Raw genomic sequence first — 72,089 nt, 5'->3', positions numbered from 1 at the left:
CTTGAAGAAAAATGGAAGGTGACTTGTAACAAGTCTAGCAGCTACTTTTGCATTCATTCTTCTTTTGGAGCTGCAAATTCAGGAATGGTTCCCATCTGCACAAGAAAAAATAATTTTTGATAGAGTCCATGTTATATTCTCTAGAAAGTCAAGCCTCTATCTGAGGAAGCTTATATTTGACAGTTGTGATGATATCCCAGCAAAGAAGCCATAAAATGTCCTGAAAAACCCATCACCCCGTGTTTAAATATGGTCAGTCTCTTCAGCATCTGTCCTTGGAAGAAACATCAGAAAGATAAAGTTGGTTCAACGCTCAGCAAGCAATGATTCACCTGAAGAGAAAAGAGACTTTTGCAGGTTCAGGCCAGCTGTTAGCCTGTCCCCTCTGCTTCAGCTAGCAACAATCCAAGGTCAGCTTCCAACAACACCTCTGCCTAGCTGCCAGGCATTGCATGCCCAGGGTTAGGCTGCCTGTGCTCTGGGCCAGCTCTGACAGTGTAGCAGCCCAGCCTTGAAGCAGAGAGTTGTTTGTTGAAAGAGTTGTGTGAAAACTCTGCAGGGGCTCAAACCTCTTCCCACAAGAGCTGCTCTGGCCTCAGCCACATAGTAGTTGTGCCTGCACCTGGCCATGTGTGCCCTTTATCTGGACCCTGAGCCTGGGCTGGAGCAGCATGGGCTGACTTTAGGCACCATCACTGGACATGCTCTGCACTCCTTGCTGGACTACCATGAGGCTGTGTCACGTGTGGGTCCCTCGCTGGCCATGCTGCCACCCCAGCTCCCAGCTCACCAAACCTTACACACAGCGAAGGCCAGACTGAGAAGCAGACAGGGCTCTGGAAGAGAGAGAAGTACAGGAGGTGTCAATAAAATGGTACAGGGCACTGGTAACAGCAGGATGTGATCACAGGAATGTTCTCTTCTAGCCTTTCCAACACAATGAAGTGACAGTTCTGAACTGGATTTTTGACACATGCATGTGAACAGAACTACACAATTAGGAAGAAATGCTGTTATCCAGGGAGTAAGGTGACCTGTGCAGTTTACGCAACTGCTACAGTTTGTGGCTGAGGGGTTAGGAAGCACCAGTCATGAATGTAGGTGGAGAGAAGGTATCTGTGAATTCATGAAAGTTCAGGGCACCCTTTGTATCCAAACCACAGATTATTATCCTAAAGTTTTTCTGAACTCATGTCCATAGTTTCTTATATGCTTTGAGATAAATTGTTACTGGCTTAAAATTGCAAGTAGCCCAGCATGAGAGGAGGGAGAAAGGAAGGATGAAGGAAGCAGCAGCTGCAGTTGTACACAGGAGTTGTTCAGAAGCAAACTGACAACATCCGTCAGCACTGCAGTGGTACCAGACAGTAAGACTTGACAGTATTTTAAAGTTAGTACTGCTCTGAGAAATAGAGATCATTATTCTGAATATCAAATCTTTAATTTTAGTACATGGCTTAAGAAGCCACGAGATAACTTGTGTATAACAGTGTTCTGTTCTGAGAGAACTAGGCTGGATGTAGCTCTGGGCAGCCTGCTGGAGTGGTTGGCAGCCCTGCCCAGAGCAGCGGGGTTGAAACTAGATGATCTTTAAGGTCCTTTTCAACCCAGGTCATTCTATGATTCTATGATTCTATGAACCTTCCTCTTGTTGCACATACCCTTTCTGTCACAACAGTATATGTTGATATTGCACTATATTTGAGATGCTGTGGGTGAAAGTAACTTGAAAAATATTGCTGAGGTTAGGTTCAGATCTTGCGTTTGTTTGGTAGTACAAGGAGTATGTTCTCAGGCACCGAACATTTTCCTGCATCTTATTCCAAGCTTTGGCATTTTGAGTTAAGACAGCTCCTATCAACACCATGCTGTTGCAGGTGAAAACCTGTATGTATAAATAAAGCTAGTTCTTGCAGTAGTGTGAGGAGAGCTAAGGTTAAAAAAAAAAAAGAAAAAAAAAGTGTGTGAGAGAGAAAGCTTTAAAGCTCAGGAATGATTGATCTGCTTCTTTCTAAGTAATAAAAGTAGGGAAACATTTTTGAAGCATTTTTATTACTCTGATCCTTTGTATCATCAATAATTTAATAAAGTATGTCCTAGAGAAAACCTGAAGAATCTGTTCTTAAACATTTGAATACTATTTTGACTGCTTTAGCTAGTAAAACGGTCAATCAACCTCGTGGAAGTAATTGAGAAAATATGGCTCCAAAGATACTTGATAGAGGAATACCTAGAGAGAAATATAGGGTTATGAGTCCTCCAGATTATTTATTAGTCTTTCCCCAGAATCAGACCTACAGAGCAAGGAAGATACTGTGGCTTGCTGCTGTCAGAAGTCTTGAAGAACTACATGCTGAATTAAGTCTTTCTATGAGCAGTGGTTTTTTGTTTTGCAGTTTGTACTTGTACTCTAAGTAATATAGCAATACTGACAAGATGTTATCTCAAAATATGGCAGAATCAAAGTTTTGAAAAAAATGAGATTTAATTCTTAATTTGCTTTATTTAAGTGATTTTTACCATAATTTTCATGACATTTTTCCATCACTTCTTAATCAAACACTTTGTGTCAGATACAGTCAGCTTATGATGTGTTTCTTTACAGGAGCCATTGATTTTCTTTCCTTCTGAATATTTTTTGTTATCTTCAAATTTACTTACTATCACTCATGAGATTTTAGGTTTACATCAAACATATTTATTGTAAAAAAAATAAAAAAATAAATAATCGGAAGATTAAAGGGAAGCAAGATTTAAAATATTATTAAGTTAGCAATATTGGCTGACTCAGTCTCCCTCTTCAGTCACGTTAGCTAAAAATAATTTAAAGGTGCATAAGCAATTTTTAAAGATAATTCATACCTTTATTAATAAACTACAAATTAATTTTATATTCTGCAGTTATGAGGGTATATTCTCATCAGGTTGTGACTGTATATTCACAAAAGGCCTGTATAGTTGTTACATATTTAAACATTTTTCCTGGACAATTTCCTCTGAATGAGTGGAATTGAGTTTTACTTTTAGAAGCTCTATAGGCAACGAAGTAAGCTGACTATAATTAAAAGAACACATATCATTTATCTTCAGAAGCTGCATTCAGTTGTGACCCACATTTCATCCAAACTGTATGAATCTTGCCAGATGGATGAGACTATTTGGCTATTTCTGCAACTTTCAGTTTTATATATCTCTTAAATATTATCCTAAAACAACATTTTTTTTGTTGTTGTTGTTCTTTTATTTTGTAAGTAATTTCATTTAAATTACGGTTCAATAAGCATTTCCTTCCATAAAAGCTTCAGAAAATACTATATATATATATATCTTTTCTTTGTATTGCTTTTAAGACTGCATTGATTTCCTGGTTGTGAAGCCAAATACCTTTATAGTTAGGTACCTGCCAGTTGTTTTTTTTTGTTGTTGTTATTTTATTATTTTAATTTAATTTAATTTAATTTAATATTTTATTTTATTTTATTTATTTCATTTTATTTTATTTATTTTATTTTTACTATTTTTCCTCCTACATCTATGGTTTTAATCTTTTTTAATGATATTTGCATGTGACTAGTGCTTAATTACACTTAGAGACAGTGAATACCATGCACCATTTGACCAAAGACTATAACCTTAGAGGATAATCATTTAGGACTAACTAATCTCATGAATACCTATGTTTCAGGAACTAATTGTGGAACTGCATTTTAGGACATTTTCATAGAGACTTAAGAGGAACAATATACTAAGTAAAACGCAATGTTTTATTCCCAAATTAGTATCTTTATGACTAGGCAAAAGAAGCAAATATGAATATCGCACTAAGGTTTAACTTTCATAAAAATGCTTTAAATTACTGAGAAAGGGAAATAAAAATAAAAGAAGGAGAAAGGAAAATTTCACCTTTAAGAGAAGAATTCCATTGTAGCATTAAATTATAAAATCTGTGTTTCTGCCACTGTTTAGAAACCATGTCCATCTGGACACCTGAAGAAGCTATTAGTGAGTTGGATCAAAAAGCAAATATAGACACAGACACAGACACAGATTTCTAGGTTGGAAGAGACCTCAAGATCATCGAGTCCAACCTCCGACCTAACACTAAGTACTCCACTAAACCATATCGCTAAGACATAAACGGTAAAGAGGTGCTGTACCAAAGTCTACAGCATATAATCCTTTCTTGCTTTCTTCTGCCTCAGACATTGGTGATGAATCTTTTCCCTACCATGAGTTCAGAAACCTGTTTTCAGTGAGATATGCAGGCAAGTAAGTCCAGTGCTTCATTAACGAAGAAGAAGAGGAAAAATCTTTGAATATGTTTCAGAGAACAAATTTTATTATGCTTGTTTTAGCAACTATTTGTGCTAAATTCAAATCTATGTCCTTTACTAAATGCAAATGTCAGCATCTGTGTACTGTCTCTCCTCCAGTATCAACTTTAGCTTTCTTGACCAAAACCCCTTTCAAAAGCAAAATAAAATTAACAAAGTTAAAAAAGAAGCCATCCATCCACCCTTGGAGCTGCCATGCATCTCTTCTGCATATTGAGCAACAGAGAGTTTCACTCTTCTCAGACTCCTTTTGTCCTTAGCGTATTTCATCTCCAAGAGAAAGAATTCACGTAATTCTGCTCCCAGTAAGCAGTGCTGGGCAGTCAGTTCTAATCCTTAAAAATGGGTCTGAATCCCGTAGCAATAATCATATTGAGTAAGCCACCACACGGTGTCTTTTTTGTTGTTGTTTCTGAGGGACTGCATTTCATTTTCAAATTAATAAGAATTATGTACAGAAGCCCTTCTTGTCCAAACCAATTTCCTCTTGTAGTTTTCTTTTCTGTTCAAATCCCTAGCCAGCAGTCATGCAGAGATAAAAACTCCTGAAGCTTCTCTGCTTTTTAAATTCAGTGGCATAGGCAACACTTCACAGACAGCATGTACAGCAAACATGCACAAAAGTGACTTGCTGATTGGATTGACACATTCTGTCCTGTAAATCAGCACTGAGAATTAGTGATCACACAGGAAATCATCCCTCTAGGAAAATATGACTTTCATTCAGATTTGTGTAAACATTCAAAAGTAAAACATACCAGAAAAATCTGCTTTTTCATCCCTCTCATGTTCCTCTCTTTCCCCCAAAGATGTAAACATGTAAAATCATTGCAGTATCTATAACCTATTTTTGACTTGGACAATTTCCACCAAATTCACTTTAGTTCTTATATGTAGTTTTGAATGAACTCTCATAATCCAGTTCAAAAGACATACAGTAATTGTCAAGGTGTGATTGGCATGGTAGGCCTATTGTTTCTGGTTCTACACACATCCAAGTCTGATCATCTGGTGTAAAATGGCATGCTACCATATAATTATTCTGCAGTTGTTCATTGTGCACATTTCTGAACACATATGGAAAGGTTTAATGGTATAAAATATTATGCAGTAATCTATTGTATTTTTTTGATTAGTTCTTTTTTAGTTTTTAATATTTTACTACCTTATGTAAACTCCTGTACTGTCTTCTCTTTTATAACTTAGCAGGTTGTGAAATTAACATTACTTATCATTAGCATTCATATTAAAACTTGATTAATGTCATGCAATTAATTCTGACAATTTATTTATTATCCCACCTCTTTATGCAATCAAAATTCCAATCAAAGCAATGTGAAAATTTCTTATAGTAGGACTGCTAGAGCTGTTCACTATATGAAAGGGCACAGGCACTCCTTCCCCCAAAATAATTCAGCTTGCACAAATGCGTATCAGCATATCCATGCCATGTTGACAAAACATGGGGAGCTTTCACAGGGTATTTTTTCTCAATTGAGTAGACTTGGAATGAAAAACCAGAAGACATTTCATGCCACAAGGAGTAGTGATGTTCCAAATCCATCTCTCCAAAGAATTGATAAGGTTGAGAAAACTAACTGTTTTTAAATAAGTGAAAAGATGATTATGTGATATGATTGTGCGAGAAAAAAAAGAACTGGATCAACTGCAGAGAACTAAGAAATTCCCAAAACTTCTTGTCCTTGTTCTCAACTCCAGAGAAAACCATTTTGAAAGATGCATGTGCAGGAAATTTGCAGCCACAGGTATCACCAGCGCAAAAGTTATGGAGAAAATTATTCTAAGAGTTACTGAAAAGCTACTGAATGACAATGCAGTCATTGGTCATAGCCAACACGGGTTCACAAGGGGAAGGTCTTGCTTAACAAACCTAATTTCCTTTTATGACAAGGTCACCCCTCTAGTTGACCAAGGGAATTCAGTTGATATAATCTTTCTGGATTTCAGTAAAGATTTCAATATGGTTTCTCACAGTATCCTTCTGGACAAAATGTCCAGCATACAGCTAGATAAATACATAATACAATCAGTGAACAATTGGCTGAGGAGTCAGGTTCAAAGTGTTATAGTAAGTGGGGTTACATCAGGCTGGTGGCCAATCACAAGAACTGGCCCTAAAATGGAGCTCCATTTTAGGGCCAGTTCTCTTCATGGTTTTCATAAATGACTTGGATGCAGGACTTGAAGATATACTAAGTAACTTTGCAGATGATACTAAATTGGGAGGAGATGTTGACTCCATTGAGGGTAGAGAGGCCTTGCAGAGTGATCTTAAATGAGAGAGCTGGGCAATCACCAACAATATGAAGTTTAACAAGAGCAAGTGCTGCATTCTGCATCGGGGTCATGGCAACCCTGGCTATACGTACAGACTGGGGGTGAGAGGCTGCAAAGCAGTTCCTCAGAAAGGGATCTGGGAGTTTTGGTCCATGGCAAGTTGAATGCAAGTCAACAGTGTGCCCTGGCAGCCAAAAGGGTCAACTGTGTGCAGGGGTGCATCAGGCACAGCATTGCTAGCTGGTCAAGGGAAATGATTGTCCCACTCTGCTCTGTGCTGGTGTGGCCTCATTGTGAGGCACTGCACTGTGTGCAGTTTTGGGCACCACAATATAGGAAGGACATAAAACTATTAGTGAGTGTTCAAAGGAGGGCTACACAGATGATGAAGGGCCTAGAGGGGAAGACATATGATGAGGGTCTGAGGTTAGTTGGTTTGTTCAGCCTAGAAAAGAAGAAACTGAGGGGAGACCTCAGTGTAGCCTACAGCTTCCTCAAGAGGGAGAGTGAAGTTCAAGATGAGTTTGGACAATGCTGTGAGCCATATGGTCTGATTTTTGTGTTGTCTTGTGCAGAGCCGAGAGTTGGACTCAATGATCTTTTTAGGTCATTTCCAATTTAGTATATTCTATGATTCTATAATGTAGATAGTTCCCTGAGGTATTTTAGACAAGGAAATTGATGTCATTTCTGTCATCAGAAATAAAAAGAAAAAAAATCTTTTAGTTACTTTATGCCATCAGTCACAGTAGTTTTGCTCTGTATAGATTTCAGATAATGGTTTGGTAAACAGCTATTAAAGATAGATAAATTAGTACACAGATATGAATATCTGGTTAATATTCTCCTTCTTGTGTCCCCAGTAAACCTGAGTGACCTGAGAAGATTCCATTTTATTTTCTGGAAAGTAAGCTGATAGCTCCAGCCCATGCCATGAAATGGGATCATTTTATATTATTAGAACTGTTCATGGTTCAGTAAAATTCAGATGGGACATTGTTTAACAGATTCTGTAATGGCATTTTCTGTCTCCATAGCTTATACTTTTAGAAATCTCTTGTGTTTGTCTCCATTTGCATGTTTTCTGGTATGTGTGTGACTGTGCTTACATTTTTTCTTATTTTATAAAGTACCATTAGAGAACCGTGGAGGCACTTGGAAAAAAAGAACACTTCAGTGCCAAGATATTAATATCAATTATCAGTGAATTTGTCATAGCAGTTTTTAGGTCTCTCATTTCACATTTGTTTAATGAGGTAAGGTTCATCTATAAGTACATTTAATAATTGACTTGCCTCTTGTGGTTATAAACTCTATGGCCTGGTGAAGCTGCATAGTTCATTGAGTCAGAAGTTAGGGAGCAGAAGAAGAGGGACTCAAATCCTTTGTACAAAAATGCGTAGAGAAAAGTGGGAAAGAAGCAATCTTTCCAGACAATGTGAAAGAGAAGGGAAATATAAAATCTTCTTAGAATTCGTAGAAATCATAAAATGGCTTGGGTTGGAAGGGACCTTAAAGATCATCTAACTCCAACCGCCCTGCCATAGATAGGCATGCCACCCACTAGATCAGGTTGGCCAAGGTCCCATCTAGCCTGGCCTTGAATACCTGCAGGGATGGGGCATCCACAACTTCTCTTGGAAACTTGTTCCAGTGCCTCACTACCCTCACAAAGGAACCCTTCATAGATGTTGGTAAAAGTTGCTGGGGCAGCTGCTTTGAGCTGAGGTTTTTCTGACAGCAGCAAACAAAGGCTGAGGTTACTGAAGTAGTAAAGGAGATTTGAAAGTTGCTCTTGAGATCTGACACTAGCTGACGCCAATAAAAATGGAAAGCAATTACCTCACATTAGCCACTTCTCCACACCTTAAACATAGGTGAGATGTTCAGGCTTCTATCACAGAATCAGATCAAAACTGTTGATGAACACCAAATGACAGCTGTTGAAATTCCAGAGATGTCAGTGGATCCTCTAGAGGCAACAAGGAGCACTTGGTAGATTTCACACAGGCAGTGGTTTGAACAGTCAATTCCTGTGTATGGGGAGGACACTGAGACTATATTCTTGAGGTTGTGATAGTTAAGATGGCAAGTGAGAACCTTTCAGGATGATTTTGTTTGAATTGCTGTGTTTAATGGAAATTTGGGCCACTGGCTCAGCACTGCTACGAGCAAGACATCTCTATGGAGCACCAAACATAGATAAGGCTTTAGCAGGGAACCAGGAGAGTCATTAAAGCAATTCAAGAGGAAGGATGCTGCATAAACACAAAAAGAGAGTGTGAAAAACATCTTATTGTATTCCTCTGCTATGCAGACTGTCTTCAGAGAAAAAGAACAAAGTGGTTATGCTCCTTTGGAACTAGGAAGAAAAACAAAGTCTAAAGCCAAATAATTTGCCTAGCATACAAGGTGGACAACGTCATCAACATGGAAAGGGTAGTTGTAAAGGAATTTCAGTGTGTGGAGTATTGCAAGACTACTCATACCTAGATGACCATGTAGTATCATCCAAGGCCAGTATTAATTAAGGAACAACATCGGAAACACCAAGTTTGAGTACAGATGTAGTAGAATTGGAACTAATGAGGAAAATATAATTAAGAAATTGTTGATTATTTGACAGGAGTTTGGACATAGAATGTCCATAGGAGGTGCAAAGGAGGCAAAAAGGTGAGTCCAGAAATAGAAGAAATGGAAAACAAGATTAAAAACCATGTAAAGATCAAAGGAGGTTGGATTAGCCAGTATGATTGCAGACAACTATGGCTGCAGACAGAGTCTTGAATCCAAGATCACCAGGACACCAAAGGGAAAATCCCTTGGACTACCCACTCCATCAGATTTATTTCCAAACAAGTTGGAGTGAAAGGGTGGAGTAAATAAAGATAGACTTGAACCCTAATACTGCAAGTTGTAGGAATGATGGTTGATGGGTTTGTAATCCAGTAGTAATGATTTATTATATTTAATAACAATAATTTTCAGATTTAGAATTATGTATAATAGTATGCAAAATTACTAACTGTAAATTCATAACAGTAGTGTGTTTATTAGTTAATCAGATTATTGATTTTAGATTTGGCTTATTTGTTTCTCGATAGTATCTTGCTTAATCCATACATGTTTTTGTCTTTACATAGTTACTCTCAAGCTTCCAATCTGAATGAGAAGAATCAGACTTTGAAGTAAGAGCAGTTTCTTCATTGGGAAGTCCAGCTATCTTCCAGCTCTGAATCGCCTCTCAGCCCTTCAGTCATGAAGACAAATCATTTAGAATGTCTGGAGCTAAAAAATTAATCTCCCAGGAGATAAAAGATGAACCCTCCACAACCAATTCAGGTACAAGACGCGACAGCATTGGGTGCAGAGCAACAGGATAAAAAATCTATCCCAGAAATAATCAGGACATCAAGGTTATGAAATGACCTGAGATAACAGATGAAAGCTTTTAGAGCACCAAACAAGGATACAAGAACCCCCCTCATGTTTTTTTTAAGGGTTGCACATTTGTCATGGAGAAAAGTCTAGAGAAGACTCATCAGACGACATAATTAGGATGGAACAAGCAGTCATCTTCATATGGTGAGGTGACAGACATATAACTGTGATCTGGCCTAGCAAACCTACTGAAAACTGTATGAATCTCTAGAAGCTAGCTGAAATTCTGGAAGCTTGGAAGGAGAAAGGAAAGATTTTTATAACAATGGAAGTATGCTAGTTTCTTTCCAGGAGATCTGAAAAAAGAAAGAGGGCACAGACCACCGAAGCATGAAATATGCTTCAAGAAAAACAGAAACCAAAGGATCGTTTAGATATTGGTTGTTCTTAAAAGATCATATATGGCGAGAAGTTTAGTCAGTGTATACAGTATTAGTTGTCCAGAGAGGCTATCATTCTCTGAATTTGCCGTGTGAATTATAAAGTCTAGCCACTCAGTCAGGGACAGAGAGGTAAATATGCTTGAAGGGAAAGCTGGTAAAGGAAACATCTCAAAATATAGTATCCCAATGAAGAAGTAACTCTGCTAGTCATGAACTGACTATTAGGTAATTTAAATTCCAGACCATGGCTCCCACTAGAAATGACCCAGCAGGATAAATCACCCTCATACAAGGATTTTGGAGTGTACCTTTATTTATGTGCTCCAAACAGGAATTTGGAGGCATCACTAAAATACTTCTGGCTTCTGCCAGGATGATGAGATGACACTGCTTCTAGAAACAAAGGAGTCATCTTTTGAAATGGCTTATGAAACCTTCCTTAACTTTTTAACTTTTAGGGAACCCATGGAAAGGATACCAGATGAAATTGACTGAATATAATACAGAAGTAGATAACTTCCCAGTGAAGACCAAAAGACAGGTGCTGAAAGTCAACACCAGAACTTGGCTTCCTAGGAGAAACTAGTAAGTCATTACTTACATGTAGATAAAACTGTGAATGGAAGGAAGGCATGATGGAAAGATTAAAGCCTACCAAAGGTAATAGACAGTCTAATGTGGGAACATACTGCTGTGCACTCTGTTGGCTTAGTTGCTCTTAGACTTGCCAGAAAACTAAACAGCTTATACATGAGTCCTTCCTTTTGCTAGCTTCATGCACTGGTGCTGATTTTCACAAATCCTGCAGAACTGTCATAATTTCAATAGAGTACTGTCTACATAATTGGGATATTAGATTGGCAAAAGGGATGACCCAGAATTCTGTATATCAACATCAGTAATGGAAAAATAATGAAAACAGTGCAAAATAGTGGAAGTCTAAATTAAAGATTCTAATACAAAAGAGTTAGAAGTTTAAAATGTAATTTTAAAGCCAGTCAACATGGTTTCAAGAAATGCAAGGGTTTCTTTTTTTTTTTTTTTTAAGGAAAGTTGGGTGTTACCCTTTTCTTGGGAGCTGCATTTATGTTTAGGTCCTTGCCCTTGGTTCGTGCCAGAGCCATGCTGTAGTTATGCTTGCCATGTGCCTTGTCGATCCTTACCTTCTTTCTTGACTTAAGACCAGCCTTATCTCTATGGACTTACCCAACAATCACTGGGCTGTGGCTTACACTGTCACTGTCATTGGACTTGCTCTGCTCTCCTCGCTGGGGCGCTGTGGGTCTGTGTCCTCTGTGGGTGAAAGCACTGCCTGCAGTGCTGTCACCCCTGTCTCCTAGCTCCCTGAACTCTGTGATGTAGCTCATCCTGCTGCTCCCTGACATGTTGTACAAATTATTTTAACCTGGTTTCTCTAGAGTTTTGCTCCTGGTGTGGTGCTGTTCTTGAAACTGGACTTCTATTGTTTAGTTTCTCTAAAATTGTGTAGGTTCTATTGTCTCCTTTGCTTATTAAAATGTTGAGGTAAGCACTTCCTTCAAGATCACACTCTATCAGGAAAGAATGGGATTTTGTTTTCTTTTTCTTTTTCCTTAGTTTGTTGTTGTTGTTGTTGTTAGTTTTGCATCTTTCCTCAAAAGCTACAGATGCTCAATATATTACAGATATTCTTGATACTGCTGTGTCTTCTATTGCAGCTATAATTAAAATAATTTCTTGTGGGCTGGGAGAAGGACAAAAATGGAGGGACAAAGGGAAAGCAAAAATAATATCTAGACAAGAATAATATAAACAAAGCAGCAAGTGAGGAAAATAAATAAATAAATAAATAAATAAACTAACTGCATACGGTACTTTGTTTTAATGTAATCAGTACAACCTATGGGCTGTCATCATGGGCAATTCCTATGTAGGCACAGAAAAGCAAGCAACTTTCCTCTGAATAAGTAGGCTATTGATGTCCCTTGCTGCCCAAAATACAGCTACTGAGGTGGTCCCTGGCAGTGTAGTAAGGGCTAAAGACCTGCTGGAGGCAAACTGTACTGCTTAATATTGTTATTCTCTGTCTCATGTCTTTGGAGACACCAATCAATGAGGATTACTTTGATACCATAAGCTCAGTATTATTGTACATTAATGCACTAATGGTACTGTATCATCTTTTCATGTCCTCAGGCAGCACTGGGAAGCTACAGCTATATAGAAATAAATTAGAAGTGAAATTTGGATGCAAAACTAAAAAAAGGCAAAAAACAAAACAAAACAAAACAACATAACCCTCCAAACAGAAGATAGACCAAGCTAGCTATAAACAACAGATTCAGCAGAGGAAAAGTAAACCACCTACCTAACATTTAAAAGAATCTCACAAGAGAGACATAGAGGTAAGAGTGCCAGTCCTATTATGTGATCTTCTTCAAGGCATCCAAGGTGACAGGCTCAGTGGGAGACCCTGAATAGAATTGTTATTCCCTTTCTGTTATTCCCTTTGTTATTGTTATTCCCTTCCCTTCTGCTCCAAACAGCAGAAGTTTTAGAGGAAAGTAAACTGGAAAAAAAAAAAAAAAAGAAAAAAAAAAAAAGAAAAGGATGATAATTATTTGGGAAACTCAGACATTTATCCTAAATCTCTGGGACCAAACTTTTTCCTAACTATTTTCATAGGTACTGCAGTAATTTTGTCAGACTATGCTTAGATGGTGTGGTGGTTTTACTCGGGTGGGCGGCCGAGCCCCACCACAACCGCTCTGTCACTCCCCCTCCTCAAAGAGGAACAGGGAGGAAATACGATGAAAAGGGCTCAAAGGTTGAGATAAGGACGAGGAGATCGCACAGTAATTGTCGTGACAGGCAAAACAGACTCAGCATAGGGAGATAGTAAGATTTATTGCCTATTACTAACAAGCTAGAGAAGCGAGAAACAAAGGAAAGAAACCAAAAGCACCTCCCCACCCATCCACCCTCTTCCACCTCCTCCCCCCGAGCGGCACAGGGGAACGGGGGAATGGGGGTCATGGTCAGTCTATAACGCTTCTTCTCCGCCGCTCCTTCTTGATCGCTATCGTCCCCTGTGCTGTGGGGTCCCTCCCACAGGATGCAGTCCTTGCTGAACTGATCCGATGTGGGCTGCCCACAGGCAGATGCTCTTCAAGAACTGCTCCAGATATGGGTCCATACCATGGGGTCCATCCATCAAGAGCAAACTGCTCCAACCTGGATCCCCCACGGGCAGCAGCTACTGCCATGTCACCTGCTCCTGAGTGGTCTCCTCTCCACGGGCTACAGGTCCGGCCCAGAATCTGCTCCGGCAGGGGTCTTCCACAGGCCGCAGTCTCCGTCAGTGCAGGTCCACCTGCTCCACCGTGGTCTCCTCCACGGGCTGCAGGGTGGAACCCTGCTCCACCGTGGTACTCCATGGGCTGCAGGGGGACAACCTGCTTCACCATGGTCTTCACCACAGGCCGCAGGGGACTTCTGCTCCGGCGCCTGGAGCACCTCTCCCCCTCCTTCTTCACTGACCATGGCGCCTGCAAGGCTGTTCCTCACTCCTCTCACTCTCCCAGCTGCTGTGTGTGGTGCAGCATTTTTTTTCCCATCTTAAATCTGCTCTCACAGAGGCACAAAACAACATCACTTATTGGCTCAGCTCTGGTCAGTGGTGGGGCCCTTACCAAACATGGGGCAGCTTCTAGATCCTTCTCACAGAAGCCACCCCTATGGCCACCTGCTACCAAAACCTTGCCACGCAAACCCACTGCAGATGGCAGCATAATAAATCTACTAGCCAAGAACTGGAGCTGCTAATTGCCCATTGTGTCCTTCACTCTGTGATGACTCAACAGCAGCATGGAGAATTGTGCATGCAAAAATAATAGCTGTATTTGGCTCTGTATGGTCACTAACGCTTGTTGTACTGAGGGGCTCCTGTCACATCTAACCAAAATAAAACATGGTTAATATTTTACAAATTTAAGAAGTCCTGTCAGTCAGCCTAATCTCAAAATGATTTTACAGCTGTGGAAAGCACAGTACAGAGTACCATGCATTTTCAAAGATGTGCGCAGGATAAAGTCATGCACTTGTATCATAGTAGATGATACAACTTCATGCATGGAAGCCTGGCTGAGATCAGTATCTTTCAAAAACCTATCAATGTTTTATAGGCCGGCATTTATTCTTGAATATATCTTCATTATTTATTCCTAACAGAGCCACTAAATTATGCAGTCATGATGCCTACACTTTGCTAGCTCTTTCTTAAATAAAAGAGTCTGTCTTCCAGCAGCATATGTATTGGATTTCTGCATCTGAGTCAGAGCACATAATAACCCAGTTCTTAATCTTTCACCTGAGCTACTAACTTACATCGCTGGATAAGCACATCATCAAACACAGATTGCATGCTGTTATATTTAGGTGCTTCCCTCTACTGCAATTGTTTTCCAGCTTTCAAAATTAACAGCAGTTATTATTCCCCCCAAAGTCTCTTCTGAACATACAAAATGAACAGTACTCATTCTCATACGGTTGCATATGATCCACAGCAAAGTGGACCCTAAATGTCTCCCTGGCAATTGAACACTTCCGATCTCTATGTGTATAGCTAGAGTTGCTGCTACTGCCATCTCTAGTGACAACAATTCACAGACAAAGGGAAATTTGAAAATCCTAGTAGCTAGCACTTATTCAAAAGAAAACTTTTTCTGAAATAAATAAATAAACAAATAAATACAAGGTGAACAATTCTTGAAGGAAAAGAGAGAAAACATACCAAATGCTTTAAAATTCCCTGTTTTTAACTCCCAAGAGAGAACAAAAACTCCCTTTCCCTTATCTATGCTAGTGTTCCATCTAACCTGCTGTGTGTTTGATACGTTAGTAATTTCTTTTGAAACAGACTCTGCAACTGAGATTACAGCTTTTATAATTCTCTAATAAGAGAAGTTTTCAAAATTTCTGTGGAAACTTAAAAAAATATTATTCTAGTTTCTCAGGTATCATTTTGCTCTTTGTCAATTAACTTCTTAGCACTGCTGTGCTTTAACCTGGGGAAATATGAATGGGTTCTGAGCCATTTACCCATTAAGACCAACAGGCTGAAACTGTGAGCCATTTCCAGAGGTGCGCTCTTTGTCTTAGTAAGTTTATCAAGGAGTACACAGAAACCTTCACCACTGTGAAGAAACTCTAACTACCAGGAACAGTTCAGTGAGAAAATCACTGGGGAAAAACAACAAACAAACAAACAAAATATAATATAATATTTTTCCCATTAAATATCACTGTTCTGTTTAGTCAAGTTCCTGCAATGGTTATTTAGCAAGCAACAGGAAGGATTGTTTTAAATCAATGCTGAAGTTGTGCTAGTATGCATGTAACCCAGTGTGTTAAATCCTCAATAGTGAATTTAAATATTGTCTGCTGACGTAGCTAGCATTCTAGTTGTGAAGCTGATGTTTCAACTGCATTAAGTTGTCTTCTACTTAAAAAAATAAAAATAAAATAAAAGTGTTATGTAAATGATAGTTAAGTAAGTCACTTGGATATTTACACTCATACATCATGCCCTTGAAAAAAATAAAATAAAAAAATTCTTATTTCCCAGTGAAAGATAGAATTTTTAGTATTGTTTTAAGAGAAAGCTAAACAGGAGACATTTTTAATCTTTCTTAAGAAATATGCCATATTTACACTGTAAGAGGATCTAGAAACCTTGATATGGAATTACAGTAGTAACTTGATATAACAGAGAGCGACAGGTAGAGGTCAGATAGCATGTCGAACCCAAGTAAACTTCCCTAACACTTGTCATCACAGGTGTGAGAAAACTGGCGTGTTCATTTATATCACATTAACATCTGTTGCCACAGTCCTTAGGAAAAAAATATATATAGATCAGTGTATGAAGCTGGGTGATTGTATGTGACAACTTAGAAAACATTTGTCAGCTTTAGTCATTGTCCTATACAGAGCATGAAATTTACAGAGCAGAAGTTGAAGCATCACATGCTGCTGATTCTGGTCCTGGTATTTACTGCAAGTAGTGGAGGAAAATAAATAAATAAATAAATAAAAATAAAGCAGAGCAAGAACAACAGTAAACAATGCAATAAAAAGGAAGACATGTAAGGCATTTAAGCCACATGACAACTGGCAGCCTGGAATTTTAATGACACCGTACACTTTTTGATGTGTATGCTGGTGATCCTCAGGGTCATAAAGTTATCTCTTTTGTCTTCTTACTTTTATTCTTAAACTGTTGGGTTTACTACTTGCATTTTAGGACCTGCTGTGCCCTGAGCATGACTCACTTTTTGCTATTCTTAGAACAAGCTCAGGTAAAATACCCATGAGATGACAAAGTCTTAAACATGGACTTTCACCAACAGTGGAACTAAAAGCCATTCAGAGCTGAAAAAGATGCTTGTTTCACTCCAGCAACAGACATGGTGAGAAACCTCAGTTTTGTTTTCTGAACCCTTTCCAGGGTAGTCAGACCTTATCAGTGAGAGATGATGAAATAATGGTAGGATAAATAAATAAATAAATAAATAAAGGTAAAGGGTGAAGACGAAAAACTGACCTTAGTTAAACTGCACACGTTGGCTTGACAGATCTCTGCAGACCATTCAAAACATTTTGTTTTATTCCAGCTTGGCTGCCCCTTCAGAACCCTTTGTGCAAAATTGGTGGTCATTCATTTAGAAACATTTCCAGACACTGACTCAGAAGTGTTGCCTTAAAATATGTCTAAACAAATGGGGTGGTTGTGTGAAGAGCAAGAAGATGATGGTTTTCTTCTGGATACTTTGTGATGCGATAATGAGGTGCTTTTCTTGTAATGGGCCATAGTACCATGTAGGTATGAGAATTTCACACACCAGCAAATTTCAAAGAACTGTCTTCAGTATTCCAGGAAATTAAGTGATAGAATAAGGCTTTTTACTCAGTGTGCATTTTGTGCTCCCACACTGTACACCTCTAATGCAATTTACCAGTGAATTAAGCATAAGATGTGATTTATCCCACCAACCTAATATTTCATGTTAGTCAGTGGGGCGACTGCTTTTGCAGCTTAGCTTTATAATGCCATTATAGCTGAGCACACTTCTGCTTCAACAATATGCTTAAGGGGGTCTCTCTTTGATATGCACATGTAGCTCTGATTAACTTCAAGGTCTGAATTCTTCTGTGGTGCAAGCTCCCTGTTGTCAATAGAGCTAAAGCAGGGTTCATTGGCCCTCATGACTAAGCTTTTACTGTCAGCTTTTAGAGAAAAATATAAGCCAAAGGGACATACATTTGCACAACTCCTGCTCACAACAGATATCAGAGGAAAATGAGGTTGTATTAACCACTTTCTTTTTCAGAGTGTCATGCTTTACAGCACAAGTTTTGCCTTCTACTTTGGCATATGCAAACTAAATTTAATGATTTTCTCATATTCAATGGGTAAAATTCATATTTGAACTGGCTTTCGATCTCCATGTAACTTAGATTTCATTAGGGAAAAGCACAATTACAATAACACAAAAAGAGAAAGAACATTCAATACCCATTACCTATTCTCACTGTGGTTGTAGGCAGTGTTTTGCTTTTATCTTTTCTTTCTTTTCTTTTCTTTTCTTCTCTTTTCTTTTCTTTTCTTTTCCCTTTCCTTTCCCTTTCCTTTCCCTTTCCTTTCCCTTTCCTTTCCCTTCCTTTCCCTTCCTTTCCTTTCCTTTCCTTTCCTTTCCTTTCCTTTCCTTTCCTTTCCTTTCCTTTCCTTTCCTTTCCTTTCCTTTCCTTTCCTTTCCTTTCCTTTCCTTTCCTTTCCTTTCCTTTCCTTTCCTTTCCTTTCCTTTCCTTTCCTTTCCTTTCCTTTCCTTTCCTTTCCTTTCCTTTCCTTTCCTTTCCTTTCCTTTCCTTTCCTTTCCTTTCCTTTCCTTTCCTTTCCTTTCCTTTCCTTTCCTTTCCTTTCCTTTCCTTTCCTTTCCTTTCCTTTCCTTTCCTTTCCTTTCCTTTCCTTTCCTTTCCTTTTCTCTTTTCTCTTTTCTCTTTTCTTTTCTTTTTTTCTTTTCTTTTCTTTTCTTTTCTTTTCTTTTCTTTTCTTTTCTTTTCTTTTCTTTTCTTTTCTTTTCTTTTCTTTTCTTTCTTTCCTTTCCTTTCCTTTCCTTTCCTTTCCTTTCTGTTTTCTTTCTTTTTTTCTTTTTCTTTCTTTCTTTCTTTCTTTCTTTCTTTCTTTCTTTCTTTCTTTCTCTTCCTTTTTCTTCCTTCCTTCCTTCCTTCCTTCCTTCCTTCCTTCCTTCCTTCCTTCCTTCCTTCCTCTCCTCTCCTCTCCTCTCCTCTCCTCTCCTCTCCTCTCCTCTCCTCTCCTCTCCTCTCCCCTCCCCTCCCCTATTTTTCTTTCTTTCATCATATTCTATGGAATCAAGGATTACCTCTACCTTGATTACTCTACTTTAAGAAGTTGATCTTTTTCTGGAAATGACTCCATTTTTATTTTTATTTTTAATTTTTTTAAGAGAAGGAGTAGAACAGGTTCTTTTCATTTTCCTATTTACAAATCTGCCCAGCTTTATCTTCACAACTATTACACGCTTCACCTAGAGATTCTTTTCTGATCTCTCATGCACCATGACATTTTACATTGTAAGGTAAAGGCAATACATTTTGTAGATTGCTGTAATATTGTTGTGGTACTGAAGATGACTTCAACACGCTGTTGACATTCAAAAAGGATGGGAAGTTTCCATACTGTCCATGCTCCAGTCATTTTTTTAATCATTACAGCAGCCCTATCTCCTTTTATATGTGTTATGGTTTACTTTCTAAAAGCTATCTATAGTACATTGGAATAGAATGAAAAATAGCAGTGTGCTGGTCGTGAATTTCCCACAGATCAGAACCTATCTGCAAGTAGTTAGGAATACCAATTTCAGGCTATTTTGCTACTGAACCTTAAAGGACTAAAGTACTTGCTTACAGATTCTGCTATCACACAGTAAAAGTGAAGGTGACTGTGTATGAAATTGTTATTTATGTCAATACAACTGCAAATAAATTACTGGGTCCTGGGGTTTCTGGGAAAAAAAGAAAGAAAAAAAAAAGCAAAAAAAAAAAAGCTAAATGTTGCAGAACACTTTCTCCGGTATAGATATATCTCTGATCAAGGTCTCAGGCACACCAATATCTTAATATCTTAATAAGAATTAAAGAGGTGACAGAGTTTGATTTTGGGGGGCAGGGGGAGATAGGGAGATAGCAGCTGGTATAAAGGTCTAGCTAAAATCTGAAAGGATTTTGGGGAAATTTCATAGTCCATGTTCTTTAGGAAGTCTTTAGGAAGAGAGTATTTCTTATCGGCATTATGTTTAGGAAATAATTAATTATAAAATTTGACAAGTGTAAAAATAAATTATCTTTCTAAGTTTTAGGAAGAGCTAATTTAAATTAGAGACCATGGCACGAAATACATAAATAAATAAATAAATAAATAATCCACAGTAATATTTTATAGGATCACTTAAAACTGTAAAAACAGCTTCTCATCAAAAATGTAAAAATAATATTTAAGGATTAAATTAAGTTAAATTAAAGACATTAAGAAGAAAAACTGATTGGAAAAACCGAAATAATAAAAGAAGTAAGAAAGCAACAGGAAGTGGAAAAAGTAGAATTAAAATATAAGAATGAAATGGAGAGAAAAGAGAGAAGAACAGAATTAAAAAAAAAAAAAAAAAAAAGAAAGAAAAAAGCAGTGCTAAAACAAGAACAAAAATAAAAGAAAGAAAAAGCAATGACTGGAATATAAGCAAAGAGAAAGTGGGAATTAAAGAATTTTTGTTTTGTTTTGCTTTTTTTCTTTTTTTTTTTTTCAGTCTTCTTTATATACTGTGTGAGAAAACTGTCATCTGGAGACAGGCTGGTTCTACCCAGCTGCTATTTCCAAACATTTGCTAAGGGATGCCCAGGAATGAGAGAATGGCTCTACCTCCCACTCTTCCCAGAAATCTGTCCAGCATGTATAAAGCTGATATGGGGACATATTCCTAGTTAGGTAAAAAGAGGAGTATGTGCAAAGAGGCTCAAAGTGGTCCTGAAGGACTTTCAATTCCTTCCAATATTTAAAGAGTGCCTGCAGAAAAGATGGACAGGAACTATTTCTTTATCAGGGAGTAAGGTGATATGTAATAGAAATAAATAAACTTTATATATATATATATTTTTTTTTTAAATAAAAGGAGGGTAGGTTTAGTTTAGATGTAAGGAAGAAAATCTTCACTAGGAAGGTGGTAAGGTACTGGAATGGGTTGACTGGAGAAGATGTGGATGCCCCATCCCTGGAAGTGTTCAAGGCTAGGCTGGATGGGGCTTTGAGACAACCTGGTCTACTGGAAGGTGTCCCTACTCATGGTGGAGGGAGGGCCGAGCCGGGGGGGGGGGGGGGGGGGGTTGGCGCTGGAACTAGGTCACTTTAAGGTCCCTTCCAACCCAAACCATTCTATGATATTGTGATCTGGCATTGCAGCTGCACGGGGATATGCTGTTCTTACCTAATAGCAATGACAGCCTATAATTCATTTTGATAGAAATAGATAATGGTCACAAGCAAGTGGAGTGGAGGGAAGGGGAACAGGAATTAAATGCAGAATGCCAAGATAAAAAGGAAAACAGCAAAGACAAAATGACAAAACATTAGGAGCACCAATACTTTTTATTTACAGAAATTCACATGAACCTGAGAATACTAAAATGTTAGACAGAAGAAAAACCTATGTTTTCCTTAAAAGGATAAGATTATGTGAATGTGTAAACAAAAGCCTTGAAAAGCTGTATCGTCACTTCCTTTTATCCCCCTCTTACTGTGTATTTTATTTTAAGAAATAACTGTGGGATATTTAAATATACATACAAACTGAACAACATAATTTCAAATGGCCTGTGAAATCAATAAAGAATTGTGCAATACATTATCATTTTATTTCTTTCAATTTCCATCTTCATTGGATTTTAACAAAAGCCTTTTAAATACAAGGATAGCATAACGGGGCAGTATGGATGTCAAAGTCTTTAAACCTCAGGCATCCCTCCCATATGGACAACGCCATATTAAAAAAACACCTCAATTAAATCCTTCAACTAAATATAATACTGTTTTTCCATATCCATTCTTCAATAGGAGTCAGCCTTACATCATTCCAGGGATTACCGGAGAAAGAAGAAGTACCCTGAAGAGAGGCAAAACCGACCTCCTTGCTTTGACGCTTGGTACAGACAGAAAAGCATGCTCTGTTTTCTGAATAGTGAGCACATTGCATTTCTTTGCATCCCTGCAGGAATTTTATATTATTTCATTGGTGTTCTAAGGAACCCAAACTATAATGCCCAAATCTCCATATCCTTGTTTCTCTAGAGCTAGAAGACTGGTATTTATTAGCAAAGACTGCAGATTAGTCAAGTCACTGGGAGGAACTTAGGATCACGGTGGCATTTGCTCTAAAACATGTCCTTAAGCAATGTAGGTATGGGAAACGTGATGTTGGGTCAGAGATTTGTATCTAGCTGTTCTGAAGAATTAGAAAGCTTGACCAAAAAGATCTTTGTGTAGTGGAGAACAAATTATACCAAATATGATAAGGATGTTCTGCACCTCTATGAACTATATAATCCCAGTGAAAATCTACTTCCAAAGTGATTGCTGTATCTTAGCAGTGCGCGCTTGCAGCCCAGAGGGCCAACTGCATCCTGGGCTGCATCAAAAGAGGAGTGGCCAGCAGGGCAAGGGAGGTGATTGTCCCCCTCTGCTCTGCCCTTGTGAGGCCCCACTTGGAGTACTGCATCCAGGTCTGGGGCCCCCACCACAAGAAGGATGTTGATCTATTAGAGTGAGTCCAGAGGAGGGCTGTGAAGATGATCAGAGGGCTGGAGTACCTCTCCTATGAAAAAAGGCTGAGGAAGCTGGGGATGTTCAGCCTGAAGAAGAGAAGACTCCAAGGTGACCCCATTGCAGCTTTTCAATACTTGAAGGGGGCTTATAATAACAATGGAGAGCAACTTTTTGCTCAGTAAGATGATGACAGGACAAGGGAAAATGGTTTTAAACTAAAAGAGGGGAGATTTAGATTAGAGGTTAGGAGGAAATTCTTCACTCAGAGGGTTGTGAGGCACTGGCACAAGTCACCCAGAGTGGTTGTGGATGCCCCATCCCTGGAGGTGTTCAAGGCTAGATTAGATGAGGCCCTGGGCAACCTGATCTAGTGGGGGGCATCTCTGCCCATGGCAGGGGGGTTGGACCTAAATGATCTTTGAGGTCCCTTCCAACCTAAGCCATTCTACGATTCTTTGATTCTATGATCTGTCATTCTGGGAACTGTTTTGTTGCGGTTAACCAGACTTCAGTTCCACAGCTGTCTGATCACTATTTTATTAGAGCACAAAAATTTAGTGTGGGCAGCTAATTTAAATATATTACTTCGATGACCTTTTGATAAAAAGAAAAAGCTTAATGAATGCAAAAATAATTTGAAAGTCAGGCTTTCCTCCTGTGATGTTAGGTATTGTATAATAAAGAAAATGATTAATGATATGTCGCACAGCAAATGCAGGACACCTCCCACACCACTGCATCTGTTAGGGAATTTTGAAAATATTTTATCTTTAGTATTGCACTATGTAAACATTTTGAAACCCATTTCAAAATTAGTTTTGAATAGAAGAGTGCAAGTAGGATTAAGAACTCACCAACTGCATACTAAATCCTAATTACAAGTACAGATAGATATCAATCCTAGAGTATGTTAGAAAAGTTTATTTTTTTGCAGAGACTTTTGAAATTCTATGCAGAATCAAGGGCTAAAAAAAAAGAAAAAAAAAGAAAAGAAAGAAGAAAAGAAAAGAAAAGAAAAGAAAAGAAAAGAAAAGAAAAGAAAAGAAAAGAAAGGAAAGGAAAGGAAAGGAAAGGAAAGGAAAGGAAAGGAAAGGAAAGGAAAGGAAAGGAAAGGAAAGGAAAGGAAAGGAAAGGAAAGGAAAGGAAAGGAAAGGAAAGGAAAGGAAAAGAAAAGAAAAGAAAAGAAAAGAAAAGAAAAGAAAAGAAAAGAAAAGAAAAGAAAAGAAAAGAAAAGAAAAGAAAAGAAAAGAAAAGAAAAGAAAAAAGGGATAAGAAAAAGGGAAGGGAAGGGAAGGGAAGGGAAGGGAAGGGAAGGGAAGGGAAGGGAAGGGAAGGGAAGGGAAGGGAAGGGAAGGGAAGGGAAGGGAAGGGAAGGGAAGGGAAGGGAAGGGAAGGGAAGGGAAGGGAAGGGAAGGGAAGAAAAAACAATATTTAATGTAATAAAATTCATGCTTCTGCAATATGTATAAAATACAGATGGAAAAGTTGTTGATATAGGCATGACATTTTTTTCAATGAACATTATTTTGTATTTTCTTTTAGGGTGATTTTATTAAAATTTATTTCTGAAATCAATTATGCTATTGCAAAACAATAGAGGTTCTGAGATACTTCAGTTTTAAGTATAACAGGACAACAGTTCTAGATGTGGTCATTAAATATTATAGCTATTCCTTTATAGCAAAACTATTTGTCATAAACATGAATTTGTCATTGGCGCTGCTTACTGAATCCATTAAAGTTTTTGTCGTGAGAGAGAGGTAACTTTTCCTGCCTCATCTGTTCTGTGAAGGGTAATATAAATGGTACTAGTATGACCTTTTTAGTATTCTATAATTTGATTTGCTTGCCATTCCTATCCTCTTCTGTTTGTAACCTCAGCAACCTGTGACTAGAACGGACAGTCAGTCAAAACACAGAATACTGAAAAGGTCACAGAAATAGAACTTACTGTATATTCTTCTGAGGACACACTAAACAATAAAGTAGTGGTACCTGGTTCTGATAATGTCTTTCTATGAGGACTGAAAAAGAGACAATCTAGTGTGCTCATGTGATATAACACCTCTGACAGGAAAAGTTCTGTTTGTACCCATGTGCATGGTGTAACAGTGAATAGAACCAGGACACATGATGCTTCTTAAATTTCATTTTATTTAAAGCAACAATAAATTCAGTAAAACACATTTTCAATGTTTACTGGCCTTTAAAATATTTTTCTTCATTTCGGCTGAGTGAATAAGTAAATGAGGTGGCAACTGTACAGTCTATTAAAGCAAGTTTGTCAGGATGGAAAAAAAAAAACATTGTGCAGCTAATGTAAAATGTTTGTAGTGGTCAAAGCATTCCTGCTAAGGGTTTTAGTCTTATACATTCATACTAGTAATGCTTCATCTTACAATAGGCTTATATTTTGTGATTATGTACAAGGTATATTTCTCTGAAGAAACATGAATTTGGCTTCCATTTAGAGTGTTTTCCAATGTGAGCATGAAGAGTTTCTTTTCTTCACTGTAATCCCCCTACCTCAAAAATCCATTCCAGTGACTAAATTATGGTGTTTAGCTCTATAGAAATGCAAGGAGGAAAAAATTAGGGCTGAGAAATTTGCCTAATGGATGATCTGTGATTAAGTCAATATTTAGAGTCAAGGATTTTTTTTTTTTTCATGGTAATCCCATAGATGTTATATCACTGTTCTATTAGCTCAGAAAAAAAATATGTCAATTTATTAGGTTTGAATATGAAGACTGTATATCAGGTATTTATATTATTTTGGTTTTAGAAATACAACAGTAATTGCAGATGTTGATTTGCATTTAAATACATTTAAATACATTAAATACATTTAAATGAGTCAGTTACATGGTGAATAAAAATTAGATGATCTAATGTATTAGCTACATATGGATATAGAATTACTTGGGAAAACAAGTAGGTATTAATGTAAAGGTTATATTTAGTAAGTGTTTCCTTTGGAGTTTTTCTCAAGACAACAGTCAAGGCTGTGCTTCAAACTATAAACAAGGAGTAACTGTAAGGCTGTATCTACAGCAGCTGGCAGCCCTTCTGTGCTTTCTGTGATGCATTTGCTAGTCCTCATCCTCTGATAATCCAGACTTATTAAAGCACACCATAGCATCTTCCAGGTTTCTATATTTGCATTTGCATTTGCCACTGCTGGGGACAGGTAAAGCTAGTATAGTTCTGCAACATCACTACTTGCTGAAAAACAACAGTTTTAAAAATATTCTAAAACTCAGATAGTTTTAAAGTCAGTAGGAGTTTTGCCACTCACTTCAGTGATATTGGAGTACCGTGGGATGACAGTTGCTTTCATTTATTCAGATGGCTAGAAATATTAGTGGTAACTGCAAGAAAACTTACTTGACAGGGCACATGTGACCCTATTACTGCCTCTCCCAAATACCAAACATGGCAGCTTGCTAACTCAGCTTTCAACCTGTCAGGCAAAGTGAAAATAATAGCTGCCTCCACTTTCTATTTTAGTTTTATGTTAAATTGATTATTTATTGGATCAAAGTCACATGTTATTTTTAAATCTGTGAAGAGCCCTTTTTAGATATACTAAACCTAATGGATAGTATGTAAATAGAAGGACCCATAAATCAATATTTCTGGATGTATGTAGATAATGGAAAAAGATAACTATATCTAAAAAAATAAACTTGCTGGTAATGTCTTATTAACCTTTTTTAAGAAGATTTTTTGTTTGAATTACAGTCCATCTGCTCCTCTGCCAGTCAATTTCTTTCCAATTTATTTTAAATTTATTGTTAAATCACAATGTAATTTAACAGAGCTTACAAGCCAATTAAAAGTTTATTAAGAATCATTACTGAAAAAAAAGCAGTATCCTCATTGACAGAAGGCACAACATCTATCTCTAAGTCTTGCTGAGCATGTACCAATCAGACTGTAAACACATAGCACAGAATGAGACACAGCGCACAGTTGATAAGGGAGAGCTGGCATCACAGGATAATGCTTTGGGGAATCTGGGAAATTACATAGCTTCTTTGTAAGGGTATTAGCTCTTCCATTGTTGGGATATTGCAAACAGGGGCATGTTTTGCAACACTCATTAAAAAATCAAGCTTTTTTAATTGTCCTATCCAGGGAACAATTTTTTTACTCTGTACTCCATATCTTACTTATTTGTAGCAGTATATGACAATGCATATCATAAATAACCACCACTATTTGCTTCTCTTACTGTTCCATAGGTACCAGCTACTAGTCACTGTTGGAGGATACTGAGTTAAATGCACTTTTAGTCTGACCAACAGGTTTTGTGTATCCTTATTTGCACTTGAGTCTGAAGGAAGGATGCTAAATCCCTACATTTCTATTACCATTCCTCGGTCATCCTAACAAACAAACAAACCAACCAAATCAAAACAAAACAAAACAAATTTCTTTCCTGAGCTGAAGAAAATAAAAAGAAATTTAGCTCTGATTCTCAGCTCCCATGCAGATCAGAAACAGAAGAGAAAATTTGACATACACAATGAATTCAAATGCATATATTAAAGTGATAAGAAATTGAATAGATCAGTAACATTGGAACTCGATTGTCTATAGTGTTAAATTGTTGGAAAAATCCCTTGCATGGTTCTGGGCTGGACCTGTTAAGACTCTCTAGATAAATCCTGAGCATGGCTGGGAGATAAGGACAGGCCTAAAAGGCAGTTGTGATGTGAAAATGAGAATTTGATAGTATAGAGAGGGGCCATTCCATGCCAGCTGGCTTCATTGCCAGGGAATGATCCCAGGCATGTTTAATTTTACTCTCGTCACAGCTTAAGTGTCCAAGATTAAAAATAAACACATTTACTGAATATTTTAATCATGCAGCAATCTTTATTTACTACCTCCAGTTACCTTCACGCTACACAGATTTCTATCTAAAATCCAGGTTCACCTTTTTTTCTGGAATATGGAGAAAGCAATACCAAACATCTTTCTGTCCTCACAGGTGCATCGCTGAGGCATGCTGAGAATCTAATACATAAGACTTCTTGTTCCGGGAGGTATACAAAGCACTGAGGAGTGTTACTGCTTGTGGGTTGAAAGGGTTTTAGAGTCCTGACGACACACAGCTTTATGTTTCAACAGTCAAATGCACATCACAGCACCTCATTTTAAATAGACCATTAGAGTGAGCTGGCTGATGGTTTATCCTGAGAATTGGAAATGTGCATGCTGGATTTGTGAAAGCTGGGAAAGAGTATTCTATAGCTTTCACAGCCCTCTTTTAATTGCACATAGTGGTGTTTGTAAATAAACATAATTTCAAATAAAGTTTTCAATTGTTCCAAATGAAATGTCACATAGGCAATGCAAGAAATGACAGCCTTTCCTCTAGGATTTCACCATGGTGACCTATGCCTTCTCCATGTTTAGACTTTACCTAATGCAATAAACACTCTGTTAAAAAGATCATACAAAATGAGTCAGACACGTAGAGTTTTCTCCCTTTATTGCACTGGACTTATTTATTCCTAGGAAGAGTTGATGTTTTTACAACGTGCCTCTTTTTCACTTGTTGTCATTTTCAAATGACCAGGTGTTGTGGTTTAGCCCAGCCGGCAGCTAAACACCACACAGCCATTCGCTCACCCTCCCCCTCCCTCTCCGGGATGGGGGAGAGAAACGGGAAAGTGAAGCCTGTGAGTTGAGATAAAGACAGTTTATTAAGACAGGAAAATAATAATAACAATAATAATAATAATAATAGTATTAATAATAATAATGTGTACGAAACAAGTGATGCACAATGCAATTGCTCACCACCCGTTGCCGATGCCCAGCCTATACCTGAGCAGCCGGCCCCCACCGCCCCGCCCCGGCTAGCCACCCCTATATACTGTTCAGCATGATGTCAGATGGTATGGAATATCCCTTTGGCCAGTTTGGGTCAGCTGTCCTGGGTCTGTCCCCTCCCAGCTCCTGCTGCATCCCTAGCCTGCTCGCTGGCAGGACAGAGCAAGAAGCTGAAAAGTCCTTGGCTTGGTGTAAGCACTGCTCTACGACAATTAAAACATCAGCATGTTATCAGTGCTCTTCTCATCCTAATCCAAAACATAGCACCCTACCAGCTACTAGGAGGAAAATTAACTCTGTCCTAACTGAAACCAGGACACCAGGGTATCTTCTTCCTGGGCAAATGGTTCAGGCTCCATGTCATATCAAAATATTCCCCATGAACTGGAGGCTTTGCAGTTCTTCAGCTTTCCTGGCTTTCCAGCTAGGTCTGGCTTGTCACAGAAGGGAAGAAAAGATTACAAAATGGTCCCAGAAAGAGTTCCTTTCCATTGTTCCCTAGAATACATTCACCTTTTGACCATCTATAACATCCACCTGTGGGAACAGTTATTGCTGGCTTTTGCAGACAATACGTATGACTTGCAGAAAAAAGGAACAACCTGGTGTGCTTTTGTTTGCGTGTTGTTGTTTTTTTTGTTTGTTTGTTTTGTTCTAACTTTATTTTGTTGCTGATTATTATGGGAAAACAACTACTGAGAAGGAGTTTAATGAGAGCTGAGTTGAAAAGATCTTGAAGGTGAGTTGAAAAGGTGATATGTGGTCTTTCTGTACAGAATAGCCTAAAAATATTGACCTTTTTTTTTTTTTTTTTTTTCAAAATATAATTTTATCGAAAATCAAAATATTTGTTAGACTTTTCTGTATCAATAAATAATTTGTTTTTCATTTTCATACCGAGATGTTGTTTTTCTAGGGCTGAGGTGTTTCATTTCAATATGGTGAAGCTAAACCATCCATCAAACAGACAAATTCAATTCTGTGATGCATCCTCTTCATGTTTCAAACAGAACAAGCATCCTACTGTGTGCAAAGACCTGCTAAGACTTCATTAGTAATTTTGTGCATGATTTTGAAGATCTATATTTAAGAAAAGGAAACTCAATAACGAAGAGTTCCAGGAAATTGTTATGAGAATAATAGAAGAAGAAATACTGATCAAACAGGAGGAAAATAGAGAAGCAAGATGAAACTTCAACAGGCATAAAGTAGACCAACACCAGTCGGAGAGAAGAGGTTGTTGTGTGGAAAACAAAAAGATAAAGCAAGTTTCTGCGAGATGGAAATTGATGTCAACTAACACAGATGGGGTAACAAGCAGGATCCATGTTCCATTAGGATACTCATCAAAATATTATGGACAAAATTTGTCATTTGCTTTAAGGTAAAGCTCTATTAAGTTCACAAAGATCACAATGGATGTTCAAGATTTGTTTTGCTTCTTTTTATTTCCTTGCCAGTTGATATTCTTCTTTTGAATTGCAGGAACAATACTACTCTTTCAATTGACATGCTACTATTATTAATTGGAATAATCTGAAGGAAAAAAAAAAAAAACAAACACCTTTTATGAACTCTGTCTTGTATATGGACTGCTTTTGATGTCATTATGCTAACAGAAACGTTCCTATTTATTTTTCTGGAGCCAAACTTGACTGAAACAGGTAAATATACAATAGCTGGAGGTTAAAGACATTTTCAAACTTGAATATCTAAACACAGGCACCAAAGTACCTAACAGAAACTTATAGCAGTGGCCAGGATTTCTTCATTGACATTTAAGTTTGAATATTTTTCACTTTGTGGCTTGTTCAAACTGCCACTACTGATCTCAAGCTGTAGAACATCAATTTGTTGTTACTTTATAGAAACTCCATTTTGTCATTACATGGTCAAATTTGGAAAGTTTTTATGTGCTCTAAAAGTCTACACTTCCATCACACCATTCAGAAAATTGTCACTGACATGAAAGTGAACCAGGGAACTGCACTGTATTAACAGTGTGAGGAAATAATTAGGATTGATGCTTCATCCTAATTATAGTAAGCTGTTTGCATCTTAAAGTTAGAGCAGAAATACAACCTCTAAGTTAGATTTACAGAAAGAATTGATTAGCAACTGACAATGGAGAGTGCTCATCTTTTACTCTATAGATGCTCCTATTCTAACAAAATATCAATTATATTTGATTGCCTATGCAGTGTATACCACTGCTGTTAACACAGAGAGAGCTACTTGTTTTGCCTACAGCTAAGAATTCTGACATTCTGACAATCCTTTATATACTTGCCCAGAAGAAAATTTGCAGGGTGTTATGTTTGACAAGTATTTTATTATGTTCTCTCTTTCTTAGTAACACATAATTTCAACAGTTTTGTAATGAACAACTTATCTGAAATGCACTTTTCATTATGAAAAGCATTGTTGATTTATAATGGATACAGAATATAGACAACTGTAGTTAAAGTAGATCTGGTTATTTGCAAGAGATTTCAGTCACCAAAACTGGAAAAAGAGAGAGTTAGATGTTTTTCCTGTTTTTATTAACTGGTTGCATGCCATCAATACAATTTTCAGGAATATTAGGGGCATTATACCCCTGAACCTCCCCTTAATGATATTATTCTTATATTTATTTCTGTTTTCTCATAACAGAAAAAAAAATGCTTTGTATTCTAGAGAACATTTAAAATATGACAAATGCAAGAAAATATCATTTTCTTTATGTCATAAATATAAGATAGTTTAAAAATATAAAAAATGGTACTCTTGAATCATTACATTCCAATGTTCTCTTGTAGCCTGCCTAGTAATTTTGCATAAGCATTGACAGGAAAGGAGCTAGTATATCCCAGACCACAACAATATCAAGGAAAAACATTTAATCAAGTTAATTTGAAAGGCAGATTTAATCATGAAGCAGATTCTGAGCTTTTTGTAATTATTATTTATTTGTTGTTCAAAAATAATTTCCAATTTCCTTGTAATAATTTTAAAAATACAGTTATGTTTTTCATTTTGTATATGTTGTCATAGCTTTATTGACATGAATTGATTTACACCTGATTTACACTTCCTGGAGCCCCAGGCCATTTCCTCTGCAACTACTGCCGCTGATCAATACACATTCATTCTCCACAGATGAGGGAAGCAAGGGACCACGGTAACTCAGTTTTCATTATGTTCACCATGTCACAAGGATCAGAGGTAGAAACAAAGAGGGAGAGAATATAAGTTTCTTACATTTATTTGGAAGGAAAATCAAAGTAAAAACTGCAAATACTCTAAAGAGTTAAGGAATATACTCTGTTCACAGTCTGTTACCTTAAAGGTCAGTTCATTTATTTCCACTGAGTTTAACGGGACTATAATGGAACATAATGGGAAAGTTCTGAAATCCCTTGCTAGTAGTCACACTTTTCCCCCTCTGAAGTGCTGAAATTATGTTTAGTTCCTCTTCTAATACATGCTATGCTTTACAGTATAATAAGATACTAAGTTACTGGTTTCTGTTTATTAAAAAGTCATGTATCATCCCACATGGATTATATGCTAAAGGAGAATTGCTTTTCAATTCAGTCTCAGACATTAATTATTAAAAAATACCATTCGGAAGTTGGCCTGAACAGAGGTTGTGAAATCTTGGACTCACTAAAATGAACAGCTTCATTAGGGTCCCAACTCTACCCCAAAGCTGAACATTCATTTCCCAAGTGAATTTGGGTAACGTGGAAGTACCAGGCTTAGAACTTCACTGTGCTAGAAATTGAAGATATTACCAATTTTCTATATAAGTTCAATAGATAAGCGTAAGTAACATAGACAAATTAGACCAATTGTATCAGAATTGACCGCTTAGTGCACATGGGTTTCATACTAAGAAGAAAACCTACTTCACTCTTCTATGAAGTGTACACAAATGCACACACACACAGAGGTAAACAAACGTTTATTTATAAATATAGATATGCATATACAAATGTACAGCGTGAAGTGGCCTCACACAACAGGTCTCCTTAATTCAGACCCACACGATTGATTTGCCAAGAATTCTTGCTAGTGTTTTTTGCGGTCTGTTTTTGACAAAACACACAATTACTGCAGACTATTTTACTTATTTACTAACCTCTAGGTCTTTACAAATTAATTTGCTTTAAATATTCATTGAATCTATTTTAGCTAATAATGTATGTACCTTATATTCCCTTTCCTTATGATATAATAATAACAATTCACTGTGACATATTGCATAGTTTTACTTTGCAGTGGTCACATATTTGAGAGTCTGAAATATTAAAAGTTCATTCTGTATTCATTTGTGATTATTAATTTAAATCTTCATTATAATAATTTTTTTAGGTCATTATGATAGCCCCTTATGTGCTGCCCCTTAGAAATATCATGGTACAGATTTTTTTTTTTCCTGCAAAAGGTTCACTTGCTTCACCCTTGTCCCAATCTAGAAAGCACTTTTCTTTCATAGCAAAATTAAATGGTCCTTTTTTCCAGAGAAATAAAACAAATAAAATTAGAAAAAACACAGCAACAACAACAGCAGCAACAACAACAAAAAACACTGAAAACAAAAGCAAAAATATCCCCACAGAGCTGTAAATTCAAGAAAGAAATACATTAGTCTGGCCATTTATTGTAGGATTAATTATAATAAAAAACCACTTTGTCCTTCTACCTTCCCAACATAGAGTTGTTGATTTTGAGAGTCCTCATGTGTTATTCATGTGACAGCTGAAAGGGTGAAAGAATAGATCGGTGAGATGAGACCTATTCTGTATCATGCTTTGCAGAGACAGATCCAAGGAAAAAAGAACCCATGCCCAGTGGAGAATTCCCAAGGGCAGTATGTGAAATGCAGGTCCTGTCTCCTCTGGAGGTAGGATGCAGGCTGGAAAGCTGTGTGTCACTGCCCCAAAACACATGGCTCCAGGAGAAACCATATAGACCTACCGATATGACAGAGAGAGGTAGCTGCCATATAGATACATGAGCAAAGTCTGCCATAACTTGTGCCTATAACCAACAGGGAGACCTGGAATTTCCTTTCTGGCAACCTGCTGCCTGTGCACTGGGTTGCCTTCTGTCACGCCTTATTATGTTTCAGTAGTTCACAGCCTTTTCATGTCACACAAATATGAATAATTGAAACAAATGTGATTATTTCTCTCTCCCTTTCTTTCTTGTGTAGTGTATATAATGATTTATTAATGGTTTTTGTTTTCGTTATAAAAATACAATTTAAGCTGAACTATTTCTTGTTGAGAGAACGGTTACAGGCTGGTTCAGTGTGACTGATACATGAGCTGGAAACACGATATGCAAGATTTTTAATATTTCAATGCAAGATACTGCAGAGTAGGCACTGCAATGACATTATATTGGGGCTAGGAAGAGAACTTAGCATAGCTGATTTGTCAAGTACTTTCAGGTTCTGATTCAGCCACAAGCCTGTTGGACGTAAAAATCTGCCATGCTACACTTCTCTGTTATCATTGATACAGAGCTCACAAACAGCATTAACAGCAGAGGTTAGGCCTCCAGTAAATGTACCTCTGAGGTTAGCATTTATCCAATATAAGCACCTGCCATTTTAGATTGCAAAGAGTGCCTATAATCTACTGCTTCTTTGATATTGTTGTTGTTCTTTTTAAAACAGAACAACAGCAATGTAATTTTGAGGAGGAACAAAAATTCAGTTCATGGGAAAAAACAGAGAAGGGTCAATACATTGGGGAAAAAAAAAAAAAAAGGCAACATAACATACTTAATGGGATCACAAATCTGCAACTAAAGCAGAACTCCATATTTCCAGTTCTGCCACTGGCCTTCAGGCAAATCATATGCCTCAATTTTGTCTGCCACTTGATACCAGTCTTACTGAAAGAGACACTGTTTTTTTGGAACATGTTTGTACTGTGCCTAGCAAGTGATTTCAGCCTGGACTTCAGAGTGCTTCATGAATAATAATAATAGGATCACATTAATAATTTGGAATACAGCTTCATCACTTAAGAACTTTAGTGGTCTTTTTAGAACACACAGGATAACAGATTTACACAGAGTCATACCTATATTACTCAAGTATGAATTATAAGCTTGATGCAGAAATTATTGAGCACAGTCTTGGGATGTTAGCATAGATGATCAGAATGGTTTCTTCAGGCATTCCAATCAATGAATCAATGAATAGTAATGTGGTAGCTTTTCTTCCCTTTGTTTCCAATTAAATTTAAATTGAATTACATTTTTAATACCATAAATTCAATCTTAATATATGATATTGCTTGAAATATGGCCAAGTTAATCCCTGAGGAGAAACCGCTTTCTGTAAAAACCCAATCTCCTCAGAGATCTCAATTTTGCAAATTTAACAGTGAATTAACTTGAGGTTTTGTCCTATTTTTCCTGTCCTTAAACCAATAAACATTAATATGCATAACCATTCCCTTGAATAACCACAGTAAGTTTATTAGGGCAGTGTTAAGTATATTGGGAGGAACTAAAGGTTAAAGTAATTCCAGTTGGGAAGTGAAATGGTTAACTAATGCCACCAGCTGCTGATGTGGGTAAGTTAGTGATAGTAATTTCCCCCAGACTTCCAATATCTATATTCCGAGTCTTCTTTGATGCACATGAAGATCTTTTGTTTCAATCTACCATCCCTGTTAAGAATGTTCTAGTAAATATTTATTTTCCTCTTTCCTATTTTTTAAACTTCTGATCTAAAAGAATCAGAGTTTTCCCATAACTCTTATCTGGCATAAAACTCAAATGCTTTGTGTTTCTCTGGGTGCATCTATGTTTATATTGTCATTCATCATGACAGGGATGAATGGAAATAGTCCCATATTTCATTTTGTTGTATCGGTGCCCTGGTAATGGGAACATCTTTGACTCAATTCCCTACTTTAATGGAATTGTGGTTACCCTCTGTCTCGAGGTTTCAAAACTCACTTCATGCACACAATAACTCTCAGGCTTGATGATGCTAGCTACTTTTTATTGCTCTATTCAGAATAAAATATTACTACAAAAGCTATGCTTTTAATGCTGTGCATATCACCTGTAGTCTGGTAATTTAGGCACTGGAGTTCTTTGTCATCTTTATACATATGAGATGCTCCGTATAGAAACACCAAGGGAAATTTGTATTTTTAAGACAAGTAATTTACTTAGAAGTATATGAATTGCATACTGGGACTTAATTGTAATTTAGAAAGTATCAGAGTAAAAAGATTAAAATAGGAGTGCGTGTGAAATTTCAGCCTAGGAAAGAAATTATTGAAAGTTAAAAATAGAAGTGTTTTTTTTTTTTTTTTTTAATGCTGTGAGTCAAGAAGACAAAAAAAAAAAAAAGCCTATTAAATTGGCTACAATTAGAGACTAGAAAATGCTCTTTAAAACATAAAAACATACTGTGGAAATCTCATGCAGTAATTTTTAAATGCTTTAAAGCTAGGGTTTGGTTCTATGTTTTGAAATGATACCAGTAACCTACAAAAGAAGACTTATTTGATTTTGTCATATTGCATCAATATTTCATGGAATAAACATGATGTTGCTTCTGTCCATCATTTATTCCATCTGGAGTCTTTTTATTGAAGAAAATTTTCTATAAGGAGGACAGCACACACCTCTCGGTGAACACTTTAGGAATTTATCAAGGGTTACCTGCTTAACCAGCAGGAAAGCATGTAAAACAGGTAGCTAGTGTAAGATTCCTCAAGCAGAAGAGATCCACTTGCTATAAAGGTCTTGCTCCTGGCCACACACATACACACACAAAAAAAAACCAAACACAACCAACCAACCAACCAACCAACCAACCAAAACCCACCACCACCAAAAAACAAAACAACAAAAAACAAACAAACAAACAAAAACTTTTTTATCTTGGTCTTCTGAAATACTCTACAAATTACAAATTACAAACATTGTTGGTATCACCTGGCACTTGATCATCCCATGTATTTTTCATTGGGCTTTAAATGGGCATATCTTAGTGTAGGGAGGCTCCTAATTTAGCTGAAATCTAATCATAAATCCATCTGGCACAAATTCCCAATAAGTTACTAGGTGTGATTCATAAAAATCACATTATGTGTTTCTGCAGGGCATTATTAGCACTTTTCTTGCAGGCGTTCAGAAATGAAACATGGCTCATCCTTATTCCAAAGCACTGGGCCAGCACCATTATGCTAATGACAATGCTGCTTAGACAGTGTGGGAAAATACATAGTTTCACCAGCTGAGTATGTTCCATCACCTGGTTGCACGCTGAGGAAGGAAAATGGAAAAAGATAATACCAGCCCTTTATAACAGGACACTGATAAACTCTTCCTGCATCAGCTGGAAAGAGACATACCACCATTATCTGATAATCAAAAGACTTGTCAGGGAAGTAATTAACTAATACAAATACTTTACTAGGAAAAAGAATCTTAAAATATTAATGCTAGAACAACTCTAAACATATTTAGTATTCAGATCAGATTGTCTTTGTCAACAATTTTTTCAAGTAAAATCCTTGCCTCTTAGAAGTCAATGATAACATTCTGTTTAACTTGAATTGGGTCAGGATTTGAAGTGAAGAGCTTAACTGGGTCTGTTGGACAAAATTTAAAACAAAAAGAATCAGGGAAAAGTTAATATGTATTAAGTTGCCTTCTGATATGCTGAAGTCATTTTGCTGTGGCTTTTCTTACATCATAAAGCTTCATCGTGAGGTTCATTTATAATGCCAGTGGAGCTGCAAGATGGTGTTTCTCTTTTCTATTACTTTAGTAGTGCTATTATTATATTATTACTATTAGAATTCTTTTACTATAGCGATTTTAACAATAATGAGTAATACAATAATAATGAATAATAAAACACATTCATATTTAATCAATATTTAATCGTAAAACTTTTCCAAAGCATTCATGTTAGTCATAAACATTAGTGTATGGAGAGTTCCAGAAATATACCAAAACACTGATGCATTCAACTTTTTGGGCCTTAAAAGGTCGTTTGAAGAAATATAGTAGTTATCTACATAATGATGAAGAAAACACTCTGAAGATTAAGTCAAAATTAACTGAAGACCTCAGCATATATTTCCACATTTTTTCCACAGGGTTAAAAGGGAAAAAAAGCAGAAAAGCGAAATAAATATGTGTCAGAAATCTAGATTATATGCTTAGCATGTAGCCTTTTCTAGTTGAATCCTTAATCGTTACTAGTAAACACAATATACAGAAATCCCAATTTTCATCGCACAGGTTTATTTAATAATGAATAATGATGAACATTTTTTATTAAATTAAGAAGCTGAACTATTCTTTCAGCACAATTCTTAATGTATATCCTCAGCATGAATCAGAGAGAAACCAAGTTCACATGCAGAACAGCTAACAGGAAACAAGCAGCAAAGTCTTTATCTCTTCCATGCCTAATTTTACTTGGCCTTTTTGTTGTGTCTGTTTTTCCTAAACATTTTGAATTAATAAACTGCAATTACAATTTGCTAAGAGTTATTGCTTTTTATGCAGCTGGAAAATAAAAGTGGATGCTACCAAAGACTGTGCTTGAAGGCACATAAAATGAGGACTTCACTTGGATTAGTACAATGAGACCTGCTGGCTGAAGGAAGAGCAATTTACTGAAGTATAACATCTTCCCTTCAGGCCAAATGGTCCTACATGTGAACAAGGAATGAGACAATCCTCCTCTCTGACCGTTATTTTTATTTATCACTTCTATTTATTCTTCCAGCAGTGCTTTAATTACTTGAATTTGTATTAAAATATATTGAAATGCAGGACAGGCTGAACAGCACAGAAAACAGCTTGACACTTTAAAGCTCATCACTCTATTCCTTTCATCAGTCTTTACTCACTTCAGAGCTGTTTCTTTGCACTGGGCACAAGTAACCTTATGGCAGCCAGCTGTATGTAAATGGACATAAGGGCTGAGAGTGAGCCACAGGATCAATACAGCATGGAAAATTTAATCTCCCCAAACCTTTTCTCTTCTACTCACACTCATATGATCATTCTGAGTAAAGACCAGGAGGAGGTACAAGTACCTGCAGCAGCGAACGTATTTCCTTCACTGCTTTCTTGGCTCTAGGCAGCACCGCTAACTGCAGATCCTGTGAAAGTCATGAATAAATGATCTCTCTTCATTCCACTAGCTGGGAAAAGAAGTGTCAACAGTTTTTGCATTTAACAATACATTTGGAAGAACTTAATTTGCTTTCTGGTTTGCAAGTCATGCTTTGAAGTTTTTTGTGGGGGGAAAAAAAAAAAAAGCTGAGATTTTGAATCATTTTCATGTTCCCAGGAGCTGGAGAGCTGGCCAACCTGTAAGAAGTTTATAACTAGAAGGTAGAAGTTGCTGAGAATTTCCATGTGCTCTGCCACATCATTCATGATTTCATATGGTTAGTTTTGTATCTCCAGTATGCCAGGCCACCCAACAAGGCTCATGTGCCTGATGGTATATATGTATCTTAGCTAGAGTATATTAGTGTTTTAGTGTTTTTGTTTGTTTGTTTTTAAATACTGGTTCAGTAGAGGATCTTGCACACTTAGATAATTCCTTTTGACATGTCAAGCATTCATTTTTCTGCGTTGCTGATTCTCTAAGGCTTATGAATTTTTTTTGTCCATAATTATATTAATGTGCAAGTGTTCTTTTTATCATCATTAATTGTTAAATGTCTTCTCAAAAATAAAATTGGGAACACACTAGGGAAGTGCACAGCTATATTACAATCAGTATTGCTTTAGTAAGGAGAGAAAAATAAGTTCTTGTGCTCCTTTCAATTTTTATTGTCCTATGATGTAAAAGAAAGATTAGAACAATAAACACAAAAGCTTAACATCTCTTTTAAAATTAATTAGCCTGAGCAGTCATGTGTGGCTTTCTGAGAAAGATAAGAATCAGTTCTTAGCATCATTTACACCATCTTAAAAATTCCCAGTTCCACCTCCAGAGGGTTATATTGCCAAAGCGAATCACCTATCATAGAATCATTAAATAGCTTGGGTTGGAAGGGTCATTAAAGATCATCTAGTTCCAACATCCCTGCTATGGGCAGGTGCACCTTCCACTAGATCAGATTTCCCAGGGCACCATCCCCTTTGGCCTTGAGCACCTCAAGAGATGGGGCATCCACAACTTCTCTGGGAAATCTGTTCCAGTGCCTCACCACCTCAACCAGGGCATGGTCACTGCAGCCCAGTCTGCCTCCAGTTTTGACCTCTTTAATAAGTCAGTCTTCACTGATGATCACCAGGTCCAGTAATGCTTCTCCTCTGGTTGGTTTGTCTAACACCTGGACCAGGAAGTTATCCTCAACACACTTCAGGAATCTCCTGGACTGCCTAAAGCCTGCTGTGCTGCTTTCCCAGCAGACATCTGGGTGGTTGAAATCCCCCATAAGGATGAGTGCCTGCAAGCATGATGCACCTTGTAGCAGAAGCAGGAAGGCCTCATCAACAACCTCCCCTTGATCAGGCAGCTTGTAGTGGACCCCAACCACAGGTTGTCCTTTACAGGTTGTCTGTTCCTTAATTTTTACCCACAAGCTCTCAACATGTTCATGGCGGTTTCTCAGAGGCAGTTCTTCCCAATCTAATATTCACAATTTCTTAATATAGAGTGCAACATCCCTGCTCTTCCCTCCCTCTTCTGAAAAGCTTGTAGCTCTTGATTGCAGTGTTCCAGCTGTATGATTCATCCCACCATGTTTCCATGATGGTAATTAGGTCATACTTTTCTAATTGCGCCATGATTTCCAATTCATCCTGCTTGTTTCCCATGCTGTATGCTTTGGTATAGAGGCACTTCAGCTGGGCTATTGAATGCATCGCCTTTTTAGAGGAGCCCTCCCTAATACCTTTGGGACGATTCACAGGTATTTCCTGTTGCTTCCTAAAGAGTCGATGTTCCCTGGTTATATATCACACAGAAGTACATCCCTTTCCCTTTCTGACTCTAGTTTAAAGCCCTGCTAGTAAGTACAGCCAGCTTGCTGCCCAGAACAATCTTGCTCCACCTAGTCAGGTGTGCTCCATCTGGTGTCATATGCCCACTCTTAAAGGTGTGTCTGAGATTGTAGAACTCAAAACCCTGAAGGTGGCACCAGCCACACAGCTAGTCAGTCACCTGCTCTGTCTCCTTCTTCTTGGGTCCCAGTCTCCAGCTGGGAGAATAGAGGAGAACAATACCTGTGCTCCTGATCCCTTCAACATCTTTGTAAGGGACATAAGGTCCCTTTTGATATTTCAGAATCCCCTCATTGCGGCCTTATTTGACCCTACATGAAAGAGTAGGAATGGGTTGTAGTCATCTCGCCTTACCAGGCTTGGTAGCTTCTCCATGATATCATGAATGTGGGCCCACAGCAGGTAGCAAACCTCAGAGAGACTGACCAGATGACAAATGAGTGATTCAGTGCTTCTCAGTGAGGAATCTCCAATTACTAACACGCTTTGAGATTTTTTGATAGAACTGGTTCTAATATAGGTGGTCCATTGTTCCAACTTTGCACTGTTGTCTTTTCCTGGCTCTTGACCATTACTGATGCATTCTCCTTTTTTCCAGCCACAGCATTGTAACTGCTGCGTAGGTGCACTTTGGGAGCAAGGGGGAGACTCCTTCTGCTCTGAGTAGAGATGAGGGTGCAGTCTCCCTCATCTTGTGAGTCAGTCGAGTCCACCAGCTCAGGGCTGGAAGCTAGTTTACCTTCCCTTCAAGGACTTAAGGCAGGGCTACTGCTCAGCCCATGCCAGTGCACATTACCATGCATAAATCTCTCACTTGAACTCCTGGATACTATGCTACCCAGTGACCTCCTCTCCCAACATGGCAACTTACTTGAAAAGCTAGGCACACTTGCACCCACAACACTCACCTCTGTGACAAGTGAGAAACAAAGGAAAGAAACTAAAAACACCTTCCCTGCAGCCACCCTCTTCCACCTCCAACCTGAGTGGTGCAGGGGAATGGGGAAATGGGGGCTGTGGTCAGTCCCTAATGCTTCATCTCTGCTGCTCCTTCACGGTCACTCTCTGCCCCTGCTCCACATGGGGTCCCTCCCACAGGATGCCATCCTTCAAGAACTGAGCCTGCGGGGGCTGCCCACAGGCAGCAGCTCCTCAAGAACTGCTCCCACATGGCTCCGTACCATGGGGTCCATCCCCCAGGAGCAAACTGCTCCAACACAGGTCCCCCATGGGCGGCAGCTCCCCCCAGACCCCCTGCTTCTGCGTGGGCTCCTCTCCACGGGCTGCAGCTCCGGCCTGGGGCCTGCTCCTGCGGGGGCTCTCCATGGGCTGCAGCCTCCTCCAGGCCGCATCCACCTGCTCCACCGGGGGCTCCTCCACAGGCTGCAGCATGGAGATCTGCTCCATGTGGGACCCATGTGCTGCAGGGGGACAGCCTGCTCCACCAGGGGCCTCTCCACAGGCCACAGGGGAACTGCTGCTGTGTTGCCTGGAGCACCTCCTGCCCTCCTGCTGCGCTGACCTTGGTGTCTGCAGGGCTGGTTCTCACTCCTCACTCTCAGCTGCTGTTGTATAGCATTTTTTTTTTCCCCTTTCTTAAACCTGCTCTCATAGAGGCAGAAACAACATCTCTTATTTTCTCTGGCTCTGGCCAGCAGTGGATCCCATTGTAGCCGGCTGAAACTGGCCCTTATCTAACATGGGGCAGCTTCTGGATTCTTCTCAGAGAGGCCACCCCATGCAGACCCCTGTTGCCAGAACCTTGCCACATAAACCCACTACACCTGTGTGTCCTCCTGTGTGAAATGCTGTGCCTCTCCTTGGGTCACATGCTGTTTGCCCACCCTGGTCACTCGCAATGCCTAGGGGCTGCTTTTCTACATGTAGGGGTGTCTGCCACTGCTCCTGGCCCTAACCAAGCATCAGCAGCCATTCTCATGAGGGCTCCTGGCAGCTCTCTCCAGTCCCTGGGGTTTCCTTGATGTAGTAACTCCCCTGCACACTGCAGTCCCATAATCTGCTGCAGAACATCCCTGCACTGCAGCTGATTGCCTATGTACACACTCTCCCTCAGGGGACAAAAAATGTCTTGTTCTGAAACAGCCTGGCTGGGGCTAATGAGGAATTGGTTTCAGCTTACTACAGTGGTTGTTCAGGGATGTCCTTGAAATGGGGGTGATTTTTAAGGGCTCATTCTATAACACTGGGCCAAGCTGCTTCCAGAAGAAGCTGTTCCTGAGGTCCTCTTCCACTCCCACGACATACTTCATTTGCTGAGGATGGAGATCAAGTTGTATAAAACGAAACGCTCTACATTATTTAGGGATTCAGCCACCATGGGTAAATCTTCAATAGCTTCAGTTGGCATGTAAGTACTTTTTTCACATGTTCAGCAGCACAAAGACATTTTGTCCAGCTCATATGTACTTCATGGATTCCCAGAGAGGTGCATTCATTTACTCTGTGTAGGATAACATATTTTCCTTTATTTTTTTAAAGGTCTCCTGACTTCACACAGTGCTAGGCTACTACATAAGGTATTGGATCTTCTCAGCTCCTCACATCCTCTTCAGTTTGAAGAATCAGGTCCTGCTTAAGCTGTGCAGGTGCATTAGCACCATGGAAACTCAGACTATTTCTTCCCATGGGGGCTGAATGCAGGAAGAGGACAGAGTCAAAGCTTACAAACAAGCCAACAACTTCTGATAGAGTTCAGTGCTGCAGACAGAAAGCCTAGAGACCTTTCTGTATTTCCATATCTGGGCAAAGACATCACACAATGTTTCTTGTGTAGAAAATGTAACTGCTAGATTAAAAATAATTTGATGAATATCATCCCCTGCTCCCCCCCCCCCCAACTAATAATAATAAATCATACTGTTTAAGTGTTTTATTGTAGTCTATTTTAATTCAGTTCCTTCTTTTTCTTGTGAAATTAGAATTTCTGATTTCCCTCATATTTGTTTTCCTCCCTTCAGAATGCCTTGCTTCACATGCCCCAGTCAGCAGGGAAGCAGGTATACGATGCACACCATGCATACTTTTTTTTTTTTTTATAGCAACACTTCTGGCGAAAGTTAAATGTTGAGTTGTACTGCAGTTGTATAGCCAGTTGTGTGACATTCTCGAACCAGCAAATACATTGAATTGATAATTAATTCAGCTTTAAAGGATTTGACTCAGACCCTCAACTCATGAAAATCAATGCATTTCCACAGCGATTGAAGGAGCTATGGCTATTTACCTTCTTTGCAGGCCCTAGACCTCTGTAATAAATCTGACATTTACATTTTAAACATCATAAATCCACAAAAGTGTCCTTAACTTTGCAAGAATGTTTCAGTATCATGTAGGGGTCACAGTGCTCATGCCCTAAATCAGGAAAACAATTAACCACTAGACTTTTTGAGGTCATCCATGTGCAGGAAAGTAATTAGGTCTAGATCCTCACAGATAAAAAATTAGCTGCCAAAATGCACAGATGGAATTTTCAAATAATGCTTAATAAGGTAAAATGCCTAACTTATATTGATTCCTTTGACTACCTGACCTTTAGAGCTTAATTTTAAGCTTCCCCGTTATGGCTTAAGAGTGTGTGAAAACTTGCGTATGTGCTTGAATGCATTTCTTGTAGAAATATTCTTCCTTAGGTCAAATCTGAAAAATAATCATCTAAGGCCAAGAGACAGAAAATGCAGTGATCATTGTGAATTGGAGAGGGATTTTCTTGGTGTGTTTTGAGCAGCAGCAAGCTGAACAATGTCCTTTTCCAATTGAGATTAGTTCAGGGGGAACAGCTTTCAAATGAGTTATTTCAGACATATACACATGTCATTCCAAAAGAAAAATACCTACCCCTGGCTGTGGTCTGTGAAACAAGATGGATTGCTAGTCTTTAGATAAAACTCTGTGCTTCTGTTTAACTGAGTTCCTCTCTTCTTTGCCATGCTTATCTTCTTCTGCTCTTATGTTCTGCAACCCCCTGCAGTGGTACTACTAAATATCCATGATGAGCTGAAGAAAGGCAGGATGTAGAAAGACGGAATCCAAGTTCTCAGAAATTCAGGATAAATTTGCTTGGCTACATAGAGTGGAAAAAATCCACTGTTTAATGAACTGTTGTTGTGGACTGTAGTGGCCCAGGATAAATTGGAATTGCTGCATTGTTCTTTAAATTGAGCATCCTGGCTTTTTGCTAATATAAGAGTTTTGACATCATATGTCCAACAAACTCTTCTGAGTTCACCCAGGAGATCAAGAGTTCATTTCTTTTTGTACTCTGTATTTTCCAGTTCTCAATTTAGAAAACCCACCCAGGAATAATAACATATGACTATGCAAACACAAAGGAAAAGTTTCCTTGGTGGTAGGAATATGAATGAGACACACTGTTTAATATTTGTTACCTATCATGCATACAAATATATATCCTTGAAATTTTTTATCTCTTTGTAAGGTACTTTTAATTTTAAAAGGTTATTTTCAAAATACCCACGTTTGAACTCTGGCTTTACCTGTTCAATCCTTATTCAATAGTCTTCCTTATTGCCAGATGAATCTATCTGTCTATGGGTATATGGTATCATCCATTTAGAACTTGAGTCACATGTATGTCACATGATGAGCAACAAAGGGTTGCTAGCTTGGGCATCTTTCTATGCAAATTAGTCATCATAAAAAAAAAAAAAAAAAGGAAGAAGAAGGAAAAAAAAAGAAAAAAAGGTTAGTTGCAGCCCATAGAAAATCAGAAAATGCAGCCTAGGATGGCTGCAGAAGCAAACCAATAACCAATGGCAGGAGAACTGAACAAAGAAGCCAGGGGTAGGACTGGGCAAACCCCTGGCAAATTAACAGTAATCTTTCAGTCTAATGTTTATGGCCACCATTTCTGAGAAGTGATGCAAGACAGGGGAATAGCTACAGTGTTTGTAATTTTCAGGAATGGAAAAGCACAAGGAATTAATAAATATATATATATATATTTGTTTGTTTGTTTGCTCGTTTGCTTGGGTTGCAATGCAAAGCATAGGAGGTTCCAGTTCTACCTACTAATACAACTAGTTCTACCTAACTAGTACAAAGATTCATCTCAACCAAGTAAAGGCCTCATGGTAATATATTATAATTTTATAGTAAACTGAAGGAGACTGAAGAGTAAAAAGTATTTCACAATGTAGTAGATTAACCTCAATCTTATAAAATAGCTGAATTTCTCTAGAGGGATGCAAATTGTCTATGTTTGTACATAGTCTCTATTATATTTAACAAAGAAAAATATGTTTATTCCCAGGTGTTGACAGTTTACCTTGAACATCTGTAGAGCAACATGCTATTAAGTGCTTAAAAAGCTGGTTGAGAACGTTAGATTTTAAATCTTGCCAAAAGGGGGCTGAAATTTGTGCATGGAACTTGCAAACATGGGAGGATCTATACAGTGCATGGTTTGTTTTCAAGTTTGATTAGTTTTCCACATTTCCAGAAATCATGGAGCTTTGTACTTTTTGCAACCCTGCTGAGAAGGTGATTAGACAATAGAGATTTTCCAAATACAATACTGAAGGTGCTAAAACATCTTGGAAGTACATTTGCATTGTATTATACTCACTTTTCTGCTGTGTTTGCAAAGAGTACAAAAGTATTTACTTACTATGGAAATAGGAAAGCAACACACAAAAAAAATGCCATTGAAGTTAAGTCTATATTTGCTTTGTAAAACTTGGGTAGAATTATTATGACAGGACTGTAGGCAGTTTTGAATGGTATGAATGTTCTGTCCAATACAGTATGCCTCTTTCTTTCATGGACTGACAGATTTGTATTTTGCTAACCCAACTTATTCTTTGGAAAAGAAATCAAATTAAGTGGTTTGACTGGTTCTTGCATATATTTGAAATGTTTCACCAGCACTGTAAATTATTTTGTGAAAGACTCTTTCACGTGTTGCACATTCTTATTACCTGTACTGCCAATGTCAAATATGAGGAGAAATCCTGTACCAAAGGTTCCTTTCAAAAGAATGTAAGTGAAATAGAAAAGAATTAGAAAATAAAATAGGCTCTTGTATCTTTACTGCTTATAGTGAAACACTTATATATGGCAGCTTTGATGGAATTCTAATGCAGATTTATTACTAGAATCTGCAGCTCACTGTAAAATGCAGTCAAAAGAACAAATAAAGAGCAATGCATGGCAAGTAAAGATGTCAGAAAGTAAAATGCCTCTTTCTAAAAGCCTACCTTTTTCACAAGCCTTTTCATGAACTTTTTATAAAGTTTCTCATGTAGACCAAAATAATTAGAGAAAAATGACCTTGAGGTTTATGCTGTGTGCAGAACAGTGACTTGTCCAATCACTGTAGGAAAGGGTGACAGATTGTGATTGATGTTTTCAGAAGAACTACAAAGTGAAGTGTATGAATGGTACCTTAGCTTTCTAACCATGTATGACAAATGCAGGCACTGTGAGAAGCTCTTTATCCCCAGATGCTATGAAAGCACATAGCAAATTTCATATGGATGAGCCTATGAGAAGACTATCTAAAGAGCTAATCTAAAATCTCATTTTCAGAGTTGATTCTGGTGTTTCAGAAGAGAACATATCCCTGAATATAGATCCTATATCAGGAGGATTAGGACATCAGTGATTAATATGAATTTCATTTTTAGACACGTTGTGGGATTGCTATGGCGTATATAAAACACTGAACTTGTTGAACAGCATGTCCCTTTTCAATTACAGTTTTAATGAAGAAATGACTTTTACAAGGAAAAAAAAAAAAGCTCTCATGAGCTTAATATTATAAAATCTATTTTTTTTTCTCCTATCCTTCAATCAGGTATATTTGGTTCTTGATGAAACAATAACATATTCATTATTTTGCTAGGTCACACCATTTTATTTGTTTACTTATTTATTATAATGAATGTACCAATTCTTTTTTCTTCTACCTTTATTTATCTCCACTAGTATCTAGGGAAAGGGAACTGTTTCAATGAAGTCTAGGGACCGGCTTTAGAAACAAAAAAAACGGTTGTTCCTTACCTAACTCCCAACCAAGGGGCTGAGTATCCTGTCAGTCTTTAAACTGACTTTTAATCTAAAAGACATTTGTGCACATTAAAATCTATCCTGAAGCTGTCATAGTGCAATTGTGGCTGGTGAAAAGCTGCTACAGTGCTAAGCTTGATGATCTCTCGAATGGCGAGAAGAAATATGGACCACTAGTCCACTTGTCAGCATCACCATCCAAACCATTGATTTCCTTCCAGAGGTATGCTACAATACTTCAGAGCAACGTAAACAACAACAACAACAACAACAACAATAATAATAATAATAATAATTAATAATATCTCTGTTGAGTGGGACTGTTGACTGGCTTAGACTTTCCAGAGCGGCACTGACTTGTGTATGTTCTTTTTACAGGCTTCAGGTGCTTCCCAAAGGAAAAAGAATGCAACCTCTAGCCAAGTTCATGAACACTGACAAATAACTTTCAGAAAAATAAACATTTAACGCATTTACAGTATGCCCAATTTCTGCAATATGTATTTTGTTCAAGTAGTATCTTATCAAGATCATTGGACTTAAATTTGATTCACACCTATGATACTTGAAGGCCAACTTCTAACTGTATTAGATTTTTTTGACTGAGAAAGGCATTACTAAACATAATAAGTAATTCCCTCCACTGCTTTCCTTTAAGTGTGCACTGTGTGAACTGATGTGAAATGCAGAACATAAATTCCCATTCTGTTGTTATCCATTCATTTTAATTCCATACATAAATTCTCCTCATTCATTTCCTGAGTGCCCCTTTTCTTAGCCTGTCTGTACCCTCCATTTTTTAAATTAACATGCAAGTGAAGATGGAGGATGTTTTCAGATGAGGGAAATGTTACGACAAGGAAAGTTCATGAGTTTTCTCCCTGATGATTTGCCCTCTGGATTCTGTAAATAGAGCAAAACAAATGTTTCTGATCATTTTATTAAATATTTTAAGCTTTATTACACTGTCTGAAATTTTGAGTATTCATCTTCCTTTAAAATAAGAATATTTTTGAGTGAAAAATCCCACTCTGAAATAATGGAAACGACGTAGTACACAGTTATGAATGTGATAAAGGCCAGGTTCATGTGGGCAAAATGTATTGAAAGTCAGAGTCATCATTTCATAAATGGTGTTGGTGTTTGAATGTCAATCACCAGGGAATTATGATTCACATCTCTTTTCAATACATTTTACTCCATTCACAATATAAGAAACCAATGAAACTGCAGGACATCTTTTCCTCATAATGCACTGAAATTGCCTTTGAAAACACATATACAAAGTGCATATGACTGCTCTTTTATTTTGCAGTTGTGGCTTAGATGTAAATGTAGAATAGATACCACATATACAGAAATTCTTGGTAAAGAATCTAAGTGAGTTTGGTCATCTAAAAAGATGACCAAAGTATCAGATGACCAAGCATCAGAAAAAAATGATTTTTATGTAAAAAATAGATAGATAGATAGATAGATAGATGGATAGATAGAAGACAAGAAATAATGTTTCGGTTTAGAATCATACAGTCATAGAATCATTAAGGTTGGAAAAGACCTCCAAGATCATGTGGTCCAACCATCACTCTACTACCAATGTCACACACTAAACCATGTCCCTAAGCACCAAATCCAACCTCTTCTTGAACACCCCCACGGACAGTGACTCCACTACCTCCCTAGGCAATTGGACTTCAGTCTTCTCTCTAAATATGCCTAATTTCTTCTGCAGAGACGTGTACTCAGAGATATGAATCCAAACAGAAGAGAAACAGGTCAACGTGTAATCAGGAAATGGTATTTTTTTTATAATAAATATTCTTAAAATATCAATTATATTGAAAAGACAAGTGAAACTTTGTCTAACCTTAACATAGAATTTGGATTTCATAGAATCATAGAATCATAGAATTATTAAGGTTGGAAAAGATTTCCAAGATCATGTGGTCCAACTATACCCCTACCACCAATGTCACCCACTAAACCATGTCCCTAAGCACCAAGTCCAACATTTCCTTAACCACCCCCAGAGACGGTGAAGCCACTACCTCCCTAGGCAAACCATTCCAATGCTTGACCACTCTTTTTGAGAAGAAATGTCTCCTAATTTCCAACCTAAACCTCCCCTGGCGCAACTTGAGTTCTATCGCTAGTTATCTGCGAGAAAAGACCACCCCCCAGCTCCCCACAACTTCCTTACAGGTAGTTGTAGAGAGCAATAAGGTCTCCCCTGAGCCTCCTCTTCTCCAGACTAAACAACCCCAACGTCCTCAGCCGCTCCTCATAGGACTTGTGTTCCAGGCCCCTCAACAGCTTCGTAACCCTTCTCTGGACATGCTTCAGGGCCTCAATGTCTTTCTTGTAGTGAGGGTCCCAAAACTGAATACAGTACACACATGAGATGCAGCGTAGAGCCTCTCCTTGTTGCCTCCTCTACCACTTGAAGAAAGAAGTTATCATTAATGCATTCCAGGAACTTCCTAGACCGCCTGTGCCCTGCTGTGCTGTCCCTCCAACAGATACCAGGGTGGTTGAAGTCCCCTATGAGGACTAGGACTTCTGAATAAAGGGCCACATCTGCTTGGTCTTCTTGATAAGGTAGCCTGTAGCACACTCCCAATATAATGTCACCCATCCCTGCCCTCCATGTAATCCTGACCTCTCTGAATCCTGAGCTCTCTGTCAGCTCCTCATCCACCCACAGGCAGAGATCCATGTACTCCAGCTGCTTGTTGACTTAAATGGCGATGGACCCTCCTTGTCTCCTCTGCCTTTCCTTCCTAAAGAGCCTGTATCTTTCCATTCCAACATTCAGTCATGTTCAGTCATTGCTTCCAGTCATGGAAGCAATCTCATCGTGTCTCCGTAATGACAATGAGGTCATAGCCCTGCAGGATTGTGTACATCTCTAACTCCTTTTGTTTATTCCCCATACTATTTGCATTAACACAGACATTTAAGTTGTGCCCCAGATGAAGTCTGGAGTGGCTGGAATTCCTTTGTGCTGCTCTTCAGGTGCTCTCCTGCTGACCTGTGACCTTTCTCCAGGCTCTGGGCATCTATCACGGGCACTGGCATCAAACTGGGAGAAGCAGGATGGATTGAGGTTCCTCTCCCCTGGCAACTCTAGTTTCAAGCCCTCTTCACCACTTTGGCAAACCTATGACCGAAGATGCTGTTCCCCTTCTCTGATAGGTGAACTCCATCAGCCCCCAGAAGATCAGGTTTCTCAAAGCAAGTCCCATGGTCTAAGCAGCCGAGCCCCTGTCTGTGACACAAGTCCTGCAACCATCCATTGATTTGCCAGATTCATCTGGCCCTTTCAATCCCCTCCCCTTGACTGTTAGGACTGATGGAAAAACTACCTGTGCTCCTGAGTCCTTTACTGCTGCTCCCAGGGCTCTGTAATCCCTCTTGACACTCCTCAGACTGCTCCTGGCAGCAACATTTGTGCCCATGTGAAACACCAGCAGTGGATAATACAGAAGCAGTGGATAACAGCAATTACCCCATCATCCAGATTATTTATGAAGACGCTGAACAGTGTGTGGCCTGGGGGGGACCCATAGTTGTTACAGGCAGCAATCCCGAGTAAAGACCATTGTTCTCCACCCTCAGAGTGTGGCCTGTTAGCCAATTGCCTGCCCATCTAGAGGACCTCTCAAACTGCTTTAAAACTACCGAATCTACTTCTCAATTATATAAAGGTTTCTCTATGCAGAGAAACTGATTTTCCTAGAACAGAAAAGCTCCTATTTACACTCTGTTTATGTGGGAACATAATGTTTTTTTCTTCCAGAACACTTAAGAAGGTGTGTTTTCATTCAACCCTGTGGGCTTACTTTTCACCCAGACTGCATCACCCAGAGTATCCTCTGATCTCTCTCCATGGCTGCCCCTGGTGCACTGCAGGGACTGTAAGAACCCACAGAGGGACTGTGGTGACTTCTGTAGGCCCAAGATGTCAGGCTCATAAATCCCTACAGGTGATCTCTTGTTCAGACTGCGGTACTCATTTTTGTACAGCTCAGAATAGATTAAGAATGGATTATGGGCTCATAGTAAATTATGGAGTTGCAACAACAAGTGACTCTTTAATTTTACTTCAGTCACACATATCACATGGTACTTGTGAAACTTAACACAGCTTCCCCAGCTCATTCATAAGATGAAAAATACTTTTGTAAATACCATTTTCTGTGGTCATGTTATCTCTCAACTGTGTATGTAAACTGTGCCAAAAGCTTTTATATTTTCTTCTTTCTTCCTTCTTTTAAAAAAAAAAAAAATATATATATATATATCCAAAGCCTTGAGTACTTCTGAGCCTGACATGTGGAGAAACATCACTATGTGCACTTTAGGTGTTGTTTTTTTTCAGCAGCCCCTGTGGTGCTGAGAAAAATTTCCATGCTGCTTTAATGGATGACATTTCTCTCTGTAATTTTTCCTTGAAAATAACCTGTAGAAAATAATTGCTCTGTCTTCAGTCTCATACAACTTCTGACAATGTGTAAATGTTCAGAAAGCAATTAACAGTCAAGTTTGGCAGGAGAGGAGTAGAGCTCATTGTTGACTACATAAACAGAAAAAGTCAACTATTTGAGTTTGCTGAAGCTTATGAAAGCATCTAATCTCACAATAGACATGCTTAAAGTTGTATTAGATATTAATGTAGACATTCATTGTTATTCCTTCTTGTAAGAACATTAAATCAGCCTCAAAAATTGTCAGAAGAATTTACTGACCCTAACCTAAAGGGTCAGGATGGATGATTTCCACTATGAAAATATGTTTTCAATAATATCTAATCAGATATCTTTCTATTCATTAAGTAGTCATAGATATAAAATCATAATGTGACTTGCTTCTTCATATTTTGCCACTTAGGGGTGGTAATATCATAAACTTTAGCAACTTTTCATTCTGATTTGGCTGTAAGTGCTTCTTCTTTACGTCCTTAACAACTATACATATAGATTATACACATATAAGATATACAGATGTTTACATTCCAATTACACACACAGTTTTACCTCTGAAAAAGGTGTTTACTGACCACATCTTAAGGGCCATCCTGAAATAACAATGATGAAAATATAAACTTTGCAATACTAAAATATAATCTGGATTTGATGGTTAAGATTGTGTTAAATTGAAGCTTTTGACATACCAGAAATAACATAACAAGTGAAATGTTTAGAACCAGATGAGTTTCTGTAAAAAAATAAAAAAATAAAAAAAAATAAATACCACAACAGCTGGAAAAATTTATTGAAGATTTCAGAATGGACAACTGTCAGACAGTCAGTAATCCTGGTCCTGCTGAGTTTCTCAGGATTCTTTAATTAAAAGACAGATGTTCTTTAAACTCTAATAATATCTTGTCATATATCTTCTGGACATGTTTGTGAAGTAGCATACTTATACCCTCAGTTTGGACAGTCATCATTTTCCACACATAATACCACGCTATGGAATTTTTTGAACTTTTTTGCTTCCCTGCACTGGCAGCTTGTGGTCTACCTTACTGTCTAACACCAGACATAATTCCAATAGCTTCAGTAGTTTTTGGTTCCTAGTTCTCCTCAGAACTGCTTGGATTTGTGTACATTTTTCTGTTCTGTCTCACTACTATTCTATAATCCCAAGAATATGAAATGATTGGGATAACTATTCTGTTTTGTTTTCTTTTCAGCTCTATTCTCTGCTGTTATGAATCTTTCTTTTCCCTGGGAGACACCCTATAACATTTTCTTAATTATTTCAGTGCACAATCCTTATTGATGAGTCTAGAGACCTGACATATTTTGATTCACTTGTGCTTTCTTCCTCACGCTAATGCACGTAAAAGTTATTTCTTCCCTTTCTCCACTCCTCCCTTTCCAATTTGTTAGCTACTGGTACATTTAGCTTATGTGCTTGGTTTTGGGGCAGAACTTCACCATTTTCTACCCATTCTATTATCCATTTACCTTAAATATTACCCAAGGCTTCTCTTCCACTGTTAATTATGGGTTTGACTACCATACTTTCAATTGCATCTTTTTCTTACTTAATTAATAAGTATTGCATTTGTTTGCAGCGTAGTAGCCCATTTGTCTTCTGCTGCAATGCTTTCCACTGATCCCATGAAAAATTTCCCTGAGCTAATAGAGCTGTTATCAATCCTTTCTTCATACTATGCAAAGTCTTCTGACACCTGAAAATTCCTGCTCAGCTGGACTCAGATGGAGTTATTGGCAGCCTTTACCTCTTTTCCAGATGTGAGACAGCCACTTACACCTTGGGGATGGCTACAGCCTAGGAACTTCATATGGTGTCTTAGTCTTTCTGAGCTCCACTCACTTTGCCATTTCTGTTCCTCTTCTAGTCTTTCAGATATCAGGCACATCCACATGATATGACTATTGCCAGCTTTTTCTTAATCCTTCTGCCTACAACCAGGCAGGCAGATCTTTTTTGATCCATAAATTATTTTATTAATAATTTTATAATAATAACTAATATTATAATTTGATTCTGCTTCTTTCCAGCAACCTGTGAGATGTAGTCAAGGATTCTAATGATTATAGGACCTCCTTTTAGGGATACTTAATTCTTTAAAGGTTAATAAAACTCTTCTGTTCAGCAGTAAACTCTCTACTTATTGTAACAGCATTTTACTATTATTATTATTTTCTGCTCATGGTCATTGTATTTTGTTTCTAACTATATATTTACATTTCATTTACACAGTATTAATCTCTTTCATGCTTGTTCATAATTGTTTGATATTTACCTTTTCAGCCTCAGCTGAATGAAAGTTATTAAAATCACTATGCTCTTCAGAACAAGATGTTGTGGGTAAATAAGGCATGAAGGCATGAACACCTTTTGTTTGTTTGTTTGTTTGTTTGTGCCCACTGCTGGCAGGTACGAAAACAGATTGCTTTTTAACTGTTTAAGTAGAGCTAGTTAGATTTCCTCCAGTTGCTCCAATCTTCTACTCAAAACCAAATAATGTGAAATAGATCTTCTTTTCAGCACCTAACACTGATCTGTTTGATATCGGTTCTCATTTGGACTGCTGGATGATGGACCACAAATACTCAGATTTACTCCAGAGCTCCACTATTAGAAGTGCTTTGACATGCTTGTCAAAGGGAACAACCTTTTTTTTTTTTTTTTGGTTTTGATGTTTAAACAGAAGCTCCTAATGATGAAATGATCTTTCTGCTCACACACATTTGTTCTATCATTCAATCCATACACGGTATATTAAAGTATCTATAGTTAAGACAAATATATCGGCCTAAAACAAGCATGAGACAAAAGGTCTGTCCTGGTACAGAAGCCTTAACTTGTGCTTACTAAAGCACAATAAGGACAGTGAGGATACAGAGAATTAGCACAGATTCCCTGTGCCAGTGCTAAATTTTGCTTGTAAGTGTTGTATTAAACATTTAGAAGTACACCTTCAAAAATGCATGGGGCTTTCACTGCAAAATTCTCAGTGACACTAATGGGCATCACATGACTCATTTACCACACACAGCTTTGAACATCCGTCCTACTCTGTGCTGTACAGTTTCTTGTGCCACTGTCATCATTATAATATTTCTCAGAATCTTTCAGTAGTTCTTTAAGCTCTGTGAATCACTTTTTTTTTTTTTTTTTTCCCCATGAATAACTTTTTCCTTTACTTATCCTCTTAATTGTTTCTTTGTAATTTAAGATTTTTAATGCCTTCCTTGCTTGAAAGTAGCTCCTAAAACAAATTAACTTTAGGGACATCAAGCTCTTCACTTACAGTTTTTCATAGAAATTGTCAGCTTAAGTAAAGAGTTGAACATAAAAAGTGTGCCATTTTTCTGTATTGGGTTTACATGGCAAGGGCTTGGTAGCGGGGGGCTGCAGGGGTGGCCTTTATGAGCAGAGCCCAGCAGCTGCCCCATGTCGGATCAGAGCCAGATCCAGCCGGCTCCAAAGGGACCCACTGCTGGCCAGAACTGAGTCAGAGTGTGAGGCTGTTTGGGCCTCTGGGAGCGCAGATAGAAGAAAGGGGAAAATAAACAAACAAAAAAAGAAAAACAAACAAACAAAAAACACCTGCTACACAACAGCAGTGGGGACAGAGGGGAGTGAGAACCAGCCCTGCAGATGCCAAGGTCAGTGCAGCAGGAGGGCAGGAAGTGCTCCAGGCAACACAGCAGAAGTTCCCCTGCGGCCTGTGGAGAGGCCCCCGGTGGAGCAGGTGGATGCGGCCTGGAGGAGGCTGCGGCCAATGGAGAGCCCCCACAGGAGCAGGCCCCGGGCCGGAGCTGCAGCCTGTGGAGAGGAGCCCACGCAGGAGCAGGGGGTCTGGGGGGAGCTGCCGCCCATGGGGGTCCCGTGCTGGAGCAGTTTGCTCCTGGGGGATGGGCCCTGTGGTATGGAGCCATGTGGGAGCAGTTCTTGAGGAGCTGCTGCCTGTGGGCAGCCCCCTCAGGCTCAGTTCGGGAAGGACGGCATCCTGTGGGATGGACCCCATGTGGAGCAGGAGCAGAGAGTGACCGTGAAGGAGTGGCGGAGATGAAGCATTAGGGACTGACCACAGCCCCCATTACCTGTTCATCTGCACCTCTGGGGGGGGTGGGGGGGTAGGAGGAAGTAGGAGGGCATCGAAATAAACGTAAGTATCAGTACCCGTACATTTTGAATTTCAGACATTGTTTGTCTGAAACATATGAACAATTTCCATGGCACAAAGACTGTCACTGTGACACTGAGTGTGAGGTATGGAATTAATGAGATTTTAATCTTTAGTTACCTGAGGTGTTCGATGATTTTTTGATTTGGTGTAAGGAGTTGGGCAGTTTTTACAACTGCAGTATCCTTTGAAGTAAAACTAAAAGGATGCACCATACTTCTTAGTCTTGGAATCCTCCATGATTCTGAATATTTACCTTACCTTACTGCAATGCAAGAAAGGCTATAAATAAATAAATAAATAAAATGTAGATGATGTTGCTAATACAGTACAAAAGCAGAAAAGATATGTATAGCTCAGATCACACATTTTGTGAATTTGAACACACACTTTTTCTCCAGTTGCTGTCTTGACAACAGGCTGATATCTTCTTCCCAACAACAAAACATCAACAACAATAAAAGCCTTAGCTCTCAATACCCCCAATAACATGGTGGAGAAAAATAATGCCCTTGTAAATCCACCCTGGCATTTCAAGATGTAGATTTTAAGCATTTCTGGAACTGCCAAGTAAAACACTTTTTCTCAACAAAGTGACTACCTTTTGCTCGCTTAGAAGTCTCTACTCAGGAATTAGCTGAGCAAAGCTGATGGATAAATTACTTCAAATGAAAATGACAGCTCACATGCATTAAACAGATCAAAAAGATATTTTCTCTCTCTTTATTCATGGGATGCAAATTGTGCTTTAGAAGCAAAGATTTCTCTGCATGGTGGGGTAGAAAAGAATCCAGAACTTTTAAACCCAGGGAGTCTTTGAAAGCTATTTTAAAAATTGTTTTTTTCCTGCAGGATTCTACCGAGCTTAATGAACCTAGTGGGCTTGGCAGGCTGTCCTGCTGGCTCCTGCAGCCTGTGGGAAGTGTGGTTACTCTGGAGCTCATCCATCTCCATGGTGCATCTCAAAGTAGCAGCTCCACCAGATGTGCTAATGGAGCAGCTCTGCCAACCCACTTGATAAACACTTAAATTTTTAAATTCCTTGCCTGCTAAATTACTCTTGTACACTTAAAGCAACACTCTCTCCCCACCCCATCCCCAGCACACAGATACATGCTAACATGCTATTCTCCTTCACAGAAAACCTTCTGTAATTATTTTCAACACCAGCACTACTCTTGTTTCAATTCACAGTTATATGCAGTAAGTTGAATGGCTAAGAAGCAGACTTACCATTGCTGTATGAAAGTGGAATATAGAGATGCAAAAACAAACAAACAAAAACCAACAAAACAAACAAAAAACAACAACAAGCAATTTGTTTAGTTCTGTAAATCTCATTAGAAGTCACTAAGTCTTATTATTTAATCACCATAAGACTTAAAGTCTCACCCAAATGAAGGAAATCAGTAGAAAGTAAGATTAAATTAACGTATACTGTGAATCATTTTTATTTTCACATGAAAAGAGACAACTGATTTTAAAGTTCATATCAGAGGCAATATTGGCCCTATCTGAAAGATATTTCAGACTGCAGAAAGATTTAATGATCTCCCCCAAAGCTGAATACAGGAATTATAGAATAATTTATTTGCAGAAAACACTGTGTTATTGGTGTAAACCCAAATAGCCTCCATCTGTAAGCTCTGCAAATCCCTTTGTCCCCTCAAGTTCCTTTGCTGCTTACCTGTTCTTCAGTAACATTTCTCTTGGGTATGGAGCAAAATCCATATATGACCTTACACTGACCCAGTGTAATCATGAGCAATACTTTCACTGATTTCAGTTAAGAAGAATAAGGCCTTGTGATATGTTAAAAATAAATAAATAAATAATCAGGAAATTTAATTTCTTGCATTTCTACACCATAAGAAATGCACATGTATGTGCAGGAGCAGTTCAACAATATTCCACCAGTAACTTACACTGCAGCCCAAAAGCACAGAGGCGTTCTTTCTTTCTGCATTTTTCCCTTGATTGTGGGAGTGTTTTAATACAGGTTTAGTCCCAATAATACAGGAAGCAAAGTTGGAAAAAAAAAAAAAAAAAGCTATATGGGGGAAATATCTATGTATGAACTTCTGATATGTGACACATGGTGACTTAAATAGCCATCCCTGAGTTCTTAGCATGACTTTATGTTCCTATATTAATGCTTGGCAAACACAGAGAAAGAACTAATTTATGTGTTTCCGATGGCTAGGTTTCAGAAGTACAGGAAGGTGCATGACCTATTTTTACAGTATTTTTACAGTTTCACTTCTGTAAGAACATCTAATATGTCACTGCACACTACAGACTAAAACTTCCAGAGAGGAGTACAGCCAATGTGTGAGAACGTGAGGTGCTTTGAAGCTCTTTTGTAAGTCTTTTCTGTCACTCCTGTTTTGGGTTCCCGCCTGTGCATTTTTTAGTTAAACATGGTTTCACTGGATTAAGAACCAAAGAGATTGCAAAGCTTGGAGACCTTTGAATAATGGAGAAGAGGTGAACTGAAAAATTGGATTTCTTCAAGCTTCATGGTCCAAGTGCTCAACCTAGCCTAAGTAGCCATCTTTATCCCCTTACCTCTTTTCTTTCTATCAATTGCTACATATGGTCAAACCACTTTGGACAGACACTGAAATTTTCCTATTTCAAAACCTAACAAATTGCAGGGTCTGTACCTTTTGAGGAGTGCAAATTAGACATTTTGATCTCACAGGCAAAGAGCATTGAAGATTATATGACATGAGCAGAAGCACCAGACCACTTCAGCGGAATGGAAATGTCTAGCCTTTTCTTTTAAACATAGTGCTATATAGCTCACTGAATCAACTAGACTGTAAATTACTGGGGAGGAGTTCCTGAAGGATTATTTTTTTTCTGTTAGTGACTGACCAATATGTTAAGTATGTTGACAAATCACATCTGTGTGGAAAAATACACTGAAGTTCAGAAGAACAGAAGAGGAGAAGAAATTCAGGCTATATTAATTTTGCTGCCATCATTATTAACTAATTTTAGGTGTATGTGGAGTATGATCTGCTTGAAGAGGAGCTGCTTGTGGCAGAAGTATTTACTGGAATATTCTGTTGCTGGAATAAATGAGCTATATAAAATCTGTACCATTCTGTCCCTCTTAAACTCTACTGGGTAGTGAAAGAAATTTTATATGCCTGATCTCAACCAGTATGAAGAACCACATTCATGGAAAGACTTTTATTTTATTCTCATTCATTATGCTTCAAACAGCAGTTTAAGTTCTGGTTTCACATTGTAACAAGTTCTTCCAGACCATATCACATCTCCTTGATTTACTTTTAACAGATATCATCTATGCAATTTTAACCAATGTTATCTAAGGAGGAAGTGGTATTCTCCAGATATACTAGGGAAGTATACCAGATGTTCCAGAAAAGAAAAAAAAATTTACATACTGTCTGCTACCTAAGAAGTATGACAAATCTGCAGCTGCTTCTTAGAAAAACTCTATAGGAATCTGGGAGACGCCAACTCTCCTGCAGCTTCTGTGAGGCTGGAGAAAAATGTATTTGCAGGTTGGCTGCAGGTTGGTCTCTACTAAAATGTATCCCTTAGCTAAATCCATTTGTGTCCTTGTGACAACACAAGTGCATGAAAAAGTACTGATTTTGTTTTATCTGGTTGGCTAAAATGAGTTACAGAGTGCTGTGCAGTTTTCTTTTCAAGCTGGGAAATCCAGACAAAGAGATTTCAAATTTGGAAGTTTCATGTCCTTGCATGAACTTAAGGCACTAAATTGCTGTAATTTACTCTGTTAAGAATACAAGAAATGTTCCCTTCTGATCCTCACTCATGCTGGTGGCTATAGGCTCACTAAAAGGACAAATGTTCTCTGTGACAGTTATGAGGACATAAATACATTTCTTATAGCACAGATTTCAAATAACTTAGTAATACTAAAGGTACTTCTAGAACAAAGGGCAGATTAAATAGAAGATTGGTCCCACAAACAGTAGGAGCCATATTATCAAGATATTGAGCACATAGAGCTCTCACCAACTTGAACAGCAGCTTTGTGTGCTCAACATCTCTGAAATCAGGCTCTGGATTCATTTCACTGTCTGTTGAATTAAAATGCAAGTTCTGGCAGAGACCTCTTAAGAAGAATGATCAAATAATTACTGCAGTGCAGCTTTAAAACAGGGGGACTGAATGTTGAATTTTTATTTTAATTAGTTTTTTTTTGAATGAAAGGTAAATGTAGAAGAGATTCTCAGCATATAAGAGGAGAGAAAGTTCTAATGAGGAAGCGTGAAGGAGTTGTCAAAGTCAACTTTGTAACTTTTGCAATAAAGTTTAAGCATACTTAGGACCCAAACTATGGCAAAGTGTTCTTGACCACCCTGTGGTTCTTAGCAGCAGATGAAAGATAAAAGAAGGAAAAAACATTTAAAACTGTGACAAGTTTCATCCTGCTATCCCAGGTCTTCTCACATTAGCTTGTACTTTATGTGATGTGACTTGGTATGTGTTAACATAATCCAGCAAAACATGATGTAAAAAGATGTGGCAAGGCGGACATTTGGAAAAAAATAATTATAAAGACACCAGAAGATTTGCTCTGCCTGGGGGATGATGGGCCACCTTCGTCGTCTACCTTCTAAACTTCTTAGTACATCACTGACTTTTCAAATGACTGAATAATTACAACATACTGAAAGTGTAATTATAATCACAAAAAACTCAACAGGACATCATCTTCAAGACAAGAAGAGCAAAGAATGTAAAGGAGAGGCACACAGCTCTGTATCAATTTCTCAACACAGCTCTGCACAAATACAATCACATACTTGAATGTTTTTAACATTACTATTATGGATCAAAACAAAAATAAGTGTAGCAAAGGAGTACTGAGACAAATGCACTGGTTCCAGGAAAAAACGGCAGCAGGTTGCAACTGATTAGCTACAGATGTTTGATAAGGTTGGGGGCTCAAAACATAAAAACATATAAAATGGTGTACAGAGATCTCAATCAATGTGAAAAAAAAAAATAGACAAAGAAAAAATAAACCTTTGGTAGGAATGAAGTATACTTCACAGATAAAAGTCTTATGACATTCAGAGCTGTAATTCTGCCTCTTTCTACTTTTGAACACCTCAATAATTTAGAAGATGTAATCTAATAACCAGTAGGATAACGAATATTCCCCCCCATCCCCTTTTTTTTTTAGCTTTTCCCTCAAGACCCAGGACAAAAACAAGTGCAACTGGGAATCTTCACACTGATTTCAGAGGATTTGGATTGGATCCACAGTAAACTGTCTCTTTAAAGTATCCTTCACTGCAAAAAACTGAACAGGACACAGGTACAATTAAATCAAAAGTTGTGTCTGAGTTTTTTTGTTTGTTTGTTTGTTTTTGAAACCAGACTTCAATCTGCTTCTGTGACTTAAATACACATTTTTTAAAAAAAAAATTTACTTCATCTCATTTATATGTAAAACAGATCAGCATTTCTCCTGTTTTTTGACAGTCAGTGTTTTTTCCACTCAAACAGCCTTGTATTTATTCTGTAAGAAACTATTCACTTGTGAAAAAAATTCTAGCTGTTCCAATTTTCATTTAGTTTTCTTTGGTATCTTGAAGTGACTCAGAGATTCAATTTTTACAAATGCATCATTTTTAGCTTTAGTGCTTGAATTGTCAGTAACAGAAGAAGCAAAGACAAGTAACAAGAAGAAGCAAGGAGGCACAGTAACGAACTGCACAAATAATATTGTTCTATTACTAAAATTAAGATATGATAAAGTAAAACTTTGTAACATAATTTTCCTAAGCAAACCAAGTTACAGATGTACTATAGGTGTAAATTGTTAGTGATATTTTTTGTTTTCTCACTATGAATATTAAAGATCATTTTGATCTCATTTTTTATGTTTTCCCATTTGCCAGCCTTCTTATTCACTGAGAAAAGAAAAATTAGTGTAACTCCATTTGCACTGCAATTCTATGTGGTTTACACGTGTATACCACTTACTTTTACCTCTGTTGAAATATTTCAGCACTACACAATATTAGAATTAATTTTGAAGTCATCTTTAAAGCTTTACCCACATTCAAGCAGCAAACACCTGCCAACACCACGTTGTTTCATTTTGTTATGACTGAGAAAACTTACCCATGCATGGGCCCTGACTCATATTGCCACTTGATTCCTAACCTATCCATTAAAAATTGTCAGCAGTCATAGGGAATTAGGCTGCCAAAAAGTCCCCATTCCTGTTTTTCTGAGAACAATTTTTCCTGTTGCTAGTTTGAAAGTACCGAAGACCTGAAGGAAATTCAAATAGTCCATGACTAATTCGTAAGACAGGATTAGGAGAGATAAAATCCATCAGAATGTGACTCATTTTATGCATATATGTATATGTATATTTTTATACATATTTTTAGCATAATAACTGTTGTCCTTTAAGTGTCTGCTTCTTTCTTTTCCACACTCCTCCCTCCATTCTCAGCTACACAAGAGCTTAAGTGGTTAATTTAAGATAACTGATTTTCAGCTAGATAAATTTAAGTGAGATGAATGCCTCCATAAATGTCAATGGAGAGATACCATTGAGGACCACTTAGAATAAATAAATAAATAAATAAGATAGAAATAATATCTTACTACGTTTCTCTCAAACAAACAAAACAGGAAGAGCTTCAGAAACTATTCCTCAGTGTCCTAATAAAATGTTGATGATTTCTTTCTTTCTTTCTTTCTCTTACTTTAGGTCTTTACCAGTCATTTATTCCCAAAGCGCGCACAAAAAATTTCATGGTGTTTCTTCTATCCAGGGAACTTTTTGTCAGTGGAACTAGGCAAATGGTGTGAATGGGAAATCAGATTTGTCTTTCATTTCTGACATTTTGCAAGGAAAGCAGTCCCTTTGGCTAAGTTTTTATGGCTTCATGTATGACATTTTGTCATTATATTTGACTTCAGATTGGGTGCTATTTCTATCAGAAAAGAAAAAAAAATGAAAGAGAAAAAAATGTCAGGGAAGCATACATGAGAGCAGCTTATGTTTTGAGGAATGTTTAAATGCTGTACTTGTCATTGCTGGAGACTGAAACCCACAGAATTAGGACAGACTATAGAGATTATTACCATTTTGAAAACAAAAAATGGAAACTTTTTTTTTTTAATCTGTATAACTCTATGTTTTGCAGATAAATCACCGAATAAGGATCAAGAGAAGACGAAAAGCAGTTAAAAATAATAATAAAAAGAAACTATAACATAATAAGATTTTTTTATTTTTTTTAGTAAGTTCAAATTTGATAGAAAAGCTTTATAAATGCATTTTGTGAACCAGGAATAAATAACCAAGGTAAAAAGAGAAGGCGTAATAACCCAAATGATTGCTGAGGAGGGACAGGACAAGATTTTGCTGGTTAGATCATGGGGACCAAGGACCAAAGAAACAGAAAAAATTGTCCAGTGCTTATTATATTGATCCTAAAGCACGGGTGGCTTAAACTTACCCTATGAATAACTTAGTTTCAACAGAAAGTTGTAAAGATAAAAATAAAAATAAAATAAAAAGAAAAATAAAAATAAGCATTTCCACAGTCTGTATCTTGGGAACTTCTGCTTGTCAACACATACTAGTGAAAGACGAAAAGGTATTCTCATCATTCTCAGTGGAGACACCCAGAACTGCCTCTTTATACAGTAGTCTTGTGGCTGATATACTCACCGAGGCTGCAGGGTATTCACACTCATTTCCCTCATTTTCCTGAAAAGATTTGAATCCCTGTGGAAAAAAAAATTATGGGATTATTTTAGCCATTAGGCTAGGCAAAAGGTTTGATAGATGGGTGAATGATGCCTATGGAATGTCTTCAGTCATGTCTGGAGTAATAATACACATCTTTTTGCATTATTTTTTTAATTAGAAAAAAAATTACGAGTGTGTTTCTATTAATGGAGATTTATGCTCATTCCTGAGGAATTTTATTTTTCCTTGCATCTGATGTACTCCTTCCTTATGGGCTATTTTAGGAATAAGGTTGAGTAATTATGGGGAAAAAACAACGAGAGAGAGAGAGAGGTTTCTTCTGTCTGACCAATCTATCTTATTTTTCTCTGCTTGATTATCAAAACCAAAACCCAATATTTTTTTACATAAGTACACAAGTCCTGCAATGTGTGCAATAGCACACTGATATTTGTAATCATCCTTTGAAGTTATTGGGTCTATTATGAAAGTACTTAATGTGATGTTGCAGTTTGTATCATATATGTATTAAATGTTATAGTTTGTATTTAAAGCTGTTAGACCTTAGAACTATATATAAATAGTTGAAGATGACTGTATGTTTATGTATAGACAATATCTGTATTCAACCTCTGAGCATTGCCATAATGTTTAATACATCACATTCCATTTTACTTTTAGTTATATATATATATATAGTTATACATATATATATATATATATATATATAGTATATATATATATATACTATATATACTATATATATATATATATATATATATATATATATATATATATATATAATTCAGGGACATTTACAACCAAGATAAGTCCTTGGAGTGGAGGCATGGGGGAAGGTATCAGACAGAAACAGTACCAATGCACAGATGGCTGTGTCACTTGGCCTTCAGCTTTAAACCTAATAGGCCACCTGAGGCAAGATGACACACATCCTGTCATATCGCGTGGCTTAATTGCAAAAAGCATTATCACAAAGAAGCAAGGATGTTTAGCATAAGCCACTGATTATAAACAGAATAGCAATTTCAATGGCCATGACCAATGCTGTTGAAAAGAGAAGTTGGGTGTGGCTATTTACTAAGTCAGGAAGGATTGCTTTCTATTTGGTGGTCTTTTTATAAAAGGAGTTTATAGCAATAAAATGCATGTTAAGTATATATAAATTGAATCCCTTACCAAGACTCAGGTGTCAGCCAGTGTAAATTTAGATTTATGTTCCTTTTAACTGACTGTTAGCATAAACAGCTCATTTCTCCAGATTCAGAAATCTTCTGGCAGCAGCATATATATACCTTACCTTTTAATTTTCCTGTCAACATGCAACTGAGAATAAAACAGTGTTGTAAGATACAGAATTATTTTGATCTTTAGGAGAAATAATTTTGATTACTGAAGTATGGATAACCTGAATTATTTTTGTCAATCTCTAAACATTCAACATGTACATTGATTTATGTTAAATGTTATTGGAAATACACATTAAAAGTTCATTATTCTTAAGGATGGGCCTTCTATCCTTAGTGTTTGATTTTGATTATGACATTTGGAAATAAGAGCTAGTAGTCATTGGAAAATGTGTTTAATTTAAATTATTCCTAATGTGAAATTGATTTACTGTAGACAATACAACCAACCTACAAACACTGTATTTGAAACATAACTCTTAGCAGATGTAACAATCTAAAACTTTTTGTTGGTATTTTTTATCAGAAATTTATATATATACTAAAATTGTGCCAATGAAGACTTCTCCATTATCTTTTATACTGAGAAATGCTCACTTCACCTATCTGTATTCCAGGACTGCCAATAATGTGTTATGAATGAACTGTTATTGGAACAGCTTTTTTCATTTAATGCTACACCGGTGTCCTTCACTGCTGCAGATGCTGGTGCTCTTTGGAGAATACTTAGATATTTGTGAATATCTAAAGCTGCAATTCTTATATATATTTCCAGTCAAGCTCGAAACATAGTTACATAGCTTAAAACTGCAATGGAAATGTGCCCTTCTAAACTTAAAAAATTTGGATACAAATTCTGTGTTTTTCCAACCTTGGATCTAGTACTTCATCAAGTAGTCATCACCTGGAAGACTTGTCATATTTTTCAGATAAAGTCTCTGAAGCTTCAGAAGGTGTTATACAAAGATAATAATGATTTAATAAGACATGAATAGATCAGTAAGAATCTCAGTATAACTGCTGTCTTTAACTAAGGAATGGCTTGATGTCTAGGCTCTGTCTAAAATGCATTCAGATGTTGCTTTTTCTTTGATATAAACTGCATGATAATTTTCAGAAGCCATATGCTAAATATTCAGTTGGAAGAGACAATGCCCCAAAATATAAATCTTTGATTGGTTTGATACCCTTAAGCCTAAGCTTAAATCCTTAGGTATACAAGATGGCTCTATTTTCAGAGGGTACTTAACAAATATGACACCATATTGATATTCACAACTAAGATTTTGGTCATATCCAACAGGAGAAGAGTGTGTCTCTACTAATACTTTTTTTGATGTCATGACATTAGAAACATGAAAGGCATATACATCTGGCAGAGTATTTCCAGAACAACAGAGTAAGGTTGCTGTAGAAACACACACACACCCCAAAAACAAACAAACAAACAAACAATCCACAGCAGTTCAGACCTTCTACCTTTGTCCTTCTTGCATTTACATCATATTCTTGTATTTGCTTCAATGGAAAAAAACCTACATAAACCCTGTCACCACTCTGGTAGGATTCCTAGGAAGGCAGAGAGAATCACAGAATCACAGAATTGTAGGGGTTGGAAGGGACCTCAAAAGATCATTGAGTCCAACCCCCCTGCCAAATCAGGTTCCCTAGAGCAGGAAATAATACATGTAGCAGAAATAATACATGTAAATAAAGCTACAGTAAAGGTAAGCAGAAGAGGACTGACTGCTGGTAATATAGAAAAATCTTTGTATTATACAACATCCTTACAAGATAAAATGGTAAAATACTGGCCCCGCTGAAGCCACTGAAACAATGCTGTTTGACTTTAGTGGGTCAGGACTTTTTCAGTGAATCTCTTGCTGATCTACTGGTGAAAAAGACAGCTTTGTGCTAAGGGAATAGCTGATGCCTGGCTGCATTAGGCAAAGTATCATTGGCAGGCTGAAGGAGGTGATCCTTCTCCTCTACTCAGCGCTGGTGGGGCCACACCTGGAACCCAGTTATACTATGCCCAGTATATTATGGGTTTAGTATATTATGGGCCCCCCAGCACAAGAGAGATACGGACATACTGGAAAGGGTCCAGTGTAGGGTCAAAAAGATGAAGAAGGGACTGGATCATCTCTCCTATAAGGAAAAGCTGAGAGAGCTGTGACTGTTCAGCCTGGAGACAAAAATGCTCAGGGAGGTGTAGTGGGTTTACATGGCAAGGTTTTGGTAGCTGGGGTCTGCAGGGGTGGCTTCTGTGGGAAGAACCCAGAAGCTGCCCCATGTTAGATAAGGGCCAGTTTCAGCTCGTTCCAGAAGGGACCCACCGCTGGCCACAGCCAAGCCAATAAGAGATGTTGGTTGTGCCTCTATGAGAGCAGATTTAAGAAAAAGAAAAAAAAAAAAAACTTCTAGCAGGTTGTCCCCCTGCAGCCCATGGTATACCACAGCGGAGCAGATTTCCATGTTGCAGCCCATGGAGGAGACCATGGTGGAGCAGGTGGATCAGCCCTGTAGGCGTGGCTTCTGTGAGAAGAGTCCAGAAAAGCTGCCCCATGTTAGATAAAGCCAGTTTCAGCCATCTGCAAAGGGACCCCACTGCTACCCATGGGGCTGCGGCCTGCGGAGAACCCCCGCAGGAACAGATTCTGGGCTGAACCTTTAGTCCATGGAGAGGAGCCCCCCCAGGAGCAGGTGACCTGGCAGGAGCTGCAGCCCGTGGGGGACCCCAGGTTGGAGCAGTTTGCTCCTGGGGGATGGACCCCATGGTACCGAGCCATGTGGGAGCAGTTCTTGCAGAGCTGCTGCCTGTGGGCAGCCCAGCAGGCTCAGTTTGAGAAGGACTGCATCCCGTGGGAAGGAACCCACATGGAGCGGGGGCAGTAACCTTGAAGGAGCGGCAGAGGTAAAGTGGTATATACTGACTGCAACCCCCATTGCCCTGTTCCCCTTCACTGCTCCGGGGGAGGAGGTGGAAGAGGGTGGATGGGGGGAAAGTGTTTTTAGTTTCTTTCCTTTGTTTCTCACTTCTCTAGTTTGTTAGTAATAGGCAATACATTTTACTAATCTCCCTACACTGAGTCTGTTTTGCCCATGACGATAATTGTTGAGTGATCTCCCTGTCCTTATCTCAAACCTTGAGCCCTTTTCATCATATTTTCTCATATTTTCATCATCTTTTTCCTGAGTAAACTATGAGGTTCTCATCAATGCATATAAATGCCTGAAGGGAGGTTGCAAAGACGACAGAGTTAGACTTAATTTCAGTGGTGCCCAGTGCCAGAACAAGAAGTAATGGGCACAAACAGAAACACAGGAGGTTCTTTCTGAACATCAGGAAACACTTTTTTACTGTGAGGGTGATGGAGCTCTGGCACAGGTTGCCCAGAGGGGTTGTAAAGCCTCCCTCCTTGGAGATCATCAGAAGCTGTCTGGACATGGTCCTGGGCAACCTGCTCTAGGTGGCCCTGCTTGAGCTGGGGGATTGGACCTCCATGAGTCCCTCTGTGATGCATTGATTCTGTGATTTTCTCTTCCCCAGGATGTGGTGAGTTAACTGAATTGGCTGCAGCAGCGTTGCCAGGGTTCCTTGAACTTCCTGCACCCTCAGCCCATCTACCAACCTCAGGCAGGCTTTGGAACTGTGCTTGCACCCTTCCTGAGAACTGCTCTAGTCCTTGCTGCAAAGCACAGGACCATTTGAATGACTGTCTCAGTGACATGGTAAGGAGTGACAGGAGTGGGGAATGCTCTCATGTCCACGCTTAGTCAAGCATCTACATGAAAATTATGTGTTTCAACGTTTTGGGGTTCATCCAGATAGTAAATCTAGGCTTTTCTTACTAGGACACAATATTTAACTACTAGAATACATAAAACAAGGAATGAGACAAGAGGGTTTCTCTTTTTCACCTCGGCTGTGATTTAAAATAAAGTGGCAGCTCTCAATACACTTTGAAGGGATCCGGAGCCTGCCAGAATACTCCAATGGTTCAAAACCTGTGGAAGACATTTGCAGAAGAGCACCTACTATGGGAATCCTCCTTGGGCTCATACTTATTGAAAATGCAGCACTTGTGTGGAAGACATTTAGGGACATTTAGGGCATTAATTGTAGCTCATATGGAACTGAGGTTCCTTCATAAGTTAGCTGATTTTGAGATCATAACTTTAGATTCATAGTACCTACCTATGTTAAATTTATTTAGGCAGTTAAGTCCTCTTCTTTTAAAATTTGAATACATCATCACATTTTTATCATTTTAAGTGGTTAAAGTGGTTACCTTTTTTTTTTTTTCTCTTTCAATCATTCATCAGTGTCTGTCTTCAGTCCGCTGTCTCGCAGTTAACAGGATCATTTTGTGACTAAGTGTCAGTCTGAGTGAAAATTTGGAATGCAGCTCAGGTCATTAAACAAGTGCCATACTAGAGTGGTACTATATTTAGGATTAATTTGGACAGGTGGCAAAAGTACACAGTTTAGACATCATCTGTTGTTGATGGTCATTTGCATTGTTAGTATGTTATTCTTTGTGACGCCCTAATGAAAGTCATCAAGAATGTACTAAATAAAAAGAAGGTCTAACATCCTAAACAACAGGTTATGAGTGCATAAATTTCCTGAAATAGATCCAGATCACATTTCTCATAGGTTTCCTTGTGTCTTTATCATGTGACTTTACATAGGTCTGCTTCTAATGACATTTAAATTGGTGACTCTCCAGATGCCAGAATAAATGTATACATTTAAAAGTCCACCTTCCAAAATAGATATTTGGTCAAATTTCTTCTCTTTTCCCAAAGCAACTTGTCCTTCATTATCTCTTCACTGACAGAAAAAAACAAAAAAGGTGAGTACATGCTGTGCTGCTATGCTCTGATTCTGACTCCATATAGAAGACACTTTAGAGAATGGACACGAGATCTGAGTTCTCTTCCACATACACAAGTGACATAGCAGAGGAAATGCAAATGTTGAAGCAAGGGTGACCCCAGACAAAGAACTTCACTGATATTTATTGACTGTACTCATGTTCTCATAACTGAATGAAAATAGCCATTGAAGAACAGTTCACCCAACTTTCTGTCCTTCCGCTGACTGCCCACTCTGGAACAGCTGCATGGGTAAGGTGAACATGGTCTGGCAGCAAAATCTCTCACCCTCCAAAGTACATGACAACGCAGTAATTACTGTGGCCAGGAGTTTCCAGAAGGGTTTATAACTGATTTATTGTGAAGAATACGTAACTTCTCTGTGAATCAGAATCTGGAAGTGAAAAACAGGATTGCAACAACTCTATCCTACGTTATCTACCCAGTGGTCCCTGGAAGTGGAGTTGGGGCCATGCTTAGACTTTGCTAGATAGTAAAATAGACATGTCTAGAGGTACTGAAAATACCTATGATGTCTTCCTATACAAAAAAGTGTGAGAAGCCTTCTACTGCCTTCATTTACTATATTCTTATAGCTTACCATAAATCAGTTTTGGGCGGAATATTTACTGATATTTACTGACTGTGGGTTTTATGACAAAATTCAAACAAAGAAAAAGACAAACAAACAAAACAAAAAAAGGCTATGGCTTGTTGGTCAAAAAAAAAAAAAAAAGAATCTTTTCATTTTGAAGAGAAAAGTCTTATGTCAGTGTCAGTGGAATATTCCAGTTGTCTCCTGTCCCCCTTGGTTGTCCCTTTAAGTTCCCTTCCCACCTACAGAGGACGTAAGCTCAAATGCACACTTCACAGTCTGTAATGAAAACCACTTAAAAAAGAGGAAAAAGTGATAAATAGGAGTGCAATTAGGAAAAAGAAAAGACTCCTTTCTAGATGCAATAATGAGGCCAAACAAAGGAGCTCTTCCCCAGCACCTTCATATGTGGAGTACAATTCTCAAATGCTTAAATGCTTTCCAACCACTCCCTGTTGCCTTTTTTTTTTTTTTTTTTCATGATGGAAGCAAAAGCACAAGTACCATGAGATTTACCAGTGATTTCTGTCGAACCTGCTACTCCCATGTGAAGTCTAAGCTAACCAGCTCTGGTGTTTTCTCTGTTCATTGTGCACTGTGCAATGAGCTTCAGAATCAAGACCTCACTGCGGAGGGTTATGCCTAGAGCACAACCTTTTTTTGTGTTCACGTGAAGCCATAACTCACGCTGAGGCTGAAATTTAATGACATTGTGTTCCCTACTGTGCTCTGTACAAAGGCTTGCAGAAAGAAGTCTTTAGTGCCCATAAACTGTAATATATTTAACATACTAATAACTTAATCAAATTATTTAATAACAGCAAAAAGAAATGAAAAGACACAATTTCAGTGACCTTTTTGGATTAGAGATCTGAAATTTCCTAACTAATTTATTGCTTTTAAATGATTCAATTTATATTACAGTATTATCTAAATGCCCTAAGCTGAGTCAGAATAAGACCATGAAACACAATTGCATGTTATATTCCCAGCCCCAGCCCCAAAGGGCTTACAGTGCAAAAAGACAACACAAAATGTCAGGGAAGGTACATCCAAAAACTCACAGCCCGACTGTGATCACCCAATATTAAAAGTCAGTGATGGGTATCCCATCTACTTCTATTGTCACCTTAAAGATTAAAAAAAAAAAAAAGCCGACCAAACAAAAAATAATTTGAAAAATCTTTTTCCCTGCTCACCATTTTGTCCCTAATTTTGAAAAGCCAGTGTAACCCGTAACCCTTTTCCTTTCAACAATGAGAAAATAATCCTTTTGATCCAGAATCCTACACCTAGCTTTGGCTTTTGGAAACAACCATGCGGTAATAGTTGTGGTCAACTTTGCCATAGCTGTGAGAAACCCAGAAAGCTGTCAGAACAATAACAACAGTATCTTTAACTTCAGAACAATGTAAGTATGTTTAACACATTTTTCTCACTCTCAAACATAAGTTTAGTGTATTGAATGTCTGGTTTACAAAGGCACTTTTAGTTATGCAGCAGACTCTGCCCATACTCTCCTCATGGGATCAGCTAGATCTTATGGCTATGTACACCAAAAAGAGCTGGAACTCTTTGAGCTCGCAGGTTTGAGTGCATGTCCCAGCCCTCTGCTGAACCCCCAGTGGTACCAGAGGTGTATGTCTGTTTTCTAGGAAAAAGAGACTTAGACACCAGGTTAGCTTGCCCTCACAGCTGCCTGTGAGATTATAAAAGTGTACTGACATGTATATAGTCAGAAGACAAATTCCACAGAGTATGCATTTAA

Source organism: Cygnus atratus, chromosome 2, assembly GCF_013377495.2.
Source record: "Cygnus atratus isolate AKBS03 ecotype Queensland, Australia chromosome 2, CAtr_DNAZoo_HiC_assembly, whole genome shotgun sequence".
NCBI lineage: Eukaryota > Metazoa > Chordata > Aves > Anseriformes > Anatidae > Cygnus > Cygnus atratus.
Note: the sequence above shows the minus strand (reverse complement) of the source record.